We start from the raw sequence: 70,751 nt of genomic DNA on the forward strand, positions 1-70,751 counted from the left end.
TATACGAAATACGTGTTATGTGTATATTTTGTTGTTATATGTGTGAATGTATATTCACTTTCTTCTACCGCATAGATATGAAGTATTTGCTATGAAGTACGTGCTAGGTGTTTATACAATGTTTATTTACTTGAGATAGATGTTGAAATAATGTTTTATACATGTTTTAAAAGATTTAAATTGTATATGTGTTTGCATCTACAAATATGTTGGGTAGAACATGGGTAGATGAAATAGTTGATGTGAGACGAAATAATAAGTATTTTTGAACTCAATGTGTTCATTAGGTATTTTTGAACTCTACGTGTTCACTTGGTGTTTGAACTCAATGTGTTCATTAGGTATTTTTGAACTCTACGTGTTCACTTGGTGTTTGAACTCAATGTGTTCATTAGGTATTTTTGAACTAGATGTGTTCACTTGGTGTTGTTGAACTGAGTGTGTTCACTAAAGTGTTTTAGAACTAAGTATTCACCAGATGTTTTGAATTAATTGTTCACTAGGAGTGTTAGAACTAGGTGTTTGTTAAGTATGTTGAACTAAGTGTTTACCAATCGTAATTTGTGGACCTTGGCAGTGGTGGACTTTGTGTCAATTCCTTAGGTCAACCCTTAGGAATAAATGGATAAAGGATAGTTGATTCTTAGGGTAAATCCTTAAGAAATAAAGGAGATAATGGGAATGAGTATTTGGGTTGATTGTTTGATAATTCAATATAATAAATGTATTATTGTGGGTTGAAAACCCTACATGCTCACCAGGCTCCCAAGCCTGACCTACTCAGTTTTCTTTGCATTACAGGTAATGGCACAAGAGTATAAATGGGTGGACTTGACGAGAGATTTTGGACTATAGATCAGTAGTTATAAATAACTATTGTAAGGTCTATTTTATATTGTTTATGCTTTTGGTCTGTATCGGAACATGACATCCCAAATATTGTTAATTAATGAAAACGCATCTCTTGATCAAATGCTTTGATAAACTTTATTTTATCATATTTTGTTTTGGGAACAAATTCCGCAACTCTTTTAAATCAAAAGGATTTACTCTGAAATTATTTTAAAAGCATAAATGAAACCGGTCTTTTCTGGCCGTGACTTTGGGGATGCCACACTTGTTCATGTTGTGAACTTGGTCATCATCAGCTGTGTAGTCGCGACATCAGTTTGTCAGGCTCTAAAGGTGTCAATCACTGAGTTCACGCTGTGAACTCTATGTTCACGTCGTGAGTTCTGACACAGGTTGAAGTTTGTGCCCCGAACTTCAGAAATTCATATATTTCGCATATGAGCTCTGTTTTAGACGTTCTTTATATCCACGCGTAGGTGAGATTATGCTCTAAAACTTTCATTTAGACTCCGTCGGCTAGTTTTGACTTCATTTTTAATATTATATTTTTAGTAGGCCGGGACAGGAAAGGTCCGTTATAAATTCATAACTTCTTTATCTGACGTCCGTTTTCATCTGTCTTTTCACCGTTGCTTTACTACCGACGAGATCTTCGATTCTCATTTAGATTGTTTCGACTAGAGATCACTCGATCTAAATATCGAGTTTTGGGTTGCATACTGCTAAGCTGAAACTTAGAAAAATAATAACTTCCCCATACAAAGTTAGATTTGGACGTTCCATATATGCACGCTCTCGGTTTAACGTATTCTACAACTTTCGTTTAGATCGTTAAGGCTAGAAATTACTTTTCGTAAATTCACTATTTACGTCCTACAGCGTCGTGTCGAATCTGTCGCGAAACTTCGACAGGTCATAACTGCTTCGTTATAACTCGGATTTCAGCGTTATTTATATGTACAGAAACCTTGTGACATATACTACAACTTGGTTAAGATTATTTATTCTAAAAACTCTTCTATCAAAAAGTCATTTTTGACGCTTATCGTCTCTAAATTGACTAGCCCGGATCTACGGACGTTACAGGTGAAGTGAGGGGTGGCGGTGGTGCAACATTTTCCGGTGGTGTTGTAGATTATCGGTTGTGGTGGTCAGGTCTTATTCAGCAAAATAGAAAAATATTAAAATAATTAAAAATATCAAAAATGTTCAAAAAGAAATGAAAAAAGGGAAAGGGCATTATAGTCTTTTTATATATCAAAAGGGATGAAACGTGCAAAATTAAACTAATAAGGGATGAATCGTGCAACTTTTAACGACAAGATGGACGGTCTGAGTTAATTTTTGAAAATAGGGATTGAACATTTTGGCACCTGCATGAGGGACGATTCGTGTAATTTATATATATATATATATATATATATATATATATATATATATATATATATATATATATATATATATATATATATATATATACACACCAAAGAACCAATCTAAAGCGTCAGAATTTAAAGCGATCAACGACAAAATGAAGGGTTATAGACTTTTATAATGGAAGCATATACACCGAATTATGATAAAACAAAAGGCTATAACTGGATTTCAAGTTTCAACAACAAATAATCGTTAAGTATTAACCCTAAGTCCCTAATTTAACAAAGTTAATTGGTACTTTCTAATTTTTCAAACATAATGACAAAAAATTGGAATTTGAATTAATCTAAATACATCATAGGATTGAGTATTTTTTATACTCACTTGTTTCATTGTGACGGAGGAGTTGAGGAGGAGGTCGGCGGAATTCTCCCTCCGGCAGAGGAGACGACAATTGAGAAGACGACTAAGGGATGCGTGCGATGAAGTTTGACTGTCAACGATAGGAGGAGAAACCTAAGACGAGTCGACAATTGAGAAGTCGACAATCACAGAAGTATTAGAGTTCACGTCCATTTTTTTCCAATAAACTAATTAGGCTTAATACCACTTTGAATAAACTAGTTGGTGTGGACTTAAAATTCTTGAACAATTTGGGCTAGTTTGTATTTTGAACCTTTTAGAAATAACCTGAATTTTTTTAGGATAGCCCAACTTTTTTTCTGATATAAAACTGCAACATAAAACGAATTTTTCTGAAAAAATTAACACTACTAATTTTTTTTAAAAGGGTATCCCAAAATACCCCGAGATCTATAGTGGATCTGTCATTGGTTTCAAAGAAGGGGAAGATATACATATAGAGGGGTATGCTTGACAGACTCCCAACACGTCTAAACCTTTCTAAAAAGGGTTTAGAAATCCATTCTTTAACCTACCCTATTTGCTCGTTGGGGATAGAGTCTTCGAAACACATTTTCTTTCGTTGTGAGCTCGCTGTTAGGATTTGGAGTTTGGTTGCCAAATGGTGCAACATTAGCTTCCCTAATACTGTGGCCATTAAGGAACGAGTATCTTGGACTGAAAACTTGACGAGATCGACACATACCAAACAACGATTGGAAGTGAGTACGTTGACTACTTGGTGGTTCATTTGGAGGTTTCGAAACAATGTTGCGTTTGATTCTTGCAAAATACAGAAGTACACAATCTTTGATAGTATTATTTTATTTTCCTTTGTTTAATTTAAGTTTAGACTTTCTAATATTCTTTTTTGGAATGATCGGATTCAAAACTCTCAGTAATTCTTTCCTTATAGTTAACGTTTTGTTAGATTGTGAATATATAGTTTTGTTGCCCTTCAAAACAAAAATAACACAATAGATATTTGTTGATAAAGATAAACCAACCATATCCAACCTAGAGGTGGCAATCGTGTCGGATTCGTGTCGTGTCGAAACACTAAACAGGTTGAAAGTGCACGACCCTAACCCGACCCATTTAATTAACGTGTCGTGTCGTGTCAACCCGTTTATTTTCGTGTCGGGTTTTGGGTTAGGGCTATACCTTGAAATATGTCGTGTCATGTAAGGTTAAAAGATTGAGCATGTTGAAAGAGTAGGAGTTGGGTAGGCGGAAAGGAAAAACTAATAGTTTGGAGGCAGAATAGATGAAGTCATAGCAAGTTCAGATGACAAAACTAAAAGAGTGGGAATTGGGGAGGCGGATGATAAGGTCATGAGGATGTGAGAGTGATGAAAGAGACTGTGTAGTTTGGGAAAGATTGGAAAAACTGAAATGAAGTCTTGATCTAGACGGCTAAGTCATTTCAACATTACAAAACAATTCAATTCGAAGGTTTTCTTTTGCTTATGGTTTTGGTTTTGTATCTTTCTAGATTATTTAAATAATTCAAAAAATGTGCATATAAATAAACGGGTCATTTTTGAGTCATATTCGAGTTGAAATTCTCAACCCTAATCTTTCTCATTTAATTTTCGTGTCGTGTCAACCCGTTTATTTCAACGGGTTGAAATATTTTACTCAAATCTGTTTATTTCGTGTCGGATTCGTGTCGTGTCAATTTTTGTCGTCTCTAATCCAACCCCTATTAAACCTAACTTGAAAATTTATTCGAATTTTAATCAAATATCTGCCGCGTGTAATCTCTTATGTCGTAGTATCCAAAAAAAAAATCATATACGTTCATTGTTGAATATAAAGAAGATTTAATGACACTGATAAAGAGGGATAACTGCCTCACGCTATACAAGAATCTTTATCACAATTATCCGACCAACATAGTAAATTTTATGTTACCCCCTTTTAGTCGGTGTCATAAAAGATCAAAACCCTATTAAAAAATTGCATCTTCAAGATCAAGACAATTGCCACTTTCCCAAATAGAATCCAAATTATTAAACTACCCCAAAGAAATGGGCAATCTGCGTTTCCTCCCTGATTTGACCATTTTCAATCCTTTTAAGTTCCCCATGGTTCCAATTGCACCATCTGAACCCTGCAAACCACCTACCATTTTCACACACTATTCGTATTTGCTCCATCAATCCGGCGTCTGCAAATGTCAGATCAACCCGCAACTCCAATAGAACAAGAATCGGAAGAACAACAAACCCAAATCAGAACTCCCCTCTTAAAAGCAGACCCAATCCAAATATTATACGAAGAAAATGAGGAACAAGAAGAAGAAGAATCAAGTATTTATTTGGATGAAGACCTTCAAGAATTGGATTTTTATCTGTTATTATTGGGTTTCAATCAAACAACTATGTTGAGATTTGGGATTTCATGGGTAACGTTTTTGACGATTGGGGTTGTGCTTCCTGTTACTGTACTTTTGATGAGCACCAACTGTTTGAGATGTGATCTCTACCAAGTTAAAGCCTTTGAGCTTGTCGTTGTATCTTCACACGCTTGTCTAGCAGCCGCTGCTTTGCTTTGCCTTTCACATAATCTCAGAAAATATGGGATTCGAAAGTTTCTGTTTGTCGATCAGTACAATGGCCATGTTCAAAGATTTTCAAGGGACTATGTTCACAAGATCTCTGTAAGTGAAAATACTGTTTTTTCGTTGCAAACTAATGTACATCAACAAATGACAGTTTTTTTTGGAAGAAAATTAGGTAATTCGTTCTTTATACTAAAAACTTTAGTCACTTCAGATAATGATACAAATTGGAGGAGGACGAAAGGCCCCTGTTGGTCCCTCCCTGGCTCTGTCATCATGTCATAGCTCTTGCAGACAACACAACAATGGTTTTTATGTATTTTCTTGATACTTGAGAAAAACGATTTGTTAATAGTTTTCTTGATACTTGAGAAAATGATTTTGATAATAATTAGGTGAATATGAGAATCTTTGGGCATGGAGTTTGATACCTTGCTTATCTGTTCCTGAATCTTTTCTTCTTTATTACAAGATTATGAAAAAATATTGAGGGGAAGATTTGTATATCTTTATTACTTGCTGGTATTGTGCAATAGTTTTTTTAACAAAATCTCAAATTCAAAATGCATCATTTTTGGATGGATTGTGATGTCATAATGAAAAATGTTGTAATGGTAATTTCAGGAAGCTAAACGTGCGCTAGTTTTGTGGGTTCTTCCATGTCTTTTCCTAAAGATAGTCCGTGAAGTTATCCGGATGATGTACATGCATCATGAGTCTTGGTGGAAATCCTGTGGCATTTTGGTTGCTTTGACTTTTCCATGGATGTATGTGACTGTGATCTTTTTATCATCATGTTTGGTGTTCCATTTGGTTTGCAATCTGCAAATCATCCACTTTGATGACTATGGAAACCTTTTGGAAAGAGAAACCGATGTTTTGGTATTTATAGAAGAGCATGCGCGATTACGTCATCATTTGTCAAAGATAAGTCATAGGTTCCGGATTTACCTTCTTCTTGTCTTCATAGTTGTCACTTCAAGCCAGTTTGCAACTCTGTTCCAAATCACAGGGTTCAGTAACAAAGTCACATTCATAAATGGTGGTGATTTTGCTGTAAGTAGTGTTAAACAGATTGATTTGTTTGTTATATGTACTTATATTTAAATTACAACACTGTATTGTTTTTTTTTTGGTGGACAGGTTTCTTCGATTGCACAGGTGGTGGGTGTGATTCTGTGTTTGAATGCTGCAGCAAAGATTTCACACAGAGCACAAGGCGTTGCAGCATTAGCAAGCAGATGGCATGCCTTAGCATCATGTGGTCCAGATGATAGTTCTCACATGAGGATGAGTTTTTCAAATCAAATGGGAAGTTCAAATGGATTATTAAGATCTGTTTCTTCAGAAGCTGATATGGAAGCCATGAATTACACTCCCCTTCCTACAAACGAACAACTCACCTCTTATTTATCTTCCTACCACAGACGACAAGCCTTTCGTAAGTTTCTTCTTATTTTGTACTATATTTTAATTTAATAAATGAAAATATGACACTGAACTTCTGTGCAGTTATGTATCTACAGAATAATCCAGGTGGCATTACTTTATATGGTTGGACAGTTGACCGAAGTCTTATAAACACAATCTTCTTCATTGAGTTGTCACTTGTTCTCTTTGTGCTTGGAAGAACTACTGTATTCATCTCAAGTGATGGCTTATCTTGATTTTCTTGTGCAATTTACAAGAGTTTTGACTTTTCACAATGAAAACCGGGACTTTCTTTATGTGTATATGAGGTGCTTTTGTATAGTTTGGCTTTGGTGTTGTTTTGGGGTTTGAAGTTTGAACATTGAACAAGATATTCTTTATGGTTTACAAAAACCATTAATTAGCATATAACGAGTACTATAATCCCCATTCAATTGGGATTTCTAAACATTTGTAAATCAATATACGATGCTAAAATTTGCATCAATTTGGTATGGTACCCAGTTGCGCATACAGATTTCTGAATTGAAAGTTTTGTCAGTGCAAGGGGTTATATGTAACTGGACATTTGTCAAAGGGGTTATGTTCAACTAGTCATTAGTTGAGGGGGTTTCTTGCTGCTAACCATGAGTTTGACGTCATGTTGTCAACCAAATAATTTGAACCTTAAACCAGCTACCTTTTCGTCATCACCAAAAGGTTGTCATTTCAGACTGCTCTTTCTTTATTAATCGATTACATGTTAAGACGGATTTGGTCCATAAGTTATTTATAATTATTAGTGCTTTAGCTTATAACCAGCTTAATGTTGTATTTGTTTCTAATGAAAAGAAATTAGATGTATAATCAAAAAATAATAAAGAAAAACCTGTAGAAAAAAAATGCTAAAATTGTAATATATGAAAACATTTAACAAGTTAAATTATCAAATATATACAAAAAAAAAAATATTACTAAAACATGAACAAAACGAAAATATAATTAGTAATTACCCATACAAGTCATTTTCCCATAAATATTTTATACTTTATGACTTATTTTTGAACAAGCTTGATGAAAATTTTCTTTTTTAGTCATATAATATGGGTGGGTAACCAAAACATATTTGTTCGGATATATCACAGGCACCTATATCATATATCCTTTTATAGCATGTTTTATTTGATGCTTAGTTGGCATATTTTGTCCATATGATTGTCTATTCTTATTCTATTTTAATATTAATAAAAATTTAAAATCTGCATTTTGTTTTCTTCATCCATGTGTTTTCTTCATTTTTGTATTGTGTTTGCTGTTTGGACCATGATAAATGTTAATGGGAAGAAAATAATAATTTTTTGTCCCATCAATATAGAATAAAGATTAGCTCCAAATATTTAATATTGCGCAAAGGATGTGAACGTCTTTTTCATTCACATCACCCAAGATGGCTCAAAAAAAAAGTGTGGAGGATCAATGGATTATACACCAATCATAGTATTATATATGTAACAAACCAAACGCGAACTTACACATTCTCCTATTTTTACAACTAGGGCGAGCCTTTGGAGATACAATGAATGATACTCCATTTTTCCTTTTACCAGTTATTTGTGTTTTTTAACCTAGAAAACTGTCATTCATAAAGATGTCGCTTTCCATGCATATTATGCAAAAAGGGATTAGATTCTTGTTTGGATTTTTGTAAAGTACGAGTAGAATTTATTAATCTTTATCTACTTTATTTCAAATAAGTATTCTGTTTATGTTTGTTGTTTACATCTTGATTCAAGTTCTATAGTTGGCTTCTATACATTGTTTGATAACATTTGTTTCAACAGAATTCACGATGGATGGTCTAATAATTATGCTTCAGATATATATAAATCTAAGTGGATGTGTGTTCGCTATCACATTTATGCATAATAGATATATAATGTACTGTGTACATGTGGGTGCATTTGCTACTAGGATTACATAGTGACCCTACACGTAGTATGAAGAAAGCGACATCTATGAAAAATGTTAAAAGCCAATGTCGCCTCTGCGTACTGCGATGATTCTTGACGATGAATTGAACACAAAGTACTCAAGTACCTTTTTTACAAAAAAGAAAAGAATAAAAAAAAGTCTCATTTTTTACATATTTGAAAAGCTCAATAACATCGAAACAAAAGATTTGACAAAAGAAACAACCCTTGCATATAACAAGATGAGAAAATATTTTGAATGATAAATACAAGAATACTGAAATCTTATATATCCAGCACCAACTGCTACCAGCAACAAGTAGGAAACTTAATGGAGAAAGAAGAGGGCAAGTGACCAGTTCTCCTTATATAATCCGCTGTTTCACTCGTTTTTACAGCTTTTTCATTCAAAATAGCCTCAGCGTTTGCTCGTTTCTCCTCTGCTATCCTTCTTGTTGAAGCAAGTTTGTTCGTATACTTCTCTTGTGCCCGAGATTTCAATCTTTCCGCCTTAGCCTAACCCACAATTTAAAACAAACCTTTTCAAATTAAAACATATTAGACAGTCTCATTGCAAAAACTTGTTATGTCATGTCCTTTATCCTAAACCAATAATTGACTTTATCTAAATAAAAAAAAAATCATCTAAACTGTTTGGCTAAAAAAATAAAAACCATGTAACTATTACCTCCATTCTTTTCATCTCCATCTCGGCTTTTCTCTTTTCATGATTCTCCCAAGCTTCTATCTTCACCTCTTCACGCTTAAACCTACAATCAACAACCAAAAAACGCATGTGCTTAATTTAGGAGCTAGGGTGTTTGGATGTGCCTTATTAAAAAGCAAGGACATGATATCAAACAAGCATGCATTATCATAATCACCTTGCCATGTATTTTGCACGTTCAGCTTCATCCCAAGCCATAGCCCGGGTTTCAAGAGGATTCATCTTAGAATCTTGACACGGGTTTCTATTTTCAACAACATTTTCACCATTTGTTTCTTCGGTTTCTCTCCTAAACCTTGTGGTTGCACCCGTGTCAGGTTTTGGGACAGGTGCAACCGCAGGTATTATTGTGAATGGCCTTACAGGAGTCGAGGAGCCTGAGGGTGCAGGGCTGTGTTTAGCCGGGGTTGTGGCTCGAACCGGTGTGGCAGATCTTGAAGGCTCTTGGCTAGCCATTGGGGTCATTTCGGTCCCCATGTCTCTCACACAAATTGAGCTAACATACATTGAATCTCCAAGATCGACTTTTTTTGTTTCAATCGTTCCATGTTCTTCATCTTCACTACTTGGGTAATCTTTTTTGGGAACTGGTGCTATCAGTCTTCTATCATCTGCATTGGAATCACGTGGCTCGATGTTGGATTGACTCTTATCTACACCTCTTGACAAATTAACTAACCATTTTTGGGCATCGTCCCATTTTGATGGTGTTGGTTTGCCTAGAGCGGTTCGATGGTGGTGTGAACCACGATTTGACCCGTTTCCTTTCTGAATCTCCTGAGGTGATGCAAGATGCAAGCAATCCTTATCTTCTATGGACTTCATAATCACGTATATATGTTGATCAAAGATTAAGTTTTGTTAACTCAATACACCTCTAGCTTACTCTTTATTCTGGATCCGCATCAAGTCCTCTCTCATTCCCACATCCGATATTGGAAAATTCAATATTTAAGTAAACTAGTTACACAGATCTAAGCATGCGGAGGCTAAAAAGGATAAAAATCAAACTAAATCAGTGGAGTGGAACGAGGGCTTATGGGCTTCATGATTTTAACTTCAAAACACCAAATTGGCAAATTCAATGATGATAAACTATCATACTATTCAAGCATATCAGAAAGGAAGAAATTGGAACTATTGTATGCGGATAAGGTGTTTGAGAAAATTACTAACAGAAAAAATGAACTCCGAAATGAATAGAGTGTAACCCAACTCAACTCGGCTTAAATATAAGATTATAAATGCCAAAGAATGATGAGTGCATACTCATGTAGTGTAACACGTACTAGAGAGAAAGATTGTGTAACTAAGCTTCTATGAAAAACAGAGGGTCCAGATGGATGAAAAGGAAGCAGAGAATACAACCTTGAAGCACCCTCAAAAGTTTTTGAGATTTGCAAGATTATAATATAATATAAATAGTATATATTAATATTTCGATAGAAAAATTAAGATCTGATTCATTAAACTACATGAAAAAACTTCCAACAAATATATTATATATATATATATATATATATATATATATATATATATATATATATATATATATATATATATATATATATTGATGTTATACATTAAAGATGGTTAAATATTATAATATAACTGATTAACTAAAAACAAATTGGAATTCAATACAATAACAAAAATTTATGATTAACCAGAAAACAAACCCAACTCAAAGCAATATTAAAACTCAATCTTTGTGATAGACCAATTATGAGAAAATAAAAATGAACTGGAATCAATAAACATTAAATCTTGTTGGTGAATAAAGGAAGAAGGTGGATGAGTATATTTAGGTTCTTTGATATCCAAACATAATAAAATTTTGGGATGTACAAGAAACAAATGGAGATAAAGCAAAGCCATGTTGAAACTTGAAACAATAGTAAACACCAAATCTTTAGTAAAAAAAAAAAAAAAAAAAAAAAAAAAAAAAAGTCATCAGCATCAGTTGATGATAATTGATAAATCTTTTATCTATTTTAGGAGTTACATGTGGAGGTATAAAAAGTGTTGAACATCAGCATATAAGTTGTAACATATTCCTTGGAATTATGAATTACAGTAATACATCTATCTGCATTAAAACTGAAGTCGGTTCTGAAATTTATCACAAGTTTGTCAAAGGGTCACGTGACGATTGATGAAACCAAGGAAGTAAATGATGTATAGAAGGTGTAGATTTGGGTTTGGCAGTTTAACGGTAACTTTGAGTGGTCCAAAGGATGGAGTGACACGTGGACGGACCTGATTAATAGACCTATCAAAGTGTGGGACAGATATATATTTCACATGGGTTGTCATTTGTGATGGATTTGAGGAATGTGTGTCCAAAATGAAGGGTATGGGTCCTTCTAAATTCCAAAAGACTGTTTTCTTCACTATTTTTCACTATTTAAGATGGGGATGGGGTTATTGGGGGTGGGTGGGTGGATAGAGTCTGATGGGGAAAGTAGTCCATAAGGTGGGGTGCAAGTAGACCATAAATTACAAGCCTAATACTAACTGCACTTTGTACTTATATATATTCAAGACAATGACAAATCTTGCTTAAATTATTAAGTTTGTTTAAAAAAAATTATATGGCCATCAGTTTTGCAGCCGTGAAAAAGGAATATCTGTTGTGAAATGCTTAAAATGATATCGAATGATAGTGTTCACTGCGGAATTCATTGTGTGAAATTATTCACATTTTTATAAAAACCGTGATTTTTTTTTTACAAAAACCAAAATATATGGTGTAAGTTTTACACAAACTCACATATTGTTCACAAATTCATTGTTAAAAAGAAGTTTTACAAAAAAAACTAAAATAAAATAAATAACATAATATATGTTGTAAAAATATGGAAAAATGAACAAAAAGCATCGTATTTATTAAGTGCCCATTTGCAAGGCCGAAACCCATTTTTAAACGGGTCCTCCAAAATTAATGATTATAGATGAGTTTTTCTTTATTTTTGGAAAAAACTTAATTATTTTGCCTAAATTTGTTTTTTTATTTCTCTCTATATTCACGACATTTATTAATATGGTTTAAGTTTTTATATCAAACTCTGATTTAAGGCCTTTTCCTGAAAATAGTCAGCAATGTATGATAATTATTTAATTCTAATTAGATGTGAAAATTTGATCCAATTACAAGTAATGAATTGATTTGGATTATAATTTGTCTCTAACAAAGTCAAATGAATAAAACTCAAAATTGAGCTAAAAACAAAATGATCAAATGGGATGAAACCTGAATTGGTGGGAAGTTGTCTACATTGTATTTAAGTTATAGTTAAATATGAGAAATAACCATATATTTAGCCCAAATTTATTATTATGACAAGGTATATTAAATTAATAATATCAACCTTCTTTTAAAGTATTCATGGGCAAAAACAAGTTAACAACCAATGGCCTAAATCGTTGTTATAATTCTGTTGTTGTAACGTGGAGAAATTTGAAAATGACTTGCTAATATAAGCAAAATTTAGAATTTTGGTTGGATACATAATACGTTGATATCTACTATAATAAATGAAAATGACTTTGCCACATGTCCTTCTCTCATAAAATTAGCCACATGTCATTTTGTCATAATTTGAGATATATTTATTTTCCACTTGTCATTACTTTAATTTTCATTTTCAATATATCATTAATTTATTTTCCATAAATTAAACCTACCATAATAACTATCAAATTTTAAATTTTAAATTTCAAATTTCAAATTCAATTCCAAATAAATTTACAGTTTAAACTTTTATGTTTAATATTTTGTTATAATTAACTCATTTAGTATAGAGAAAATGACAAAAATAGCCAATTACACTAATTGCATTACAAAAATAGCCAAAAAAAATCGGGATTACATATTTAGCCACCCATTTCGCAGATGAGAAGGTCCCATCTGCGAAATGGGCATCTCATCTGCGAAAGTACAAGTGCCTGAAGCACAGTTGTGCTTCAGGCACTTGTACTTTCGCAGATGAGATGCCCATTTCGCAGATGGGACCTTCTCATCTGCGAAATGGGTGATTTTTAGGTATAAAAACGTTTTTTTTTTTTTTTTCATTTTCAACATTCTCTACACAAAAACTTTCTCTAACTTTGGGCTTCTCTCGGAATTTTGGCTAGTTTTTGAAGAAAATGGAAGATTATGTCAACAATCCCGCAAATATGGTTAGATTTTAACTCTTTTAATGTTTAAAGTTTTTTTTTTTTTTATCAATTTTTGTATTATTTAGTGTTAAAAAATGGTAATTTTGTTGTGTTTGATTGATAGTTTTAGTATATTTTTAGTATACTTGAAGTTTAAATGCAAGTAGAGACAAGTAGAGACTGCGTAGATAATATTTACAATTTGTTATTTTTGTAGTTTTTTTAGTTGTTGTATAACCTGAAATCTTGTAAGTTTTTTTAGTAGAAACTGCAAAATAGTTGTTTGTATATATATTTGTCGTATAACATTTGTATAAGTTGAAAATTTGTCGTATATATATTGTTAGAAATTGTTTTTATTTGTCGTATAAGTTGAAAATTTTGTATAAAGTAGTCGTATAACTTGCAAAATTGTTAGTTTGGTTGTCGTTTTATTTTTAAATTTTTTTGTTTATATGGTTATATAATGTTAGTTTTAATTAGAAAGATAAAAATTGTTTATATATTTATCGTTTAAGTTGAAAATTTGTTTAAGTTGAAAATATGTTTAAGTTGAAAATATTTATATATGATATTGTTTTCTATCGTAAATATATTTGTTGTATAACTTGGAAAATTGTTTATATATGTGTATGTTATTGTTTTTTATCGGGGAAATATATATATTAGTAATTAAGAAAGTATTTGCAGTTCATAATCATATATTTAAAAAAAAAATATTTTTTAGTTATCTAATTTGTTTTTGTGTTTTTTTTTTGCAGCATGATTTTAGTTTAATGAATACGAAAGCCTTTGCGAACCTAAAAGGCTCTGGCGGTAACATATGGGAAGTCTTTGAAGTTTTAGATGATGCCCGACGTGCTATTTTCAGAAATACCGTCTTTGGCTATTTTATTGATGTCCCTCGTTTACAAGGGGACGCTTTATTGTTTCATAAAATGTTCCTTCATCAGATCCGGCCGGACCCTGTTTTATCTCCAGATGGAATAAAACGTTTATATTTTCGAGTAGGCAATACCAAAATGGTTTATGGGCCGGAAGAGTTTTGTTTGATTACCGGCTTCAATTTTGGGGAGTATCCAAAAAACATTGGGAGAAAAGGGTCGGAAAAATTAATAAGCAGTAAAAAAAGATGTTTACTGCGTGAACGGCTATTTCCGGACCATACTAATAGTTCGGTGAAAATCGGCGACCTGAAAAGTTTAATTTTAAATCAAACATTCTTAGCACTTGACGACCTTGATGCAGTTAGAGTATGTTTGATATACATTTTGTGTGAAGGTTTTTTGGGCAAAGAAGTTAACGATCGGGTGCCACAAGATTGGTTTTTTTTGGCTGAGAATTTGGATCTCTGGAATAGGTATATTTTCTTTACGTTAAAAGTTCTATTTTATTAAAGTTATAATTTATATAATAATCAATTTTGTTTTTTTTTGTTTTGTTAGCTTCTCTTGGGGTAGCTATCTATGGGATTTTACTTTTGTTGACCTTGAGGATACGTGGAATAAGATACATCATTATTTATCACTTCCTCAGCGTGGTCAAACTTTAAAGTATTCCGTCTCAGGATTTACGGCTCCAATTAGGGTATAAAAATTTTCTTATATTTAAATTGTTTTATTGTTATATTTTTTATTTTAATTTTAACTTTTATTACTGTTATTGTACAAAATTGTAGATATGGATATATGAGATGATTCCGGCTGTTCGTGCATGTGGATTTGCATTGAGAAAAAATAAAGACTTGCCTCGGATGAAAAGATGGAGCGGAACAAAAAAATTGAAATGGGTTGACGTGAACAAGATTTGGTCAAAGATGCAGGTTTAAAAATATTTCGTTTATTATTAATAAAGTTGGTTATTATAGTTTTATATGCATTTTTAATATGTTTAATTTTTTAGGAGGGGCTACCACCAAGACAAAACATGTTACCGGGTGATGGTGAGATGACATCTTTTTATTATATGTCATTTCAAGAGTATGTATATGGTGAAGGGAAAGCAGTTCCATCCCCAGTACGGGACCATTTTAGGAGACAAGACGAATCTTCGTCTAGTATGTCGTCCAGTGGTCGCTCTCATGGTAGAGGTCGGGGCAGTGGGAAACACAAGCTAGACGAGTTGTTGAAACGGGTACATGCACTGGAGCAGCATGTGTTTATGAATCAACAAAAACCTACAGAGGTTTTTTTTGAAGAAGTGAATAATGAACAATTTTGGAACGACATTATTTTTGAGGATCCGACAGTGTCACAAAGAAATTATGATGAACAGGTTAGTTATACGCTACATTATTTATTAAATTTTATTAACATATATGAATACCTGTGTTCATATTTTATATTTGAAAATATAGGTTGTGCAAGATGAAGTGATGAATAAAAACAATACAACTCAAAATGTTTTTGGTGATACTCAAGACGACAAGGTTGTTATAGATGTTACCTTTACGATTTTAATAATTACTTTTTAATAAAGTGTATTTTGTTATTAAGTAAAAAGTTATATTTTTAATGTAGGTGTTGGAGGAGAGTACTCAGTATGCAGGGAACAAATTTGATGATGATGTGTGTGATGTAAACGATTATAGTGAAGTTAAAGAGGTTATTATATAGTTACATTAATATTAATATTTTGTTTATTTAGATATTATTGCTTATTAAATTATGTGTATTTCGTTATTAAGTATAAAGTATTATCTTTAATGTAGGAGTGGGAGGAGAGAAATGACAATGCAGGGAACAAATTTGATGATGATGTGCCGGATGAAGACGAACTTATAATAATGGGAAATGTAGATTATTTTCATGATGATGATGATGACAAAGAAGTTACACCCGATAAACGTAGGAGTCGAAAACCATCACAATTTTTATGCACTCCTTACACCGAGGTATTCGTTTTATTTATAAACTGTTGATTTTATGTTTATGTGAATTATCTGAAAGATATACATTTAAACATTTGAATATTGTTTTTAGTTGCACACGACACCGAAACAAAAAAGAAGAACAAAAAAGAAGGTTGGTATGAAATCAACAAGCCCCGTTCCTCCTCCAGTTTTTGGTGTTGCTCATGACTTCTCCAGGTTGCGCCTGCAACCTTACGTAGCAGGCGGTGAGGATGTCATCCAAAATTATGTATTGCATTCATACGATGTGCAGCATCGTTTGTTTAATTTCGTGTTAGATAGAGATTTTTGGAGCTCATTGTTTGGGCATACACACGACGGATGGTTGGAGTCAGCGGTAAATAAATTGTTAATTAATTCTTTTAAAAGTTAATTGTTTTTTAGTCAATAACAAAAGTATCATGTGTGCAGCATATAACCATTTGGTACCGACTTTTGATGGAGAGACGGTTTGAGAGCGACCGACATACAATAATGCCTCCAAATTTTTTTGTTTCTCATGCTTTGGAAGAAGGACAGGACTGGAGGGCGTTTATGGCTGGTATTGCTACATACCCTAACTTCATGGTTGCTTGGTGGGATGTTGATACGGTAAACTTAATAGTTTATATTGAAAATAATATCGTTTTTTTGTTATGTTTTTGTATTGTGATGTTTTTGTATTGTGATGTAAATAAACATAATTTTATTCTCTGATCCTTATACAGGTCTTATTGCCGATTCATTCATCCCCTAATCATTGGCTATTTGGGGAACTACGATTAGCGTCAATGGAAGTGCATATTTATGACAGTCTTGGTAGAGGTGCTTATGAAAAATTCCAATCCGAAGGAATCTTTTCCAAATTTGAACGTCGGGTGGCAAATTATTTGGACAAGATTAAGTATTGGGCGCGGAGGAACATCCCAAGGATTCCATTGAATATGCAATTCATTTATGAAGAAAACGTTCCCCAACAAAGTAGTCATTTGGGAGATTGCGGTGTTTTTCTTTGTATGTTTATGGAGCAATTGGTTTCAGGTCAACCAATACGTGTTCTTATTGACCCAAAGAACGCAGCTTTACAGTTCCGTCTCCGGATGGCAAAAATTATTTGGGGGTCTAGTCTTGCTCCTCTGTAGTTGGATTATATAAATGTATATACAAATTAATGTTGGATTTCATTATTAGTTTATCTTTAGAGTTTACTCAACGGATGACAAAAAATATAACGTTACGACAATTACCACAATTTAATGACCTACTAATTACTTATCAATAAATTCAAAACATAAGAACGACCACAACATTTGTTTTAACGTTACAAATACAACAATTTATTGACCTAACAACTTCAAAACCATAAAAACAATATTGAAAAGCTTACAACTTGTAAACAAGAACTGCCAAGAACAACACCCAACTACAAACCAACGCTATCTTTAACTTCTTATTTTCTGATTGAAAGAGCTTATTAGAGTTAGCTACTTTAGCTATTACCATAGAAGATTGGTCCTTCTCTTCATCAACCCAACTGATAAACCCGCATTTTGGTCCCTGTTAAATTTAATATCCACAGTAAGAAAATTAATTTGTGTCATGTAAACACGAGGGTTTAAATTTGAATGACGGTAAGAACATGATACCAAATACGGGCAAGCGTAGAACAATCTTCCTGGGTTTTTAGCTGTACCCGAAATCCTAACGATACGTTCTCCTCCACAATTGCAGTATGCCATTAGCCTTCTTATTCTTTTAAATCGGAGTTACTTTCTCAGTTAAATTTTTTCATAATGAGTGACACCCATTTATAGAATAAATCATATTACGGACAATTCTTTTTTACTATGAAATAAACTGGTTTGACTATGAATTCATAAAAGTTCAACTATGGAATGGAGACAAGTACATTCTGTAGTATTGTCATGTCGGTCAGTGAAATTTGACTATGAAATGAACTGGTTTGACTATGAATTCAAAAAGGTCAACTATGAAATGCAGACAAGTACATTCTGTAGTATTGTCATGTCGGTCAGTGAAATTTGACTATGAAATGAACTGGTTTGACTATGAATTCAAAATGTTCAACTACGAATTTAAAGGGTTAAACTATGAATTTTGATCAGTAGAGATACAATATCTTCTATTTATAATTTCATTTGTGTGATCATTGTAGAGCACAATTATCGGTATTGAAAATGAGTAGTCACAGCCAAAGAACCTTTTCTCAACTACCAATTTTCTTGCATAACCTTCAAAGAACAAATCCTAATACCTTCACAGCCATTAAGAAAACCGATAACAACCGCTTTCAATTCTGTTTTGTGGCTTTAGGTTGCGTGGTATAACATACTTCTTTTATTGAGTTATACAATATTTCATGGTAATCTATGTCGATTAGTTCTTACATAACACTAATATGTCTTCGTTTTTATGTAGATTCGTACCTTCCTTAGGTGCATGATACCGCTGATATATGTGGGTTATTTACCCCTTCTTGGGAGCTTTCTGACAACAATGTACTTCGCAGTGGCTTTAGATGGAAATCATGAGCCACTACTCTTAGCACTTGGTTTGGGAACCTTACAGTGTGAAGAATCATGGAGATGGTTCATGATGAGGTTAAGAGATTGTTTAGGTGAGGACACAGAGGTTGGTTTCATAAGCAACATGTGTGATAACATAGACTTTGGTGTTGACAGTGCCTACCCGGATTCCTATCATGGATATTGTCCTAAAGATATGGCTCGAAAGATACGTGAGTCTATCAGACATAACAATACGGAAGTCGAATCGTTGTTTTGGAAGTCATGCAATGCATATAGCGTTGATGATTTTTACTTGTGTTTCGAAAGGTTGCAAAGTACATGTAGGCAACCACCTTTCTGCACCTTGCTTATGAGTCCAATTTACTGGCTTGACGATATACCGATTTCAAAATGGACAAGAGCATTTTTCCCAAAAATACGTTACAATGTTAAATCGATTGACGTCCCTGAAATTTTGCAAATTATATCCTCACGTGAGTTTCCTATAACAACGATAATTGAGTTAACCACCACGTCGATAAAATCAAAGTATGCTGAACGGGCCGAACTGGCTGGTAAGGGAGATTGTTATGTTTTGTTTTTTTTATTGTGCTGCTATTTTTATTAAAATATCAAATTTTACAGGGAGGTTGTCTGGTGGGTTGACCCCTTACGTTGAGAGTAAGGTTCAAAAAAGTCTCAGCAAGTCTTACAATTGTAATGCAAAACGTTTGTATGGGGATACATTTGAAGTCCATGACACTTTTGCCACCAACAACGTACAACTTGAACGAAGGGTATGTAGTTGTGGTAAATGGCAAAAAAGCGGTATACCATGTGGCCACGCTATAGCATGTCTAAGAACCCGTACATCTGAGTCCATTCAGAGAATGGTTGAATACAAGTTCACTAATTATGTGTATCGAGTTGCATATGGATCTGAGTTGGTGAATGGTATACCATCATATGAGCATTGGGAAATACCAAATGAAACGGTGGTCCTGTTACCTCCCTCAATGCAGTAGTTATTCATGTAGCACATTTATGTTTTATGTAGTATTATGTATTAGTTTTTTATGTACTCCGTTTTTATTTTACTGCTGTGTTACGTATTAGTTATCCATGTACCCAGTTTATTTTTTATGTCGTATTATGTGTTAGTTATTTATGTACCCCGGTTTTATTTTATTGCTCTCTAAATATTGGCTATTGAGGGAACAACATACATTAAAAGAAATGGACGTTTATTAAATAGTAACGACTAGACACATACAACAAAAAGCAACTTAAATAACGAAAAACAATTAACTTAACCAACATGCATATTAAAAATAAGGGACATTCTTTAAAACATTCCATGCATCTAAGTGGGTAAACTCGCTACCATCGTATTGAAAGCGGTATAGTTCCAAAGCCACCTGCCGTAGAATGTCTTCATCCGTATTTGCATGTTCGTTATCCAACTCGTTATAAATACATTGAAATTGTTTCACCTTCATTTTCATATTCAGAAACTTCGCTTTGACATCTCTTCTTCTTCGATATTGAGTGCGGTTCATTAAATGGTGAAACAAATGACAGACACGAGACCAAAATGATCCAGCACGAACTTGTGGGGGACCCGATGGAAAATCCACCTCTACAGTTGTAATCCAAGCTTGAACCAAAGCGACCTCCTCTGCGTTCCTCCATATATGTGGTGAGTCCATAATTGCAAGGAGGGAAGTAATAGAATACAATTACAACGGATATTGAAATCTATTTATAACGACTCCTTACTTTCCTGGTGCAATGAGTTGTCAACTCAAACAGCAATGTATTGTGTTGTCATTCAACCGGGGATGAATTGTCAACTCGAACAGTGATCTGTTGTGTTATAAGTATAGTACACTGCATTCGTCAGTTAATTTTGACTATGAATTGCAGACATATTAGAAGTTTGAACTGCGATTTTGTGTAGAAACTACTATAAATTGACCCTAAGTTACACGCAAAACGTTATTAAATTAACCAATATAGTTGTTCAAATATTGTTTTTTAGATTCTACCCTCTTTGTTTCAATCCAAATGACTTCTATATCATGGAGCAATGAAGAGTTCTTGGTTCTTACACATGCTTATATTCATGTGTACGAGACAAGCAAGTTGAATGATCCAATGTTTTGGAGCCGTCTAACAAATATTTTCAATGCTGCAAACCGAATGGCTACAAGAAACGATCGTGACGAACTAGACATCTTAGCAAGATGGTATGAAATGAAAACCGAAGTTCTATTATTCAACGATCTTTATACCAAAATTGACGACGCCCGTCTAAATGCTACTGAGGATGTCATCTTGGAAGCTGCTAAGGAGGAATACAAGTCATTAAGTAACGGGTTGGAATTCCAGTTTGAAGCCCCTTGGAATATTTTGAAATATATCCCGTTTGTTTAAAATCTATTTTAGTTTATTATTTGAGTACTAGGTTATTTTCATGTACTAGGTTATTTTCATGTATTTCTTATGTATTTCGTATGTATTTCGTTTGTTTAAAATCTATTTTAGTTTATTATGTGAGTACTAAGTTATTTTCATGTATTTCGTATGTAATTCGTATGTATTTCATATGTTTAAAATATATTTTAGTTTAGTATGTGAGAAACTCGTATGATTAAGTTGAGTTAATATATATATTTTACTTTATTATGTGAGAAACTCGTATGATTAACTTGAGTTAATAAATGGCCATTGCATTAGTTATCAAAATATATTAGAATACATTAGTAACAAGATTCCATGAACCATTAAAACATCACAACAATTACATGAAAAAAACGACATAATACGAACAAAGCATTAACGTAAAACACAAGTCCATGGCTTATTCTTAACACAAATTAGAGCGGTCTACTTGAAATATTGTTTATCTCTAACAACCTTCCAAACTTCCTCATATTCGAAGTCTCTGCCTTCATGCTCAAAGATGTAAAACTCTGTAACAACTTCCAAGAACTCTTCTTCGTCACGACAACGAACATTGTTACGTTTCGCATAACTACATGCTCGATTGAACCATGTCACTTCCTCCTTTACATCCGTCCACTTAGTAACAACATCTGATTTTTCTCTTTTTTTCCCTTCTCCCATCTCATGGTTAAACAAAGATGTGATGCGACTCCATTCATCACCAATTAGGCAATGCGGGGGAGCAAGTAACGGTTCACCATCCTTAACACTTAGCCAGCACCGTGTTAGAACTAACACCTCGTTTGTCGTCCATGGCCTTTCAGAATTGGAACCAGGTAATTCATTCGAAGAACTTGCTGCATTCGACGACATTTCTAATAATGGGAATTCGTTTCGTTTAGGTGATTTGGGTGTTTGGTTTATAGATCTTAAACATCTATTTATATAAATAAATAGACTATGAAATAATACTTTGACTACGAAATGGTTATATTTGGACTACGAATTTCAGCTTTATGCAGTGTTTTGTCATGTCAAACTGTCATTTATCTCTTGTCACTTAAGGGACCCACTGGGATGTGCAGGTTACTACAGTGACTTGTCATTACTGTCTAGTCATTTCAAAGTTGGACTTCTCATTACTGTCTAGTATGTATAAATACCACTTATTGCTCCAGTTTAATACAACATCGATTTTATTATGAGTTCCTCACACAAATTCGAAATTTGCTCATGCAACGAAGTAGATTGTTACTACTGTGATTCGGTAGACCCTTTTTTTACACCCTCTTCAGTCGGGTCATATATGTCACATGAAAATTTTGAAGAATTAAAGAAGGCTGAAGCACAACAAGAAGAGGACAAAGAGTCATCCCGACTTCTCACTCAACTTGCTAATGATATAGGTTCGGAATGCAAACAAGCTGAAGAATGGATTGACCTCAATAAAAACAAAATCAAAGAGCATAAAGATTGGATAAAAAAGAGTAAGAAGGCAATCAAAACGACTGAAAAACGGCTTGCTGAGAAGGATGAGCAGTTGATACACATTATGGTAAAAAAGGATCGTTTCGAAGACAAAATGAGAATTAGGGATGACTATATAACAATGGAGAAAGAGAAGTACCCGTTGCAGTTCCCTGAGTTTAAAAATTAGTTATAAAGTTGTTGTAATATTATCATGAAACAGATTAGGTTGCCAAAGGATCGTTTGTTGTTTTTTTTTAAATAACATGTTGTAACTGTTAAAATAAATCTGCAAACTATATTTTATAATATAAAGGCTTCATTCATTGTTATAATCAACAAACTTAACTAAAATATGAAAGCATAGCAATGTCTTGTAAGAGTTAATAAAAATATTACAATACATAATAAGCTAACAACTCGTCATTACTCTTAATTTCAAGGTTGTTTTATATCAAAATCAGCGTTATGGGTTTGTGAGCAACCCGCTGAACCACCAATATTATATGCCATTTCTGCAGTAGAAATTATGTGACCTGCTCTGCTACCAGACGCCCTTCCAGTACAATTATTTCTCGTGTGTCCTAGTTGACCACATGTAGAACACTCTTTTATAATTGGACCCTCGCCTTGGGATGGAATGCGGTCTGTGTTTCTTGGCCTGCCTGGCTGACGTTTATCCATTATAGGTAGCTTAACAATCATCAAATCATCGGGGATCTCCCATTCGGATGGCTTCGGCAGAGGGTTTATTGATTCCTCATATGTTTTCCTCAGTGTTTCGGTAAAGTAAGCATTTAATGCAAACCTCGAGCAGTCTTGGTAATTGTTCACTGTTAAACATCTTATGACATGACCACAAGGTATCCCATCAAGTTGCCAATGCCTACATGTACATGTCATATGTTGAAAATCAACAATCACATTTTGTGCCCCCTTTTTGACCTCGCATTTCGTATTTGAGATCATGCGAACATCCCATTTGGTAAAATTTTTCTTGTTTTCTTTTACAACTTCATCCGCCCAAGGGGTAAGGGTTGTTGTTGCTTCCGCTAAAAAACAGCCAAAATGAAGAAGTTAAAATCAATAACATCGAAACTAATAAAACATTAATATTACAAATTTACGTAATACCTGCAAAGTTACGTCTTTGAAACCACCATTGTTGCATTGTAGCACGAAAAAAATCAATCAACATAAGTATTGGCACCTTACGTGCGTGTCTAGATAATGCATTTATAGACTCCGCACTGTTGGACGACATAAGATTGTATCGGTTCCCTTTAAAATGTGCCCTTGACCAGGTTTCTGGATTTATACTTTTTAAGTACTCCCATATTGGTTCTTTTGTCTTTTTCATAACATCCATGGCAGCATCAAAAGCATCAACTGTGTACGCCCTACACGCCTCCCAAAAAATTCCTTTAACCGTCTTACTCTTGCCGAATCTAGATACTATGTTGAAATACAAATGGACACCACATATTCCATGATGAGCGTGAGGAAAAATGTTGGCAACGGATGTTGCTATAGATGGAGACCTATCAGATATAATTGTAAGCTCCTGCATATTTCCTATGCAATCACGTAGTTTTTGAAAAAACCATGTCCAAGAATCAGTACACTCATTTTTGCATATACCATATGCAACCGGTAATATTTGATTTTGTCCGTCCTTAGTAACTGCAAGTAGCATGGTACCTTTGAACTCGCCCTTTAGGTGAGCTCCATCTACTACTAGGGTCGGCTTACAAAAATTGACAAAAGCTCGTACCTACAATACATTGTATATCTATTCAAATACACCAAAATAAATATTAAAAAAAATTAGGACATGATAATACTAACCGAGCAACCGAGTGCGACGTACAAAAACTCAAACCGATCATCAGCATCTGTTTTAATATGTGTGACAGTACCCGGATTATGTTTGGCCAAGTTGTGACAATACGCCGGAAGTTTGGTAAAAGAATCCTCTTTCGTACCCCTTAACGACAACAATGCATATTGCTTCGCACGCCATGCCTGATGGTATGAGATATTGATATTCAATTGAGCATTCATATCATTAACAATTTCTTTTCCCCGATAAACTCTACTATAGTCTTCCGCCAAAACATCAGCAACATATTCACCCAAAACATATTTGTTTGCTTGTCGATGATTAGGTTGCAACAATGTTGAAGAACATGTGTGTACATCAACAAATTTATTCACTTGGAAAAGTCCATCAGTATTTTTAATTGCTTTTGCTCTTAGTAACCAAGAACAATTTTTCGAAACACACACAGCTTCATACCTTGATTTGGTGGATCTACTTGTCCTCGTCTGGAAACCTTCTCGAAGACATTTTTTACCAATACACCGCTTTAAAAGTTCTTTGTTTTTAAATATACTCTCACATTGAATCTTTTGAAGATTAATGTCTACCATCTGTGTTGGGATATCTTCATTATTATCAACTGGCCATGCTGGTACAGGGGGCATACCGTAAAAAAGGTTATCGGGATACTTAGCTTTAACTTCATCACCCAACTCATCTCTATCGGAATTACTTTGTAGTTCGGTTATATCTAAACATACATCACCAACATCAACATAATGCCCGTAAACATGATTTTTTTCATTTTTTTGAGTTGAATTTTTTTTCTTTTTAGTTTTATCTACCACACGCCTATTCATAAGTTTAACTTCTTGTTCGGCAACATCATCACAACGACCACCAACATGATTAAGATATGTACCAACATCATCATCACCAACATACTTGTAATTCTCGGGATCCACATATTGAATAGGTGAATAACTAACATTAACATTTTCAGCAACACTGTGAAACTGAGGTACACTAGGAGTATTGAAAGTACCTATCGGATCGTTGCTCCCTTTAAAACTGCATAAATTACCAACAACTTCGTTTCCAATTTCACCGCCCCCATTAACCTCCTCAACTTCATCAACCACCACAAACACTTTCACAGCCCTTCCTCCACTACATTTGATTACGTTTATCAACATTCTAACATTCACGTCTTCAACTATAGCTATATAATAATTTAATTCAGGATGGTGGAAACGAAGACTAATTCTATATTTGTCTAACAAACCAATTTTGCTTCTTACCATAGATACAAAATCACTATAACTAATATACTCAGAAAATATCAAAGCAAATTCAGAAATACCTCCCTGTGGACATATGTATTCCAGATTAGTTCCATTAACTTGCCATCTCCCACCGGTTACAAGACAAACCAAATATTCAATCATTTTTTGAGCAAATTGTAGAGATAGAGAGTATTTCACAAACCAAATAACAACCAAAATGATATTTTTTCTACAAAAATTTTTATATACCAAAGCCCATTTCGTAGTCAAACCAATTCATTTCGTAGTCAACCTTAAAAAAAAAAAAAAAAAAAAAAAAAAAAAAAAAAAAAAAAAAAAAAATTCATCATTTCGCAGATAGGATCAGAGGATTTCGCAGATGGGACCTATTCCATCTGCGAAATTACCCCTATTTATACCGAAAAAATTTAAAAAAAAAAAATTCTCATCTGCGAAAGTACAAGTGCCTGAAGCACAACTGTGCTTCAGGCACTTGTACTTTCGCAGATGAGATGCCCATTTCGCAGATGGGACCTTCTCATCTGCGAAATGGGTGGCTAAATATGTAATCCCGATTTTTTTTGGCTATTTTTGTAATGCAATTAGTGTAATTGGCTATTTTTGTCATTTTCTCTTTAGTATACACTAAACACATAATTTTAATTAATTTATTCTTTGCATGTCTTTTTCTCATAATTTTCACTTATTTCAATTTCAAATTCAAATAAAATTTATATTTAATCGTTCGTACTTAACATTTTGTTTTAATCAACTCGTATATTATAATATACGGGTCTCACAACTAGTTAATTCAAATAACTATATATTATAACACCGGTCTAAACCGTTTATTAAAAAATAAATCATTATTTTTATTTGCATCGGTTTTGTAATTATATATAAATTAAGTAATAACGACAAAAGATAGTATAGATCAACATCTTTTAACTTGGATTAAAGTTTTAGCCGTCATCATCAAAACTCAACATGGATCATTTATCATCCACTTGATGTTTTAATTTGGAACAATTAATTAACTTTTGCTAGAAGATACAAAAATAACTACTTATAACTTAATATATTTTGCACATGCATGTGTAGGATCGAAGCATGTGACTTAGGGACTCTAGGACGGAAGAACTGTTATTCCAACAGTTGTTTTTTGTCAAATTTTCCTCTAATTTAATATATAGATTTTTAAAAGAGCCCTTGCCTTTGTGGAGACAAATAAGACTCAAACAGATATAACGCTTTATAAGCCATATCACTTCGACGATGTGAGATACGTTAAAGATTATTATACACTAGGTGAATGTCCGCGCGTTGCAGTTGAAGTGTTTACAAATATATGATTTTTTAAATATAACAATAACGTTGTTGTTAAATTTAATATAATAATTTGTATATACTAAATTGTTATAATATACTAATTATTTTGAATTATATGATAATATATACATTTACTATAATTTTATAATCTCAATCGTTTGAATGACTTCTACCCGCGACTTAGACATGAATAAAATTAAATATAATATATGATTTGATGTTATATATAGTTGTTTTTATTGTTAATTAATTTTTTAAAATTTATTTTGCTTAATGTTTTAATTTCTATCATTATAATTATTTAAAACATCAAACATTGTTTTTTTTTATTTTAAAGCTAACAATATAATCATTTATATAGAGTTGTTTTTAACTATTGTTATTGTAAGGGGCTGTTTGGCAGGATCTGAATTTTTAAGATCTGAATTTTTAAGATGTCTGAATTTCTAAGAGGGTCTGAATTTTTAAGATCTGAATTTTTAAAATGTTGTTTGTTTGGAACATCTGAATTTTTGTGTCAAATAATAAAAATGACCATTTTACCCTCTTAACAAAAACAACTTGAAATACATATAAAATTGACATGTTCTAAAATCTAATAATATATATAAGCAATTTTTTGTCAATTAAAACTAAAATTAATATCAAAGCACACACAAAAATCATATCCATATGTATAGTTATAATTTCTTCACCATAACATAAATAACTTCTCTCGAGCATTCCATCGAACACCTCATGTGCATAATTCATTATATAAAATCGAATAGTCTTGCATACACAATCAACAAACCAAATACATTCAAAAAATTATGTGAACACTAAACACCTTTATAAAAAACACTTTACAGATTGTATCCTTTAATCTTTGGATAATGGAAATAATAAACAACATTTGTATAACGAAATTCATCTATAACGGAATGATAGTTTGGGAACCTTGCTATCTCATGTTTTCTACCTGGAAATTTACATCAGAATTAAGAAACAATATGAACGAACGAAATCATCAGAAATTGTTATATGTTAAAAATGGTTCCACATTTTTGTAGAATAAACAGTAAAAATTTTACTGCGATTGAGGGGAAGGAGTAGGCAGTGGCGGTCGGTGTGCGAGGGGAAGAAAGGCGGCGTCTCTAGCCGGAGGGAGGCAGAACGGAGTGGGGGTGAGTGGGAGGAGAAGGGGCGGTGGTGTCGACGGTGATCTGCGACAGAGGTGGTGTGTGCGCCGGCCGGCAATGGTCCTCTGTGAAGTGCAACGGAGAGGATGGAGGCGGGTCTTTTTGAGGGCTGCAAGAAAAAGAAAGGAGGGTGAAGACTGAAGAGGATAGGTTAGGAAAAGTGAAATACGCGTGCCTCTTTTTTCTTTTCAGATGCATACTCATATCTGAAATATTAAGAGTCTTTTGAAAAATTAAGAGGCAAAAAATAAGATGCTGTCAAACACTCTTAATTGAAAAAATTAAGATATCTCTATTTTTAAGAGGCATTAAGAGGTAAACAAACAACCCCTAAGTTATTTTAAGTTACTTAATTGGAAACTTTTAACAATTATAAAAATATATTTAAGAAATATTTTAGATAAATTGAAATTACAATTTATTTTTTGCTTTTATAACTACAATTCATCACTTTTAACTATTTACAAAATATTCTCTAGTTTTTTTTAAATGGAACTGAAATTTATATTTTAGTTGACATTGTAATGCGCAGAAACACCTATATAGTTGAAGTCTTTACAAATATATATTTTTTAAAATATAACACTAACGTTGTTGTTAAATTTGATATAATAATTCATATATTAATTTGATATAATATATTGATTATTTTGAATTATATGATAATATATAAATCTATTATAACATCATAATCTCAATCATTTGAATGACTTCTACTAGCGAGTTACACATCAATAAATTTAAATATTATATATGGTTTAATATTATTTATCGTTGTTATTTTTAACTAATTTTTTAAATTTTATTTGCTTAATGTTTTAATTTCTATCATTATAATTATTTAAAACATCAAACATTATTTTTTGATTATAAAGGTAACATTATAATCATTTATATAGAGTTATTTTTAACTATTGTTATTATAAGTTATTTTAAGTTACTTATTTGAAAATTTTTAACGATTATATAAATATATTTAGGAAATATTTTAGTTAAACTGATATTACAATTTAGTTTTTGCATTTATCACTATAATTTATCACTTTTAACTATTTATAAAATATTATTTGGTTTTTTAGTGGAACTAAAATTTATATTTAAGTTGACACTGTAATGTTATATTTAAATTAACAATTTAAGTATTTTGTCAAAACTATTCAAAAATTGTAGTTTTAAACTTATAATGGTTTACATGCAACAACATTTTAAATCTAATAAATTAAGTATAATATGTTAAAATTTATAGACGTAACTTTATAAATAAAAGTAAAGATATTATTTTAAAATTGAAATTTAGTCTATTTATGATTACACTTTAGGTTTGATATTTATTTAACCTTATTAACCAACTTACAATTATTATTAGAAAGACACTACAATTTATCACTTTTAACGATTTATAAAATAATCTTTGGGTTGTTTAAGTTAAATAAAATTTATATTTAAGCTGAGCCTATAATGTTATATTTCAATTAATAATTTAATTATTTTATACAAATTATTCAAAAATTATACCTTTAAAATGATAATGGTTTACATCCAACAATATATTAAAACTAATAAATTAAGTATAATATGTTAAAAGTTAAAAAACATAATTTTATAAGTAGAATTAAAGATATTATTTTAATATTGAAATTTAGTTTATATATGAATACACTTTAGATTTGATATTTATTTAACCTAATTACCAAATTATAATTATTATTATAAGAAAATTGAAAAGTCATGGGAGTTTCAAATGAATGTGGTGAAAGGAAAAAGAATTGGGGTTTCAAATGCATGAGATTCAAGAAAAAATGCTAGCTTTATAAGTATGTATGATAAGTTAACCGATAGTTATTTCTATGGTCATTAAGATCTCATTTTTTATCATTTTAAAATCATATAAAATAAAAACAATCGATCACGTTAGGATATATCTTAAGTAATATATATTGGAATCTTAGGATCCCGGCTATGATATTAAGATGTTAACCTGATCCGATCTCATATTTTTATTCTTTATAATATAGGCAAGGTTTAAAAATTCATCTATTTAACTTGAAATCGAGCATCATATGTTGCAAGAACTTTCATAAAACATCATCATTTCATTCATTCATTTCGAATTAGGCGGAATATCGTGACACTCATGTCATTCTCTTTGTATTTATGTGTTTAGCTGTACTTGATCTTGAGGATCTTGTTTCTCTTTTTTTAAGATGATTTCTTTCTAATTTTTGTTGTTTACATCAATAAGAAATGTAATTCATGCTTAAAAAGTTAAAGTTAAAGTTAACTCCATCTTCGATGTCTTAATCAATATCATGTCATAATGACTATTGTAGAGACTAAGACCGTGTGAGCAAATTTGAAGACTACTTCATTTTGGTAGAATATTATAATTTTCATCCGAACTTTTTTTTTGGAATAACAATTTTGATCCGATCTTACGATCACAACTTAGACAAAATCTCGATCTTAACATCATTATTATTCAAGTAAAAGTTAATTAAAATACTTGTCTTAACTCTTAAAATATCATATTGTATATTAGTATAAGGGCAGTTTCTTTTTCCTTGAAAATTCTAACAAAATATGTTAAGTAGTTGGGAACTCAGGATCTATAATGAAGTTTTGGAAAAAATAGTTGAGATAAGTGAAGAAGGAAGTGTGAAAATGGTTTTCTAATAATTAGTATCTATAAGAAAAAGAAATTAAACAAAATTGTTATTTAAAATAAAATTTAAGCCGTTAAACACCTAGGTTTAAAATAAAAAATAAAAAATATATATAAAAAGAAAAAAAAAACATTTTCATTTTATTATTATTATTATTATTATTATTATTATTATTATTATTATTATTATTTTGAAAAAGGCAGAGAACAAATCGATTGTCAAAACTCGGACCTATCATTTGTTTCAGGCCCTAAATAATGAAATGAGTTAAAGAACTCTGCTTTACTTTAAATCTTTAATATAGTTTTCTCAAACAATTGGGCCGCTCCATATGTTTTGGACCAAAGAGGCGACAAACCACAATCCAGTGATACAAAAATCGATGTTTTAAACCGAGCAGGGTGTTCTTTTCTTCTGTAAAATAGCAAAACCAGTTTAAGAAAAAAAAATGGTTAGAAAAATCTAAATATAACTCTTTTAATAGTTTTCTAACTTCTCTACCGACTAACTTTCATCTAAGAAGAAATGTGACAGGTGAAGATTTTACTTAAGAAATTGATTGATAAGAAGAAATCTGTTTCAAGATCAATTGCTTTAATTCTTCTGACGTTATTGTATTATCTTGTCCATTGTTTTTCAAAATTGATTCAAGATCAATTGCTTTAATTCTTCCCAACTACCAATCGGTCTTCTCAAAGATTAAGATAATAAAATTAAATTACAAAAAGTCATTTAAGAAAGAAAAAAAAAATAGTTTTTTTTTTATCATATTTGTGAATAACTCATTATATTCTATCTCTCGGCAGTCAATGATATGTTTACCGGCTAAATTATCAAATATATAAACAATTGCAAGTCCTTTTTGTTATTTATTGTCAAAAAAGCTGTTAAAAAAAGCCATAGTTTAATAGTTTATGAGCCTATAGGTAACATTATTACAAATTAGTCGTAGATAATATGTAAAAAATATTATAATAATTGATAAATATACATTTTAATATTTTAAATTTAAATAATTCGACTATCCACACAGGAATATATATATACTTCTAATCATTTGATCTATAACCTTCTTTTATTATAACATCCTTTTATTAAATAATAAAATACATCAAAGATCATCTGATTATTACAACTTCAAACAAAACATCCTGTATTATTAGAGTTGATTATCTAATTCTGTTTATTTTATGTCAAATAATTCACGTTCAAGCACCCCAAAACACTTGTTAATAATAAATACATCATAAATCGACCATTATGTAATATGTTTCCATCGCTAAAACAAGACAGAGCATTGGCATCTAATTTCTTTAAAAAAGTCCAACAACATAATCCTTTCACCACATCATATATACTCTCAAACAACAAATTAAATGGTCACTAAAAGCACATCTACATAAAAAGAGTGTCATTTTACATATAACAAGATTAAAAAATAAAAAAAATAAAAACACCATCTCACATTCACATTTTGATTTTCACTACTATGGAATTGGAATCATTCATTCAAGATGCATATATTATATATATTACCAGAGCTCAAGCAGAACTACCAGAATAAGAGATCAAGTAAATGATTGTTGCTGTCATCGTGCCCAGCAACCCACCAGCAATAACCTACGAAAAGTATGTAAATAAAGATGAATCTTCACATAAAAATGACGAATATACCCTTTATGAAAACAGACCTGAGGAGGGGTGTGCCCAAGAAGTTCACGTAAAGGTATGCTCTCAGCTAAAGGATGTTCAGCTGGAAGTTCGTATACGATTTGATTCAAAACCTAAATTTTTTCCAATTTTACACATAAAGAGATGATATCTTTATACCATAATAATTCATAAAAATTTAATTTTTATAAGAAATCAAACAAACCTCTGCTTGACGCCCAGCTTGCAATCTTACACCAGTTGCATCATACATTACCTGACACAAATTTCCAATTTGAAAATAATTATCAAACCGACAACCATACAATAGAACAGTAGAAACGATGAAGAGGAAGAGAGAGATGATAATTCATACAATACAAGCTATGATGAGTGCAGTTGCGAAGGAAGAACCACCAAGGCCATCTTGTAAACCAACAGCAACCGCAAGAGCAGTGACTGTTGCAGAATGGGATGAAGGCATGCCACCAGATCCGATGAGTTGCTTAAGATCCCAACGATGTTCCCTAAACCTGCATATCTACCAAATCGATATAAGAGACTCTTAGCTTCTGTTTCTTTTTCACGAACACGAATAAATCGGGTAACTTATTCATCACGAATTAACAAAGTAGGTGATTCATGACGTAAAGCTGAGCTCACAGTCTCGGATAACAACAAACGAGTCTCTATCAACTCGCTAGATACGAAAACCAAGATTGGCGGATTAAACAAGCAACCGAATAGACAAAGATCATCATCCAGACGTAGTTTTCGCATACAATTAAAACTAGATTCGGGCCTGAATGATCGAAATTAACTAAACCGTACCAGGTGGTGAAGACCTTAATGGACTGCGCAAGAGCGAAAGCAGCGAGTGCAGAGAGTAAAGCATAGTTCATATAAACAGGCCGCGAAGATGAGGAAGAAGTGAACGACGGTGAGGTTGGGACTGAATTGTGGGATGTCGGCAACCATGAAGATGATGAAATTGCCAATTCACCTACTGGTCTCATCTCTGTATGAAGGTGGGTGGGTGGGTGGAAATCAGAAATTGATGATTTCGAATCGAAATTTGGGGAATTGGGTATTGGAAAACGTAAGGAAATATGAGGAAATAAGAAGCAAAGTTAATGTTTTTGGTTTAATTGTTGTGGGCAGAGGAAGAATCTTGAAGATGCTCTTTTTCCCTCTCTTTGAATTAAATAATCATTTGGAACCCTAATTCTCTAATGTCATAGAATATGCTATTGTTATTTCTTTTAGATACCTTCACATCAATAATTCACGACAAAAGCTTGTACGATGTGGTTGTATATGAGTATATCTATACTTATATCCTTTTGTGTTAATAGGAAAAACAATATTTGAACCTTGGCTTTCAATATCCGGTTTGGATTCAAAATAAACTCATTATTTAACTAAATTTTAGAAATCCAAATTGGCTTTAAGTTTTTCAAAGTGGTTTCGATTTGAGTACTTGTAGATCATACCTAACGAAATATTTTGGGTTTTGTATAATGCAAAATATTACAAAAACGCAACCAAAAGTAATAAAAATAAAATGATCGACTATATAGGCAACAAAACCACAACCATACAGATACAGAGTTGATAAAAACCCTAGGTTAAGGAGTCAATCTAGTTGTTATATGATAAAAAGTGAAATCTTGACAATTGACTTGACTTGGCTATTCTGGAACCAGCAATGTTCTCACTTTGCCAAATTCGAAGAAAAAAAAGATATATGATCCCGCTATTACTGTAAAGGAAAGATAAAAAATTATAGAATGTCTATGAGCCCTATGACCTTTCACTCCTGAAATGTGCCTTAATGCAAGGCTATATCTAGGGCTTTTGAAACCTAAGATCTTTATTTTTTATATTCGGGAACTTAATTTTAATCAAAGCGCCTTATCTTTCTGATCAAGTAGGTTTGAGCAAAGGCCATAACTATTATGATCATTGCCAAAAACACCGCAATTGACAAATCCACCTTAGCCTTGGGTAGTTGAGACTTTTAGGGAGAGCAAGGCCGTCATTTTCACTAAAGTCGTTGAACTGGATTCCATCTAAAAAATATGATTAGTTCATCTATATAAATGGATAGTTTTCAACTAGCTGAAGGCAAACGACATAATGAACCCACCCACAGTAGGGAAGCATTTATTCTGGGTGTAGGAAGGAAAGGTTAATGGACCAAAAACTTCAATAAGAAGGAAAGGTTAATGGACCAAAAACTTCAATCAATCCTATTGCATTGTAAAATCTCTTATCGAAGGCATTAGAAGTTCAACATATAGTGACAACGCAAAGCGATAGTGACAACACCAAGCGATGGAGTCTGTTTCAACAACTCCTCGTGAAGACGAAGGTCTACAATAAGACTTTGTAACTCTAAATTTATTAAAAGAAGAAGGATTGTAGGAGACTTATTAATATTTTCTTAATTTGTTTCATTACTGTTAATGTATTTATCATTATCAATAAAAAAAAATTGTTGATTCGATGAAATGTTGTTGAGAGATTATGCATATATCAATGATACATAGAAATTCATCCATGTATATTTTTTCAATGAAAAATTTAACTATTATTCAATATTTTTAGTTTTATTATTTTGAGAAAACTTGGGATGATTCTGCAATATTATTTTTTATTATTATTATTCTTGGTGTTACTCTTTTTATTCATTATTGTTATTTCATATTTGATTATGCTTCTTTTATCAATCTTATGTTTTATTTCTTCTTCTATTACTGAATAATTTGTCTAACCCGTAGATCAAATATGACTGAGTGATTCATGAACTATTTGATTGTTGATTATAAAATTCTTTTTTGTTTGAGTTTTATTTGATTCATATATTTCTCTCCGTATAAATAATGGAATTTTATTTCCTTTTAAAATGTCTCTTATTAATTGTTTTATAAAGAAAATGTTTTTGTTTCTTTCTTTTTTTTTACTTTTTTTTTTAAATCTTTGAGCTCTAAAATTTAATTTCTGATTTCGACTTTATAGTTTATACCTTTGAAAATAAGTTAAAAAGGCAGTTGTTTTGAGGAAGACCAATATGATATCTTGCTTCCATTCCAAAAATTGTTAAAAAAAAAAAACAAAACAAAAATCAGAATTCTCTTGTTGCTTTAGATCTCTATTAGAATCATAGAGTCCTAGTTTAGATCTTTACCAAAGTTTCAATTGAAAAGGATATAGGATTTTTATCTGAAAAAAATATTCTTAACAAATTATTAGGGAGTTTTATTTTGGAGAATTGAGGATCATTGGAGCTGCATTTTAGATAAATTCCTATATTCCAATCTTGGAAATTCCCATACCATTTCCAAGATTGTAGTGATAAAATATGGACAATATTCTTAGCTATTCTCAATAAAGGTAATTTAATATATTTTCTAAAAACTGATTGACCTAGTAACAAAACAACTCTTGTTTTGTGTCCATGTGGAATGTTCTCCAAGAATTCCATTATGTCGTCATGGTTATTTTATGTGTGTGTGTGTGCGAGTGAGTGCGAAGCGGACGGGGGATTGTTTATTTAAAATTTCAAAATTCAACTTTTCACCTAACCAAACTTTATTATTAAGAAAAAATGATTAGGTCACATATAGGAAAAGGAAAATCTTCTTTTATTTTTCCAAAAAAAAAAAGGAATGAGGATGTCCTTGATATGGTCCCTAAAAAAACCAATTCAGGCCTTTGAGTGCATAGTATATTCTATTCTTCCAATGTATTGTAAGATTATATTTATAACACACTTATATGCTTTTATACAATACATTATCGTTTTTTAAAATTTTAATATGTATTTAATTTTTTATAAGAATTTGATGAACAAAAAACAAAGTTTATATTTATAACTAATTAATATATAACAAAATATTATAAGTATTAAATATTACATTTAAATTATAATTAGTAGGTAAAAATAAACTAGAAATGTATAAATATATAAACAAAATGACTAAAACCGACAACGCAAAGTTCATCTCCATTTTGAGAGATGAATAATATAACACCACATTTGGTGTAATACTATTCATATAGATAAGCACGAAGCCCTGCTGGTCTACCATAGGAGGTCCCACAAGCCAAGAGGGGTGACCACTACCAAAGCATCTTCCAATTAGCTTGCAGGTAGGGGGAGTGTCACTGATATTTTGTTTGTTAGTCATTTCGTGACCATTATCCCCTGCAGGTTGTCCTTGTTGTTGGGAGGGGGACAACTTTTGGGTCGTATGTAATTCTCTGTCATTTTGGTCCAGGTTGTGAGTATAAGTAGGCCTTATTGCTCTCCTTTATTTTCTAGCTAAGAATTGTGTAAAGAACTTGTTTCTTCTTGGAGATACCCAGATCTCGAAAACTGGGATTATCAATACAAATTCGAATCATTTCAGTCTTTTCTGTGTTTCTTTCATTGTCTCTCATATAGATCCACCTTGGATCTATCAATTGGTATCAGAGCATGGTTGCTCCATAGAAGAATGTTCCAGCAGATAAGAGGTTAGAGACAGTAGAAGAAACCTAGGAAGAATCCTGGATGAACAACAACAACAGAAATTGGTAAACCAACAGCAAGCTAGAGCGATTGAAGACAACAAGATCATGCAGAATGAGATGATGAGAAAGCTGGATGCTCTGCTAGGGAAGGTGGAGAAGATGGATCGTGGGAAGGGAATGGAGACGCCTAACTCAGGAACACTTACTATGGGGTCTAACTCACAAAATAACAACAGTGGCCCAGGAGGCAGCGGAAGCGGCGGTTCCGGCGGTCCAGGCGGCGGTGGTCCAGAATTGGTTTTTGGTTCGTTTGATGGAGCGAACCAAGGGAGAGGGCGCTTTGAGTACAAACATTGGAAAGTGGACATGCCCACATTTGATGGTACCGATCCGGATGGGTGGATACTATAAGCTGAACGCTATTTCGCGATTTACCAGCTTGTGAATGAAGAAAAGGTGGAAGCGGCGGTTCTAAGCCTCAACGGGGATGTGCTCCCATGGTACCGATGGTCTAATAAACAGAAACCAATTGATACTTGGGAGGAGATGAAGGTCTTGTTCTTGCAGAAGTTCCGATCAATTCAGGGAGGAGATTTGTTCGAACAATGGGCTTCAATTGAACAGACAGGTACCACTGGCGACTACATACGACGTTTCATCGATTTGTCGGTGTCCCTGGATGAAGAGATACCGAAGAGGGTAGCCATGGTGATAGGTGCATTTTATGCACCTATTTTGCATGTTTATTTCCGTCTTTTTATAGCATTCTACTTCATAATTCTTGCATTTAGTTGATTATTAGGGCAATTACATATTTCATTAAGAATGTCTGGTACTTCACTATTTTTGATTTATTTTGCAGGCATTATAGAGCATGGAACGTGGAGCTTGGATGCATGGATGCTTGGATGCTTGGAGCGTAGAGCTTTGGAACATGAAGAGAAGATGAACCGGTCATTCCATGGCAGAAAACATAAAGATGGAGCCAACAGTGAAGACTTTTTGGAATTTTAGCAAAAAGCATGGGTCATGCCAAAAACACATGGTCAAGACAAATGGTCATGCCAAAAACACATGGGCAAAAGGCATGGCCATGCCAAAAACGCATGGCCTTATGGCAAGTCACGTGAACTTTAATAAAAGAGGAGGAGACGTCATTTTGAAGGAAAGAACGGTTTTGGGAGCAGTTTCTGGCGATCTAGGGCAATTTTGGGAGAATTCTTGGAGCTTTTGAGAAGACTTAATCATTGCAAACATTTGGATTTCATTTTTGTAAGGATTAAACATTCCAATTCCATCTTTATTCTTGTTTGATTTGTTCTTAGCCATGTGTGGCTAAGAAACCCTAGTTTCTAGTTCTTGTTCAAAACATGTTGATTGCTTGACTTGAAGCATATGATTTGATGTTTGATTTCTGATTCTATTCTAGTGATTATGTTTTTGTTTAAACTAGAATCCTTGAATTTGATTTGTGTTTGATTGGCCACTCTCATGAATTGAATTTCTGTGCAGTTAATTAACTTTTAGGGCACCTAATCGTTCTATTAAGTTAATAATTGGTAACAAGCAATAAGTTTTCTTATTGTAAAACATATATCACATGTTTTCACACTTCCGCGTGTATGAGAAGAAATGAACATCGTTGGGAAGCTTGTACAAAACTTAATGCAGTTTTTCAATACAATCTAAGAGAGTGTTTAGGTTGAATTAGTAAAGCTAGGTCTAGTCAAAGAGCATGTTTTGGTTAGATAATTTGGCAAGTGAGAGGTGTTAGAGCGTGTTAATATCTTTCAGTACTAACTTAGAATAGCAATCATGAATTACATCAAGTCATAATCAAGTTGAACAGCAACATTGAGAACTAGAACTGGAAGCACTTTTACAATTTGTTTACAAATCTGTTTTATTTTGTGCATGTTTTTAAAGTAGATTGTTATTTTCATTATTTGACTTTTGCAAACAAAACCCCCATTTGTGACCAAAGTACCTTGTGCAAAAAGGTATAGACTTTTGTCTCGTGTCTCTGTGGTTCGACCCTGCTTGTCTTGTACTACTTTTCAGCGCATTAAAGCAGTGTATTTGGAGTCTATTGTACCCCTTCATTTGTTGGGTTTGACACCCCTAACACATGGCGATCTTCAAAAGGGGCCTCAAACCAAACATCAGAAAGGAACTGCGGATGTGGACTCCCGAACAGTTGGGCCGCGCTATGGACCTAGCCCAACAGATTGAAGAAAAAAATCAACCCAACAGTAACAGCGGGTTTGGGACAACTGGACCCAGAAGTTCCACTACCTTGTCTTCAAGAGCTAACGTCGTTACTTCTTATTCCCCTAACACTTCCACTACCGTTAAAAACCCTAGTGCGTGGAAACGCAACTTAGGTGAAATACGACCATTAACGGAAGCTCAAATCAACGAGAAACGAGCCAAGGGTCTATGCTACAAGTGTGATGAAAAGTGGAACAAAAGCCACAAGTGCAAGTCTCAAATCAACGTTATCTTGGTGGAAGAGGAAGACCCCCACCTGGAACATGATCCTTCACCTGACGAAGGGCTAGACCAGGAAGCTCGACTGGAGTCAACGGAGGTGAACAATACGGTGGAAGTCTCTCTTAATTCGATAGTCGGATTAACTTCGCCCAAAACCATGAAGCTAACAGGAAGGGTTTGGGATAAACCCGGAATTACTCTCATCGACCCGGGGGCAACTCATAATTTTATAGCCTCAAGGGTAGTGGAAGAATTGGGAATTCCAATCACGGATACTGAACCATACGGAGTTAGGATGGGTACAGGAGATAGCGAAGCGGGAAGAGGGGTATGCAAGGAATACTTTTGCAGCTCCAGGAAGTTGATATTGTTGAAGAGTTCCTTCCTTTAAGACTTGGAAGCGCGGATGTCATCTTAGGGATGAAGTGGCTAGAAACGTTGGGTACCACCCAAACCAACTGGAAGGAGCAGACTATCGAATTCGAAGTGGGGGGTCAAATGGTGAGATTGAAGGGGGAAGCTGCTTTGGGAAAATCTCGTGTCACTCTAAGAACATTGGAAAGGGAACTCAAGAGAGAAGGAGCAGGGATGGTGGTGGAATTTTGTAACACCGAGACCGAGATGCATAGTGAGGTACCTCATTTATTAACTCAAATCCTCCATAAATTCAAACGTATTTTTCAAGAACCCAAGGAGCTACCGCCTAGGCGTCATCTTGAACACCAGATAGTCCTAAAAGACGGCACCCCACTGGTTAGTGTTCGTCCCTACCGGTATCCCCACTACCAAAAAGACGAGATTGAGCATTTGATTCAAGAAATGTTGACTACGGGGGTTAGTCAAAAAGAAGGACGGGTCTTGGCGGTTCTGCGTGGACTACCGGGCATTAAATCGGGCAACCGTTCCCGATAAATTCCCCATTCCGGTGATTGACGAGTTATTAGACGAACTACATGGGTCTGTTATTTTCAGCAAATTGGATCTCCGATCTGGATACCATCAGATTCGGGTTCGGACACAGGACATACCCAAGACCGTTTTCTGCACACATGATGGGCATTACGAATTCAAAGTAATGTCTTTCGGGCTTACAAATGCCCCGGCGACCTTCCAGTCCTTAATGAATGATATATTTCGCCCGTATCTGAGAAAATTCATTTTGGTTTTCTTTGATGACATCCTCATCTACAGCCCCAGTGAAGATCTTCATCAAAACCACCTCAATTTGGCCTTCGAAGTATTACAAAAAAATCAATTGTTCCTCAACCAAAAGAAATGCACATTTGGGCAACGAAAAGTCTCATACTTGGGCCATGAGATATCCGCCCAGGGAGTGGCTGCTGAAGCTTCCAAGGTTCAGGCGATGCTGGACTAGCCCACTCCAAGAAACATACGGGAATTGAGGGGATTTCTCGGACTCACGGGTACTACCGCAAATTTGTTAAGGGATACGCGGAAATCGCCACTCCCTTAACGGACCAACTTAGAAAGGACTGTTATTGCTGGAACGAGGCGGCTACCAAGGCATTCCAACAACTCAAGACAGCTATGACCACCGTGCTCATATTAGCTATGCATGACTTCAAGAAACTGTTCATTGTGGAAACGGATGCCTCGGGGTATGGGCTAGGTGCGGTGTTGATGCAGGAAAACAGACCAATCGCTTACTATAGTAGCACATTGGGAATCAAAGCTCGGAGTAAGTCAATCTATGAAAAGGAGTTGATGGCTATCGTAAAAGCAGTGCTCAAATGGAGGCCTTATTTGATGGGGAGGAGGTTCTTGGTGCGAACCGACTAGCTAAGTTTAAAATACATCTTGGAGCAGCGGGTTATCGGAAGCGATTATCAGAAATGGGTGACAAAGCTGATGGGATTCACATTTGACATCCAGTGCCGCCCGGGGGCTAGCAATAGAGTGATAAATGCTCTATCACGCAAGAGTCCAATTACTACTTGCAACACCATGACAGTGGGAGTGTGGCAATTCTGGGACAAGATCAAGGAAGAAATAACACAAGACAAAATGATTTCCCAGGTGAAGAAGGAGGTTTTGGAAGACCCAAACAGACACAAAGGGTTCTTTCTCTTTCAAGAGAACCTGTTATACAAAAACAGGCTAGTGATCCCAGCCAATTCCGCCCTCATCCCACTTGTAATCAAGGAATTTCACGATTCACCCATAGGTGGGCACTCGGGGGAGAAGAAAACGTACGAACGAGTTTCGAAGGATGTATTCTGGAAGGGTATGCGAGCTTCCATCCTGGAGTATGTCAAAAATTGTGAGGTTTGTCAAAGACACAAAAACCTCACAACCTCACCCGCTGGGGTACTCCAGCCAATTCCCTTACCGGCGCAAACATGGGACGAAGTAACAATGGATTTCATAGAAGGACTACCAAGATCTGATGGCTGGGATACAATTTGGGTGGTGGTGGATAGGTTGAGCAAATATGCTCACTTCATCCCTGTGACATCCCCAATTTCACGGCCAGAAAAGACCGATTTGTTTATGCTTTGTTTTATAAAATCAGAGTAAATCCTTTTGATTAAAAGAGTTGCGGAATTTGTTCCCAAAACAAAATATGATAAAATTTATCAAAACGTTTCTCAAAGAGAATGTATTTTTATTAAATAATAAAACCTCGGGATGTCATGTTCGATACAGACCAAAAGCATAAACAATATAAAATAGACCTTACAACAGTTATTTGTAACTACTGATCTATAATCCAAAATCTCTCATCAAGTCCACCAATTTATACTCTTGTGCCATTACCTGTAATGCAAAGAAAACTGAGTGGGTCAGGCTTGGGAGCCTGGTGAGCATATAGGGTTTTCATCCCACAATAATACATTTATTATATTCAATTATCAAACAATCAACCCAAATACTCATTCCCATTATCTCCTTGATTTCTTAAGGATTTACCCTAAGAATCAACTATCCTCTATCCATTTATTCCTAAGGATTGACCTAAGGAATTGACACAAAGTCCACCACTGCCAAGGTCCACAAATTACGACTGGTAGACACTTAGTTCAACATACTTAACAAACACCTAGTTCTAATACTCCTAGTGAACAATTAATTCAAAACATCTGGTGAATACTTAGTTCTAAAACACTTAGTGAGCACACTCAGTTCAACAATACCAAGTGAACACATAGAGTTCTAAAATACCTAATGAACACATTGAGTCCAAAAATACCAAGTGAGCACATAGAGTTCTAAAATACCTAATGAACACATTGAGTCCAAACACCAAGTGAACACATAGAGTTCTAAAATACCTAATGAACACATTGAGTCCAAACACCAAGTGAACACATAGAGTTCTAAAATACCTAATGAACACATTGAGTCCAAACACAAAGTGAACACATAGAGTTCTAAAATGCCTAATGAACACATTGAGTCCAAACACCAAGTGAACACATAGAGTTCTAAAATGCCTAATGAACACATTGAGTCCAAACACCAAGTGAACACATAGAGTTCTAAAATACCTAATGAACACATTGAGTCCAAACACCAAGTGAACACATAGAGTTCTAAAATACCTAATGAACACATTGAGTCCAAACACCAAGTGAACACATAGAGTTCAAAAATACCTAATGAACACATTGAGTTCAAAAATACTTATTATTTCGTCTCACATCAACTATTTCATCTACCCATGTTCTACCCAACATATTTGTAGATGCAAACACATATACAGTTTAAATCTTTTAAAACATGTATAACACATTATTTCAACATTTATCTCAAGTAAACAAACAATATATAAACACCTAGCACATACTTCATATCTATGCGGTAGAAGAAAGTGAATATACATTCACACATATAACAACAAAATATACACATAACACGTATTTGGTATAAAATACTTCGTATTTATGCGTTAGAAGTAAGTAACCACACACTCACTTGGTTAGACGATGCTCGGACAGCACTATAGCTCTAAAAGTAGTATTCTTCGGTGAAACCGGGACATCTTCACACACCAGGTTTCTCACGGACAGAGCTTCAGCTCGGAACCTCTTTTCTTCTCGAGATCTTCGGGCTTCGGGACTTGCTTCGGGTCTCGGGGTTGATACCGGGGCTTCGGGGGGTTAAAATAGGGCTTAGAGGGTGTATCGGGAGTGGGAGAGAAGGGATGGAGCAACCATAGTCGGCTGGCCCTTCAAATCTATTTATAGGGCAAATTTGGCCCTTGCCACGTCGTGGCACCCTTTTTCCACGTCGTGGGCTTGGTCGTCACTGCATACGTCATTGCAAGTTGCATCTGGGGGACTCCCGGAGGTGTCAGGAGATTTGTCACGTCGTGGCACTGCTTGCCACGTCGTGGTCTCTGACAGTTTTGGGGTTTCGCGCCCTGAACTTCAGAAATTCATAACTTTCGTATACGAACTCTATTTTCGACGTTCTTTATATCGACGCGAAGGTAAGATTATGCTCTACAACTCTCGTTTAGACTCCATTGGCTAATTTTGACTTTATTTTTAATATATTATAAATATATTACTTATATATTATCTTTAGTAGGCCGGGACAGGAAAACTCCGTTCAAAATTCATAACTCCTTCATCTGAACTCCGTTTTCGTCCGTCTTTCCGTCGTTGCACTACTATCGATGAGATCTTCAATTCTCATTTAGATCACTAAGGATAGATATCTATCTACCTTAAATTCACTATTTACGTCGCGCTGGGTCGTGTCGGTTCTGTCGCGAAACTTCGACAGGTCATAACTTCTTCGTTATAACTCGGATTTTGGCGTTCTTTATATGCACGGAAACCTTGTGACATATACTACAACTTGGTTAAGATTAATCCTTCTAAATAATCTTCCATCAAAAAGTCATTTTTGATGCTTATCGTCTCTAAATTGACTAGCCCTGATCTACGGGCGTTACAATCCCTCTTCGTCATCCGTTCATTGCTGCCACAATTGCTGACAGATTCATGCGAGAGATAATTCGACTACACGGGTTAACACTCTCTATTATCAGTGATCGGGACAGAATTTTTCTTGAGTCAATTCTGGCAAGAGCTATTCAAACTGAATGGGGTTGACCTGAAACGCAGCACAGCCTACCACCCCCAAACAGATGGGCAATCGAAAGTGGTAAACCGTTGTTTAGAAACTTATCTTAGATGCTTCTGTTCAGAAAAACCAAAGAGTTGGGCAAAATGGTTGGCTTGGGCAGAATTTTGGTACAATACATCTTTCCACACTTCTACCAAATGTACACCCTTCAAAGCCCTTTATGGGAGGGACCACCCCCAATCATCAGATACGAAGGCCAACAAACAGCGATTGACCATCTGGATCGCCTGCTGGAAGATCGAGACGCCATCCTGGATGATTTAAGAATTAACCTCCTGCGAGCTCAACAGAAGATGCAAATGCATGCTAATAAGAAGCGGACTGAACAGGAGTACAAGGAAGGCGATTTGGTCTTTCTCAAGCTCAAACCATATAGACAACAGAGTTTGGCGAAAAGGAGATTCGAAAAATTTGCGGCTAGGTACTATGGTCCTTATACCATCCTAAAGAAGGTCGGAAAGGTGGCCTACAAACTGGACTTGCCCGCTACATCAGCCATACATCCGGTCTTCCACATCTCTCAACTCCGGCCCATTTTTGGAGTTCCTACCCAACCCTCGGAGTTACCACCTCAATTGGATGCCAACTTAGAATTGGTGGTACAGCCCATAGAACTCAAAGGTGTTAGAAGCAAGAAAGAGAACCACAAAGAACTTGAAGTCTTAATACAATGGGAGGGGCTAACTGAAGCAGGAGCAACTTGGGAAGATTTCACCAAATTGGCACAGCAATTCCAAAGTTTTCACCTTGAGGACAAGGTGAAGGTTTGGGCGGCCGGTGTTGATAAGCCCCAAGCCCTGTTGGTCTACCGTAGGAGGTCCCACAAGCCAAGAGGGGTGACCATTACCAAAGCATCTTCCAATTAGCTTGCAGGTAGGGGGAGTGTCACTGATACTTTGTTTGTTAGTCATGTCGTGACCATTATCCCCTGCAGGTTGTCCTTGTTGTTGGGAGGGGGACAACTTTTGGGTCGTATGTAATTCTCTGTCATTTTGGTCCAGGCTGTGAGTATAAGTAGGCCTTATTGCTCTCCTTTATTTTCTAGCTAAGAATTGTGTAAAAAACTTGTTTCTTCTTGGAGATACCCAGATCTCGAAAACTGGGATTATCAATACAAATTCGAATCATTTTAGTCTTTTCTGTGTTTCTTTCATTGTCTCTCAGATAGATCCACCTTGGATCTATCACATATCCCCCAAAATGGGGGAGGGTTAGAGAAGAATGGGGGGAAAATAAAAAATAAGAGTGAGTTGGAGATGCTCTTAGAAGGTAAGAATTTCAGAGCAAAGGTGACGTTACTATCATAAATGCAACTTTGAGAATAGCAGACATAATTATATGTCAAATAGTTTTACAGCAACAAACATGTCTTTATTTTATGAAAGAGAAAGAGAAAGAAAAAGTCCAAGAAGAAAGTAACAAAAGATTTGTATGCTATACATTTGTCATAATCTATAACAGAGCAACTATCTAAAGGGCAAACTCTAGCTACAGGAACAAGACAACAAGGTAAGTGTGTAGACTGTAGATCTATAAACTTAAAAACAAAGACAAAGGGCCAATAATAATATATTCCATGAAGCAAAACATTTAAACGGCAGATTTTCCTGCAGCATCAATCAGTTGTGCTTTTGCCGCTTCCATTATAACATTAAAGTTTGTTTCAATATATCTCCCCCTGAAAAAGAAAAAAAAATCCTTAATTAATGTAGAAATGTCAAAGAAATTGTTAAAAAAAAATGTCGTGACATAATCTGAAGCTTACCAGAAATGAGTTTTAGACCAAGTTGAAGAAGGAAACGATGGACTTGCTATACCATGCATTATCCTAGCAATGGCACGAGGGGTAAATTTGGTGTGTGAGTTGCTCTGTATAAACACCTACAACACCAAAAATCAAGTTATTAAATAAAATAATATAATAAAATATCATTTGAAATGTGTTACCTTGATATCTGCTTTTAAAAACCGGCTGTATAGACACAAATTAGATGTGAGTCAGTAAAATAATAGAATTAGTATAGAAAATGAAAAACTGAATAAGCCATTATTAATTATTATGTATGACTGTATGTGTTTGCAATTTGTAAAGCTGACCTGGCTTGGCCCATTTTATTTGGGATATTATTGTCATTATCTGCATTGAAGTAATCCAAGAGCTTTTTTTGTAAACATGCCGTGTGTTGGGAATTACTGCAACCGTTTCTTCTATCACACGTTTTCACTGCAAAGACTGCAGCATTAAACATCGCGTCTATTTTATGCACCTGTGTCAATTGATATTTACAAATAGTAAGTAAGTAATACAAAAAAATAATAATCATGAAATGAAAACACCACAAATATATTTACCTTGCAACTCTCGACTTCTGATAACCATTCAGCCAGATCTGTTGCCAAGGAACATATATCTTTTGGGAAATTTAAGATTGTGTAACAATAAGCTGGATCCTTGAGTTCATATGTGATTTCTCCCTTGGCCTAAAACAAAACATTAATCTTACAAAAAAAAAAAAAAAAAAAAGGTTCATAAACACATGAAAAAACTAAACCAAACAAACCTTGAAAATGTGCAACTGATTAGAAATGGTAGAAGCTTGAACTCCAATGCTAGATGCCACAGTTGGTATGTCAAACACATATTGTCCATCTTTTATTTCAGACCTGAATCATATTCTATTTTATTAGCGAATTAAAATAAAATGCAAGATTTCATAATGGCCTTACTAAATACTCACTTTTTCAAAATTGCATTGATCACAGTGTCCTTAGCAGCAAGCAATGCTGGAGATGTCTATACATTCATCAACAAAATTGCCAACACATAGATTAACCACAGGCCCCATAAGTCAAGTATAATACTATAATGAAAGTCAAAGGGGAGGGAGTATGATGTGGCATTTAAGTAGGGGACCCACACCCACCATATGAAAATTTACAACACATGTGACACTTGCTTGGGGAAGTAAACCCAAGTACTGCTCTTCAGCTAACTCCAAGCGAGTTAAGATAGTCAGAATCACCTGAAACAATCAAAGTTACACAACACTGTTACTGTTACTGTTACTGTTACTGTAGAATTTGTATTAATTCCATATTAATGAGGTAAAAAGACCAGACCTCTTCTTTCATGTCAAATTTCCGAGATGCTGATTCCTTGACTATTGAGCAAATCCTTCCTTTTGAATGTGAATGTGAATGTGAATCCCCGATGAAAACTTGAGAGAGGAACTTATTTACTGTGTATTCATCTACTCCATCACTGCAGCAAAGACATATCACATATGGTAAAGGTTAAATCTCTTTTTTTACAGAAGAAAACTTATAGAATGTGGATTGGAAAGTGGCAAAATGTTATACCTGTACATGAGACTCCTTAGCTTAAAGTATGTCGTGTCATCGAAAAAGAGATGACAATGAGATAATCGCCCATCACGTCCAGCACGTCCAATTTCCTATAAAGATTAAAATAATTTTTTAAATCAAAATTCTAACTGATTGATATTTGATAAATAGATATATTATATGAAATGAACCTGAACGTATTCTTCCAAGCTTTCAGGCAAACTGTAGTGAATTACCTGTAACAGATAATTATGTGCTTTCAATTTATATATAGATTACACTTTAAAACAAAGAGAAAAAAAAGAATAATAATAAAGATTTGTTCTTACAGCACCAACGTCACTTTTATCAAGCCCCATTCCAAAGGCCACGGTTGCAACAATCTTTTAGACAAGGAGAAAAGAGATTGTGAGAAATAATGAAATATTGGATTTAATCTACTTTCATTAAAATGAAAGGTTTAGAAATTATTAAAAAAAAAAAAACATGAAAGATTTATGTACCACACGTATCTTGTTTAAACAGAACTGCTCTTGTGCACGCCTTCGGTCTTTAGCAGGGATCCCACTATGATAACTCTAATGTCAATTTATTGTTAGTATCATCATACTGAAATCATCAAAATATTATATATGAGATATGTCTAATCACTAATGCCAATCTGTTTACCTTTGCCCGGATATTGTTATCACATAAAACCTTGCTGATTGTATCTGTTTCCCACTGCAATTAAAATTCAGGATCTTTCAATTTTAAATTTTCATTTTAGGTGGTAAAATATGCTGCATACATGACACTGACACATACCTGATATTTGCAGTAAATTATAATGCTTTTAACCTCTGTGTAAGGTGAAGCCTTGAGCAATGTCATAAGATCCTTCATCCTGAATTAATTGACAGATTAGGATCATGAACATCTTTCTTTCTAAAATTGGGATCTAGTAAAAGCATTTTTCACTTGCCTATTTTCACTCAATGATACAGACAGCTGCAAGTTGTCCCTGGTTTGTTCTGTTTGAACAAGATTTGTAGGAGGAATCTCAAGGGAGTGCATCACATCATGCATGGTTTTGGTAGTTGCAGTTGCTGTCATTGCAAGAATGCAGTTTACTCCAAGACTATAACGAAGTATGGATGCTCTAAGCCTCATATATGAAGGCCGGAAATTATGTGACCTGTGTACTTACATTAATGTGATATGGGATAGAAGCTAAATAGTGATGAAATGAAATAAGCAACTACAGCAACTGACCATTCAGAAATACAGTGGGCTTCATCAATCACAACAAGTGAGATGAGTGAAGTTGCAGAAAATATGGATGTAAATTCTGCATTTAGTAATCTCTCTGGAGAAACAAAAAGGACCTGAAACACAAATAGATCAATGTACATGTTCAAAAAGATTTCAACTCAGTAAGAATCATTGATGAACTCACCTTCAAGGCTCCTTCTTGAACCCGCCTAAGTGTTTCTGCACTCTCTTCTAGTGTCTACAACAATCAGGCATGTGAAATTATGAATTGAAATGAAAGATCAGAATGTATATACACAGAGATAATACCTGACTGCTACATAATAAACCACCTGGAATCACTGGTGGGAGCTGTTTGAGTTGATCGAACATAAGTGACACCAATGGACTAATGACAAGTGTCATTCCCTGTAGAACCATAGCAGGCAACTGATAACACAGTGACTTTCCAGCTCCAGTGGGCAAAATCACCATACTTGATTTCCCAGAAAGTATAAATCTAATAGTTTCCAATTGCCCAACCCTAAAAGAATCATACCCATAAGTAAGCTTCAACAACTTGATTAGATTCTCATCAGATGGATCATGTCGAACATTCAGCACAGCCTGCTCAATCACTTCTGAATCAAGTCTCGTTTCAGTCTCTTCATCTTCGTCCAATGGAAAACCTTCTTCTTCACAGAAACTCTGCTCCTCTTCTCCTTCACCTCCACCTTTCCGTTTTCGTTTGATTCTCTTGTACGACTTGCGACTCGAATTATAAGCATTTGGATTCTTTTTTCTAATTCTGTTTGCATACTTCTTGCGTCCTCCATGACCATTGATGTTCAATCTCACAAAGTTCCCTTCATTTACAAGTTTAGGCTTGCTCACCTGCTCCTTGGGATAAACACCGCTCGGAATCAAGTTAGGATGCTTCTTCACAACTTTCCCTGAATCTCTAGCATTAACATCTCGACCTAGGGTTTCATTTACACACGTAGGGTCGGGCGTATTCGGATGTTCCAATCGAGAAGTATAACTCCCAATCAAATTCGGATGCTCCTTCACAATTGTTTCCGAGTCTATGACAGTAGCATCTCCGACTTGTCTTTCACTAACTCCGATTTTGGCTTCCAAACCATGATCAATTCCTTTTTCGGTTGATTCTAAGTTCAAGCAAAGCTTACGGTTCTTATAAATTGACGCGAAGCGTGAGCTACGAGCTAGAAGATTCTCACCCTGACGAATAGTAGCAAACGAATCACCACCGGATGACCGGTGAATTTTAAACGGTAGTTCAGCTGGAAGAATCTCAATGGGACCAATAGTATCCGACGAAGGACAACCGGAGGACCGGTGAATGTTAGATGGTAGCTCAGCTGAAAGAGTCTCAGTCGGAGCAATAGTATCCAACGAATCACCACCGGAGGACCGGCGGGTTTGAAGCGGTGGGTCAACATCAGGAGTACGCATAGCGGATGGAGTGGGGCTTTGAATCGGGTCAGTTCCATCGGTTTTAAGTGTAGATTTCGAAGGCGGGAGCTTAGTCTTCTTGGTGGATGGTTTAATTCTCAAAATTGGCCGGGAGAAACCGGATTTGGTTTTCGATTTGGGGTTTTTTTGTTGGTTACCAGAAAAGAGAAGAGTATGTGGTGCCTGCGGTGGCGGTCGGCGATGGAGAGGAGGCTGATATGGTTGACGAGGAGGCGTTGAGGAGATGTGAGATCCACCGGAGTCTGAATCAGAGTTATCCATCGGATAACGGCGCCGGAAGAAGAGAATAGAGAACTAAATAGATCAGGAGCTCATGTTTTCCCGCCTTGTCTGATTGAGGGAAAATTTTAATTTTTAATTCATGCGCATTAAAATACCGTACACAGGTGAAAACGTACAGTTTTAATATCCATGATGTATGAAATTAATTTTTATCAAAAACCAGATTTTACGCAGGATATATAAATCGATATATGAAATTTGTTTTTTAAATGATTACACCAGTTACATTATATTTATATTCTGTTAACGTGCTTTGAGAAATGACAACAGCAATATACACGACAAAATGGCAAATAAGTTAACGTGATTGAAAATTGACTCATAAGAACAAAAACAAAAGAAATAAAAAATTATTAATACTTTCATCTCAATAAAATTAAAATTACAAAAACAGCCCTGAAACAGAAGAGCAACTACGAAGCACATTCCACATGTACAAACCCAAATAACATATCGGCAACAATCAACAATCGTAGAAAATAAAAAAAAGAATGACAGGGCTTGTTGTTTGTTTTATATGTATACGGATAACACTAATACCCGGATACAAGAATAGAATACTATCGTCAACCTACCAAATTAAACTTTAAACCCACCCTTTACAAATATGCTTACAAGTTACAGTTGCAACAAATGAAGTGGAACCCAAAAAATAAAAATAAAAATAAAAATAAAACCCCAAGGACAGGACAAATGCATGGGAATGTACAGCTTTCACTGCAATAGTGATAGTGATAGCTATTATTTCACATTATTGTGCAGTTGCATTTGGATTCCAGCAACGGAGGTTTTTTACTCTCTCCATTGTCCCGAACCCCAACAATACGGGTTTTCTGCTGCTGATCGATTTTACCTTCAGTGGTGTTGGGGGATTTTGTGGGGTCGGTTTCTGTGTCCTTTTTGTGTCTGGATTTTTGGGATTTTGACGAGCGTTTGGTTGTGTTGCGTGTATGAGAGTCGGGTTCATTGAGATGGGATTTGCGTGTGGGTGTGGCTGGAATGAGTGGCCAAGAAGAGTTGTTGTCTGATGATGTGTCTTGGTTGTCTATGGCTATGGTTGCAGCATTGTGGGCCAGGTTGTGGACTATTGAGCTGCAAAACAGTATCGTGTCTGTTGCTTCTTCTAGTGTCAAGCTTCTTCCTTTGGGTCCTCCTTCCTCTTCAATCAATACTATGGATTCCCCTGCCATTACTAAAACTTAGCATCCATGCCAATTTCCATAATTACAAAAAATAACTTTACTTTAACTTTTTACTTTTGCTTTTTGCTTTTCAGATATGGGCCAAATTCATGTCCAACCAGTACAATAGGATTTATATTTTTTCACCTTCTAAAAAAAATCATTTTTTCCAATTATCCAGTTTTATAAAAGGTTGAAATACACAAAAACACAATATTATGTATAAGATTTTTTTTATAAAAAAATAAACACGTACCAATTACGTTGGTTGTGTGATTAGAAGTCCCAAAGTCCTCAGCAGAGAGCGCAACATCTTCCGGCAATTCTTCTATTGAATTTTGTGAAACATCACATTTTGAAGGAGAATCCAATTCTCCTTCTAAAATCACATCCAATGGAACTTCTGCAGCATCATCATTACAAGAATCAAGAGCTGTATCATCAGCTCCCAAATCTTCAGCTTTCTGAAATCCAACACTCTCTTCTTCATCTTTCAAGATATTAGTCAATAAAGAGTCATTTTCCTCTTCATTGTTTTCTTGAACATCTTTCCCAGATGAATCAAGTGTGCTTGTTCCAAGGCTTGAAGGATGGAAAACATGGCTAGAAGTTCCAGACAATGAGGATCCACTTCTCTGATGCTTTGAGTGTTCGATTTCAGATTTGGTGATGCTTGATTGACGTTGAAAACGGGTATCCGATTGTCTACTTTGACCTTGACCAAAGTCAACAGAAGATGTGGCAGATACACTTCTCATGCTATTTGTAGTGTCTCCTCTAACATAAGAAAAATCATCATACGAAATGCTACTTGCTGAAAAGTTTGTGTTCCGGACAACCACGCCACCTTTTATACTACTTGACCGTTTCAACAGTATCGAAATACCAGCACCTTCTAAAGATTCAACCTTTGAATTTGAAAAGTCAACACTGCCAACATTGACTTGGTTCCCTTCACTTTGACTGTCTTTGACTAAATCATTAGCCATAGCTTGTAGAGATTCCATCACATCCATTTGAGGTTCGATTGTAGTCAACTCGGGTTCAGGCCCTGAAACCACTACTGGGTCAAAGATGGTCAATTCCATGCAATTTTCACAAAGATTTGTGTCGTTTTCTACTTGTCCAATAGGAGGAGAGTACCCACAACCACATTTTGAACAAATTAACATCTCCTTTTGTGTACTGATATCTGAGACATCATCAATTGTTGTTAGAGTTGCAGCAGGATCAAGATCTATGGTATTTCTTGAATTGTCCAAAAATGAATCATTTCCATCATCTTTCTCGATCATAAACACTTCATCATCAACATCAACATCATGATCATCATCATCTTGCACCCTGACATATCCGCTAGTTGCATCATCCTGGCTAGCCTCGTGATCGGGATCATGATCATGATCATGTGCACCACTTATTGCCACCCCAGAACTTGCATTACTACTAGTTGTGACAGAGGAGTTCCTAGATATCACAGGATGATAAGGGGAAGTTGCAATTCCAGCATGAAAAGTTGAACTTGGGACACTCGAGAGAAGGGGTCTGAACATATTTTGTCCTTTTCTATGATCCTACAAACAAACACCAAAATATTCAATAAGTAACACTCAAAACAAAAACAAAACTTATACTTCTATTCGCAAATTGCAGGAAATACAAGCATGTTTTACTCTTTTTACCAACATATGCAATGTTATTAGTTTTTACCCATAAATAGCAACATACCTACATCTTTTTACCAATAATAGCAATATATATCTCATAATAGCAACGTATTTAAGTTTTCAATTAAATTAGATTTTTGGTCCCCGAGTAAAGCATATTTTATTCAATTTTTGTCCCAAAAAGTTTTCTCTTGTAATTTTGGTATTTATCTGAGGTTTTTGTAACATTTTGGTCCCTGTTCCAAGAAATGACTATATTTTAGGACCAAAGTTGCAAAAATCAGCTATACCCAGCGACAAAAAACGTTACAAGAACCTGACATGAGGACCAAAACTGCAAAGAGAACTTTTTGGGACTAAAATTGCAAAAAATCAGCTAGTACATTGCCGTTATAGAATGTACTTATGCATTTAATAATCAGATTATTTAGTTGTCTAAATCAATTTTACACTACCTGAAACAAAACTGATTATCAAAAGGTATAGTAAACCTAGTCTTAACACCCTTATTTGACCTATTATGTTTTAAAGAAATTTTTATGAAATTGATTAAAGAAATAGATAATAACATACCATTTGTCTTAGTGCAAGGTCGAAGGATCTCTTGGGAGCTGAACTAGAAGAAATTGTTCTAATCGGCTTTTTGGAAGGTGAAGCTTTATTATTCTGAAACCCACCGACACCAACTCTTCTAGAATTTGGGCGTCCAACAACTACAAGAACAGACGAAAGCGATTCCATGTCATCCTCAGCAGAAGACCCAACCGAACCTTTACTATGTGAGCTAAACCTATCTCTTTCATGACTATGGGAGGACCCAATGCTTCTAGAAGCAGTAGGCGACATCGATTGTCTGCTACTTCTAGAAGCCGGTGAGGACCCACGTACATACGAAGCCGGTCGATCAGCCAATGAGGTTCTTAGATTCGGTGGGACCTCAGTGGAAAAACCAGGAATGCTGGATTGCCATGCCTTTACTTTTGGTGAAGCTGAATTTCCTCTTATACCCTTTGTAGTCGTTGTGGTGCCATTAGTAGAACCTGTGCTTAATCTTCGTGGAGGAGGGGGTGTGGAAGCCCGTGGGACCGGTTTTCGAGATGGTGGAGGTGATCTATGGCTATGAGCTGGAGGGGTATTATGCCTTAAAGTAGCAGGTGGACTAGCACTGGCTGCTGAAGATGCTCGATGTCTACCTTCATATGTGCTGTTATGAGATCGAGGTGATAGGCTCACGCGATTTGGGCTTGCACTTCCTCTACTACTTCTACGCCCTTTCTCCATCTAAAATATAAATTAAGTCAATAAGCTTAAGAAACAGCATCTTATTTAGAAAGAATATGATTATAGCTCCAAAGATATATATATATATATATATATATATATATATATATATATATATAGAGAGAGAGAGAGAGAGAGAGAGAGATGACTTACTGTTGGTGATCTGGAGATTGATATTGGTTGAGTTCGAGTTCTACCCCTTTGGGTAAGATTAACTTGTGGTGCTTCATCGTCCAATGAGGGAAACAGAGGTGTGTCGGGAGGTGTTATTAACCTTCATTTCATGAAAGAAATCGGTCACAATATAACTAAGAAACTAAACAATTTGGAATTTAGGGTACAAAAACAAATGACTACCAACCATTCATAATCATTCTTCTCATCTTCTGCATGGAGGAGGTCACTGCTTTCTCCTCTAGCAGGAATGTTTATCCCAAGTTTGTAATCTGAAAAATGGCGCAACTTATTGGCTGCACAAAATGCATACAATCAGACTCAGTAACAACTAACAAACATCACTTATCAGTTATCATTACTTTCCTTTTTCAAGGAAATTTGTAATTTAGAAACCAAATAAGCATAAAATATTACCGAAAATGTCTTCAAAATCATCATCTCCCTGAAGCAAGAAGTTATCTCTTTCTCTGTTTTGCACCTCATTAAACAAAGCAAGATCATCGTCTCTCTGTTTCAAAGGTACTCCGCTTTCAAGACTGCGTCCTCTCTTGTGATTATCAGCTCTTGGTTCTCTACCAGGAGAACATCTCATTGCTGGTGAAGGAGGCATTTTGTTGCCACAAAACTTCGTCCTAGGCTACCACAAATATCTTCCCATATAACTCCAATTCCAACAAAATATCTTCAAACCGGACAATGGATGCTGACGAAAACCCTAGAAACTTCCCCGATAAATTCAAGGATGTGATAACTAAGCAAAAAGCTTAACGTAACTCCATCCAGGAGAACAAAATGTGCGCATTGTTTAACATTATGCGAGCTCCCATAAATACAATTTAGCTCGTATAGTGGTTATCCTCATCCCACCAACTCTATACATATCATTGACTTCATAAACCCTAATTTTCAAATTAAAGTATCCCAATAACGTTACGAAGAAAACGAACCCCCAATTGAGCTAGGTCCAAGCAATTCCAACTCAAAAATCCTCTTCCAGCACAGAATTGCAAGTAAAAATATCGTTAACTTACCCGTACCGAAGTCAAAAGTTATGTCGACGAACACTTGTCCAACCAAACCGATTAAACACCAAATTGTAGAGAACCTCAGGTTAGAAACGGAATAATTAGTCGGATCCGGTAGAAAATTGGTGGATCAGGGAAGCTGTCGGTGGAATTAAATCAAAAGAGCAATAAGTATTGAGAAAGAACCCTAATGAAAGAAAGCATGGTCTGTATTCACGTGAAATGAGGTGGAGTATGGAAGGATAAAGTGAAATGTTGAGAGGAATTAGAGAAGAAGGTAGCAGAAGAGGAGCAGGTGTTCATCATCCAACCACTGTAACAACAACAGGCTTTAGTTTCTTTATGGATTCTGATCATCAAGAGATAAAAAAGGTATTTTGCTTTAGTTCTTTCTGCCTCTTGGTTCACCATGTTAGTTGTTCTACTTCTATCGTATCTTTACTTTTAATTTTAGTCAAGTTGTAAAATCATAAATAGATATTTATGTTTTATTTTTATTTTTATTTATCAGTTTATACAACAAACGTAATTTTCACATAAGTTAAATATTATACCCAAATATATAATATTTTAACATTTAGAGAGAGAATGTCAGCGAACCTTATGATTAGGTTAGAAGAAGAAAACAGAATCAGAAAATGTGAAGTGGTTCTTTTAGTTGAAGTTATTATGTTCTTCCCCTATCATTAACTACGACAATAATGTATCTAGACTCTAGAGAAATGCAATCTGTTTGTTCGAGCTAAACAGCCTAATTAAGTCACCCATGTGCATCCAACAAGATACAAGGTTAGGGATAAATGACCATTTATAGACAACTCAAGTTTTAATGTGGAGGAATTATGATCTTTATTATGAATTTATTACATACCATTAAATGTTTATTTCCACTATGATTTGTAAGCATTTTATGTGAAACTTTTGACAAAATATATGTTATTTCTAAGAATAATTTATCATTTTCTATAGGCATAAATTACGGTAAAATCTTAAACATTGCTCTGTAAAATTGTACTATTCAGTTTGTGAGAATATAACAAATTAGTTAAACTAATCATAACGTAATATGTATTTAAAAAAATAAGTATTTTTTTTTTGCAGAATAATCACCAAGTCCAACCAACAAAAAAATAAATTTTGAATTGACATTCACGATTTCATTGTGTTAGCATTTCTTGCACTCGACCAAATAGATTGACTTCGTGTTGGGTTAGCATTTCTTGCATGATAGATTTAAAACTATCAAATATATTAAGTGTCGATTGCATTTTATTATTGATCCCATCAATGTTTTCATCTCTTGTCACAACATGAGTACTTCTATTGTTAACCATTTTTTAAGAAGTCTAAATTGATATATCTAATACGACAATCAAACGTTTAGAAACTACACACTTAGAGTACTACAGTTTAAGACCAAGTACTACATTAAGCGTCTAATTCACTTAAACAAATGTTTTGATATCAACTGAAAGATCTCTCGAAGAAGGTGGTTTTAAAATCAGGTTGTCATCTTGAAATCATAGTTTAATTTTTAAAACATGTGTTGACAAACAATTGGTCACATCTTAGATTTAGTTCAAAACATAGCAACCTCAAACAAAAATAAATATATGATGTTACATTTAATATCATCTTCTAAATATACAAAGTCTCATTTTATCTCTAACCTGAGCGACATGTCAAAATATATTGGAAGATATGAGAATTCCTTGTGTGAAGACCTAAGGTCAACTTTTTCAAGAGCAAATGATGATGGTGATCGTCCATGCTCAAAGTTAGACCACAAATAATTTAAAATCAACATATAATCTCAATACCTTTTATGGTAGCTTTGTTAATATATATATATATATATATATATATATATATATATATATATATATATATATAGAGAGAGAGAGAGAGAGAGTGTGTGTGTGTGTGTGTGTGTTAGGTTCAAATGATTCTACTATCTATTAGGGACGAGCATAAGCGGGTACCCACCTCATTTGACGAAAACCGGAATCGGCGGTTCCTAGAAAGTTAGAATCGGAACCGGAACCGCTCTAGGCGGTTCTTAAATTTTTGGAACCAGTCCCGGAACCGGCGGTTCCGTTTCCGTGAGCAGGTAACCCGGTTACATTAATTTTGTTAACTTTTGTTGATAAAACCGCAACTTAGTTCGATCCAAATCGAATCAATTCGAATCAGACTAATATATTCTAAACCGGTGTAAGTAACACACACATATTTATATGAAATACTAATATATATATATATATATATATATATATATATATATATATATATATATATATATAAAAACCGGTTTCGGCGGGTACCCAGCGGGTAGCGGTTCCGAAAAAATGAGAATTGGAACCGGAACCGCTTAAGGCGGTTCCATAACTTTAGGAACCGGAACCGGAACCGCTTAAAGCAATTCCAGTTCCAGAACCGGCAGTTCTGAGGCGGTTCCGGTTCCAAAAGCGGGTACCTGCTTTCCGATGCTCATCCCTACTATCTATTGTGTGCTTGTAGGATTGATTCTGGACCAATCATTTTAGTTATTTTAAGAAAGTAATTAATGCATATTAAATGTTGAAGTTTTAATTAATGCTCATTATATCTTTAACATGTAATATGCATTAATTAATTTCTTAAAATAACTAAAATGATTGGTCCAGAATCAATCCTACAAGCACACAATAAATAGTTAGAACACAATAACCTAACCCTATATATATATATATATATATATATATATATATATATATATATATATATATATATATATATAAGAAAACATGACAGTATCGCCAATTTCAAAACATTAGAAGGAATGCAATGCATATGCTTTTAATCCCATTTCCAGTGTACATCTCAATTCGTTTCGTTGTCTAAATGGTCAACATGATATTACAAGGTATGTAGCTCCATGTAACATGGAATTGGTTGTGTACAGTTACCCCAACATAAGATGATAATCGGTCATACAAAGTTATTAATGGAACTCAATATGTACAACACTTCCAATATAACATCTCACTATGTGACATGTGGACCATGACACATCCACCACACAAATGGTAGCTAACCTCGGTGTGCATAATGGTGATTATCTACAAATCTAACCACTCTCAACATTAAGATAAAGCTTTAGGTACTCGGGTATCATCTCAAGTCCAACCCATCTTAATATGAAATGCACGTATAGGATGCTTAAATACTTTTATAAAGTATGCAACTTAATCAAATAAAAACTTTTCAAAATAGTTTTCATGATGCAACAAGTAGCATATATAGCACATTGAAATCGACTTTTAAGAATAATTTTAAACGACATGTGCTCTGATAAAATCGCCTTGGTTGCATAGACACAAATACTTTACTTACAGGTAGACGGTCCTTACACCTCCTCACCTATGATATACATATACGTACCATTAACTCCTAATAATTTTAAACAGCATGGGTCTCCTAGTTTTCTAGTAGAAAATCGGCTAACTCTTGCCCCTTAATGCTTGTGTATGAACAATAATCGATATCATGCTCTCCTAACTCTATTGCCCATTTAGTTAAACATTCTGAGGTTTCTAGCTTAATGAGTACCTGCTTGATTGGGCAGCTTGTTAGCACTTCTATCTTATGTGCCTGAAAATGTTTCCATATACGCCGGTCGATGTAAATGAGTTCTAGCACCAGTTTTTCATAGATGGGTAAATAACTTTCAAGCCTTGAAGGGCTCGACTGACGAAATAGATTGGGAGCTACTTCCTCTCCCTCTCTATTGCTAGTACTGACAATATGGCCTCGTTAGACACAGATAGTTGTACTTGGAGTGTTTCCCCTGGGATTGGGCTAGCAAGTGTAGGGAACGTGTGCATGGATTCCTTTAGGCGTTGGAGTGCTACTTCGGCCTCTAGTGTCCAATGGAAGTTAATCTTTTCGATGCATCCTTTGAGTGTTTGGAACAATGGGATAGCCTTCTCTGCCGACTTGGAAATAAATCGGCTCAATGCGGTCATTTTGCCATTTCAACCTTGGACGTCCCTTAAGGCATGTGACGTTTCTTCTCATTAATCGTAACATCCATAAAAATCATGCCAAATTTAAACTTTTTAAAACATTTCAAAACCAATGATTATTACAAAACTTGTTTTCAAAATAGTATAATGTCAGAGTATCCCATAATCAAATCATAAAATCATGAAATATGTGGAGTTGTACGATCACGCCTTCGCCTTCCCGCGATCATCAGATGTATCTGAAACAATAATCGATAAATGTAAGCTTGAAGTCTTAGTGAGTTAACCCCCAAAATACCAACACCATACATATATAACCATATCATATAAACAACTACAACATGCATAACGAGTCATCAGTATGACTGGACCGCCTCATAGCCCATCAGTCTATCTGAACCGCTCTCCAAGCCTTTGGTATGTCTAGACTGCCTCTCAGGGCCTTCAGCCTATCCGGACCGCTCGCCGGGCCTTCGACCTGACTATATGCCCTCTTGGATCTGCAATATATCTGGTATGCCCTGGGTATCTTGGCATACAACACAAAGCAGGACCAGCCTCAACCCAATCCCCAATCCAACTAACATGTGCACATAAATATCATATGCTAGCTAGCATGTAAATATAAGCATACTGACCTAACAGATTACTAGCATGGCAACCATCCTATAACCAGGATACATATCTAACCGATCACTAACATATCAACCATCCTATAACCAGGATACTGATCTAATAGATCACTAACATAACACAAACCTATAAACCATGATACCGACATACCAGGTCACTGAGCATATCATTATCCTAACTATCAGGATGTAAATCGATAAACATATCATGCAATAAACCTGGATACAAATCCGATAAGGGTCGGCATTGGTGCCTTAGACCCCGTTGATATAGTGACGAGAACTCACCTCACAAGTAGCACGAGGTGATAAAGTCAAACTCCACCAAATGTAGCTCCAAGTCCAACACCTACATCCACCGATGATCCATTTCCATAAATTCTCAAATTACCAAAATACCCCCAGAAGTCAAATTGTTCAAGTCGTGGTCATAGTCAAAGTCAACAGTCCATGTTGGCCCAACTCGTCGAGTGCAACTAGCAACTCGTCGGGTTCCTTAAGAACTCAGAAAGTCATAAAGCCCTAACCGACTCGCCGAGTTTCCAACCAACTCATTGAGTCCATGTGTGTCCAGAAGTCGAGGAAAACCCTAACTGACTCGTCGAGTCCTCTTACTGACTCGCCGAGTTCATGCAGAGTCATATATGGGCAACTTTCATCCGACTCGCCGAGTCGGCTAAGCGACTCATCAAGTTTATGTAGTTCATTACTTATACATATGTTTTTAAGCCACCCCAAAGCTCCATATTGCATATCCAACATCCTAGGGCACGGTTTCCACGTAAAGTTTGCAAACTTTACGTACATGCATGGTCCTAAATGCCAAAACTAGACTAAGGGAAAGTTTAACTCAAAGGGAAAGGTCCAAGCTTTCCAAATCTCATAAGTTGATAGCTATAGGGACCAAGGGGAGTCCAGATCTGAAGTTACAACTTTAAATCTTGCCCAAATACTCGAAATGACTCCCAAATGTGCTAAAGATAGCCCTAAACCCAAACATGAAGAGATTTAGCTAAAGATAAGCCAATGTAACGACTTGTTACCTTCAAAATGATGCCAATATGAAGTAGAATCAGATCCACAAGCTCCATTTTGCTCCAAGCTTCTTATACTTCACACCTTCACACAAAGCACCAAAATCACTTTTTAAGCCTCACAATCACTCAAGAACAAGGTTAATAGCGATTAGGGTTTCTCTTAGCCGTCAAGGGGGTGGTAAAGGATTGGAGGAATGGACTTAAGGTCCTTTAAATAGGGTGCAAACCCTAAAAATTAGGGTTTCATCTCCCAGCTCCTGCTCGTCGAGTTCGGGTCCTCCGACTTGTTGAGTAGATCCAATAATTCACGCGGGCTAACCCGCCTTTACACAATGAGTTGGGGGCAACCAACTCATCGAGTAGGTCCATAAATATATGTATAATGCTTTAAAACTTTTATGTGGGAGTCGGGGTGTTACATTAACTCCTCTACTTTAGTAACTCCTCTACTTTAGTAGGGATTGGTTGGATCCCTTCGTTAGTGATATTATATCCTAAGAATTGGGTTTGATCCCCATGGATGGCGCCAAATGATGTGACCTCATTTCGTTGCTCTTAGTGAAAGAGTATTCTTGCTCCACTATGGTCTGCGAGATAACAACAAGAAACAAGGTTGTTAACCATTCTCCATGTGGTTCGGGAAAATGCTATGACAGTAAAGTCAGTGGATTATCTGAGAGTGAGTGTAAGAATCTGAGAGAGATAGCTTACTTTTCAGGGTGGCGAAGGATACATTTTATATTGAGGTCTCATACTAGTCCGTACATGGGACAAAGGCGTTAGATCCGAAAGGATCAGGCACGTTGATTGGCTAATCATGCTCCTCTTTCTGTTAGAGCTAACGATTGGTTCAGGTGGTAATGTTATGAGCTTACTCATTGTCATTTGGAGTCATTGGTTTTTTCGTGGAGTGTAGAGTGTCAGAGACTCAGCTCCTGCACGAACGTTCTGTTGGATAGACGCCCGCAGGCCCGATACTTTGTTGGGGCGGCCGGTTAGGATGATCTAACTGTGCGACCCTCCTAGTGGTGTCTCTAGCGCGGCTTTTGGCTAGCGTTAGGGGCAAGCTATCATATGTATGTGTGTGTGTGTGTATATATATATACATACATTCTAATCATTATCTTATCTTATATCTTATCTTATCTTGTCTTATCTTATCTATATCTATATATATCTTATAAAGCTAGCATTTTTTTCTTTCACCACATTTATTTGAACTCCCATGCATTTTTTTCTTTCACCACATTCATTTGAAACTCCCATGACAATTTCCAACTTATTCCTAATAATGGTTATAAGTTGGTTACTAAGATTAAATAAATATCAAACATAAAGTATAATCATATACAAACTAAATTTCAGTATTAAAAAAATATATTTACTTCTACTTATAAAGTTATATTTTTTAACTTTTAACATATTATACTTAATTTATTAGTTATAATATATTGTTGGGTGTAAAACATTATCATTTTAAAGCTACAAATTTTGAACAATTTGAATAAAATACTTAAATTATAAATTTAAATATAACGTTACAGGATCAACTTAAATATAAATTTTAGTTTAACTTAAATAACCCAAATAATATTTTGTAAATAGTTAAAACTGATAAATTGTAGTGTCTTTCTAATAATGATTATAAGATGCTTAATAACGTTAAATAAATATCAAGTCTAAAGTGTAATCATAAATAAACTAAACTCCAATATTAAAATAACATCTTTACTTCTACTTATAAACTTATGTCTTTAATTTTTAACAGATTATACTTGATTTATTAGATTAAGATGTTGTTTTATGTAAATCATTATCAATTTAAAGCTACAACTTTTGAATAGTTTGGACAAAATACTTAAATTGTTAATTTATAATATAACATTACAGTGTCAACTTAAATATAAATTTTAGTTCCACTTAAAAAACCAAAGAATATTTGGTAAATAGTTAACTGTGATAAATTGTAGTGATAAATGCAAAACTAAATTGTAATTTTAATTTAACTAAAATATTTACTAAATATATTTTTATAATCGTCAAAAGTTTCAAATAAATAGTTTAAAATAACTTACAATAACAATAGTTAAAAATAACTATATATAAATTATTATATTGTTACCTTTAAAATCAAAAAACAATGTTTGATGTTTTAAATAATTATAATGATAGAAATTAAAACATTAATTAAATAAATTTTAAAAAATTATTTAAAAATAACAACAATTATAAATAACATTAAACCATGTATAATATTTAATTATGTTCAAGTCTAACTCGCAGGTAAAATTCATTCAAACTATTGAGATTATGTAGTTATAATAGATGTATATATTATCATATAATTCAAAATAATCAATATATTATATCAATTTAGTCTACAAATTATTATATCAAATTTAACAACAACCTTATTGCTATATTTAAAAAAACATATATCCGTAAAGACGTAAACTATATAGGTGTTTACGTGCAAGGCGCGGGCATTCACCTAGTATACTTATAAAGGAATAATTTTTACTTTCACTACATTCCTTTGAAACTCCCATCATTTTTCCTTTCACCACATTCATTTGAAACTCCTGTGACTTTTCAATTTCTTTCTAACTGTAACGCCCTGATTCCCGTGTAACAATTTGTGGTTATAATTTCTCACGATTTCAAGGTCTACTCGACGAGTCGGCTACCTAACTCGCCGAGTAGCAGCGGGTTGGTACTCGTGTTTAAGTGACCTACTTGTCGAGTCCAAGAAGGGACTCGACGAGTAGGAGTTAGCAGATGAAACCCTAAATTCCAGGGTTTTTCACCTTATTTAAAGGATCCTTTTCCCCCTTTAGCTTTCCTTTTCAGCCCCTGTGAGTCCAGAAACCCTAAATCTCCATTTTCTCTCCATACTTGTATGTTTAAGCTTGAAATGTGGATCTTGGTGAGGAAAGGCTTGAAGATCAAGAAGTTGTGATCAAGGAACGGTTGGGGATCTGAAGTCTACCTCAATTTATCATCATTTGGAGGTATCAAGTCACCACCTTGAGCTTCTTCTAGCTAGATCCCTTTTATATCTGAGTTTTGGGGCCATCTTGGGCATTTGGTGTTGCATTTCGAGTGATGAACCAAGATCTAAAGTTGCAACTTCAGATCGAGGCTCACATTAGCTCTTATCATCATAAAGTCCCGACCTTTAGCATGTTGGTGAAGCTATTTGGCCTAGAACCTCTTCTTTAGCTTGATTTAGGTCATCAGCACGTTGCATGCACGTAAAGTTTGCAACTTTATATGATAAACATGCCTTGGGGATTGGATCTACAATATGGAGCCTTAGCATGGCTTAAGAAGCCTCTATATGGATGAAGGACTGCATGGACTCGACGAGTATCAAGACGACTCGGCGAGTCCAATGAAGATAGTTGTAGGCTCAACGAGTCGGATGAACAACTCGGCGAGTCTGATGAAGATTGCCTTGGCCTCGGCGAGTCAGTCTAGTGACTTGGCGAGTCGGCTAGGGTTTTCCCAACCTTTAGACACGTATGAACCCAATGAGTTGTATAGGGAGACTCGACGAGTCGGCCAAGGAGTTTACGATCGTAAACCTTAGGAACTCGACGAGTCACTCTAGTGACTCGGCGAGTTGGCGAGTTATGTAAGGAACTCAGCGAGTAGCTGAAGGTACTCGACGAGTTGAGGTCAACATGGACTGTTGACCTTGACCATTAACTTAGACCTTGAACCAAGGGTTGACCAGTTTGACCTTTGAGAGTAATTGGTAAGCGAGTATTTATGAATTTTATCATTGGTGGTTATAGGTGCTGGGGTTTGGGATAGTGTTTCGGGAGCGAGATTTAGTGGTTCAGTCCGGCATTGCAAAGTGAGTTATCCTCATTATACTTGAGGGTCTAACGCACCAAGGTCGGCCCTTTGGATTGTTATCTGGTTATGTTATGCTAGTATAATCTGTTAGATCGGTATCCTAGAGGGTAGGATAATATTACGTAGTATGTGGTATGATATGTTAGATCGGTATCCTGGAGGGTAAGATAATATTATGTAGTATGTGGTATGATCTGTTAGATCGGTATCATGGTAGATAGGATGGTATTATGTGTTATGTGGTATGATTCGTTATATCAGTTATTGTCTATAGACTGTTATGTGATTATGTGTTATATATATGTGCACATGTTTGTTGGGCGGTTGAGACTTGTCTTCTTTGTGCGGAGGCCAATAGACCTGGGCATTCCAACCTGTTGGTTGTGGGCCGTGAGTATTCCATCCCAAGGATGATTGGACTCATAGTATGTGGGCATTCTAACTTGTTGGTTGTGGGCCTGGGGTATTCCATCCCGAGGATGATTGGACCCATAGTATGTTGGCATTCCAACCTGTTGGTTGTGGGCCTGGGGTATTCCAACCCGATGGTTGAATGGACTTGTAGTATGTTGTTTATGATTATCTGTGTATTGTTATGGGTACAAGTATTTTGGAGGTAACTCACTAAGCTTTCGGGCTTACAGTTTCAGTTTATTGTTTCAGGTTCAACGGATGGCCGCGGGAAGGCGAAGGGGTGACCGTACACTTCCTCGATCAATGATTATGATTTCTGGGAACTCTTATGTTTAATCTATTTTGAAAACAAATTGTAATAATTGAATGGTTTTAAATGATTTAAAAAGTTTTAAATTAGCTCGAATTTTATGGGTGTTACAAGTTGGTATCAGAGCCTTGGTTTGAGTGAATTGGAGGAACACTCGTGTGAATCCAGTCTCAAATCATGGAAAGATTTTCAAAATGATTTTTAAATGGTTTTCAAAATAAGTAAAAGAGGATGTGAAGTGTACGATCAACCGGAGCCAGTAAGTAGACCCCAAAATATTATACAAGTTATTTGATATTATGTGATATGTTAGAACAACATGGTAGTGATATGATAGGGATCCTCAAGAACCGTATGAAAGAATTGTCGGATTTGTGATGCCTTATCTTATGTAGAGTACCTCATTTATTGTTTTATGAATCTTTTGTGTGTGAACTAACTATTGGGTGAATACTTTAAGTCACATGCTACAGGGGTTAAATGATCTTAGGGTAAGGGATTTGGTCCTGCTGCGCAACTCTTGTCCGAGTCCAACCGTTGTAGGATTAAATCTTTTAGCCCAATATTGTTTAAGTCATGCGACATATGATTGTATTCATTCAATAGTGAACTGGCACCAATGGAGGGTCGTGTGGCTGCTGGTGGATGGGTGGGCAGTGAGAGGTCGGGAGGCCAGTTATGAGATATTTAGCATTCCTCTATGAGTGAGGAATGAGCCCTCGCTATATACATGTATATGGATAGGGTGTTGTGGTGATACTTGAGACAAATATGGGTAAGTGTGGAAGGTAGTATGGGCCCGTACTACTGAAAGCACAGGACCCATATGCGTAGCAAGGAAGTCACAACCCCTAGGGTTTGGGTCGGGAGTAGGTTCCCCGTCGTTTATGCGGATTATCTGAAATCTTCCTGGTATATGTTCAGTATGGTGATGGCGAATCGATTTGAGGCGAGATCCGGATCAGGCTCGGGAGCGAATGGTGAGGATAGGCCGGTATTGTCCATCGATCGGATACGGGAGATGATTTTCGTGGAGGTTTCTTAAAATCTGCGAGAATAATTGTTCGGTGTTGTGGACTGGGTCACCGCAAGGGTGATCGCCAAGTTCGAGGAGCAAGTTACAGTGTTGCAATCTGTGAGAGATGTTGCTACCGGGATGAGGATGGACTTTTCAGCAGAGGACGAAGAGTTGGAGACAGCTAACCTAAGTACTGGAAGTCAGGAGGGTCAGGAGGTGTGGCAAGTATGGGGGCACCCACAGATTTGCTTGTCACAAATTCAGGTGTTACAAGTGCAGGGAGAGAGGGCATGTGCAATGGGATTGTAAGAAGGATCATATATGCTTTCACTATCACCAGCCAGGTCATTTTAGGTCCAGTTGTCCTGCGTTGAGGACGGACGGAATTCAGATTCCAGCGGTCATCGTTCCTCAGGAGGTCAAGGTCGAGCCGCAAGAAGTCTCTGGTATGTAACTGGAAAACCCCATTCTGTAATAATATTGTGTTCAAATCGTCCGTGATCGGTATTTATTTTGTCTTTGAATATTGTTGAATATGGATAAGCAGTAATTTCGGGTTAGTTGCTTGTTCTGTCTGATCTATATGTTGTAGAGTTTCATAAGTTGTTAGGCCATCGGAGGTGTCAAGAGAAATTTATTATCAAAGGATTGTAGGTGAGTAGAGTTCAGGGATTCATTAGAAGAGGGGAGGTAGAGTGATTGATTAGAATTTTATCATTTATGTCAAGGGTTGTGCCCTTCCGTTTTTCAAGTTCGAAAGAGTGAGAAGGCTTGTGATCCCAGGATCAGGTTGTATTCCATCTCGGGTCAGTTAGTCGTAGGGGTTGGCAACAGTATTTCAGCACGGGTGGGTCGACGTGGCATAAGTATTTGTGAGGTCCGGTTTGCCTTGGATCTCTGGTATCGGACGGTAAGGATTGATTGTGCGATCTATTGCACTATTGGGATTGTAGACTATGTCTTGGGAGTAGTTTGTAGCCCGGTTTAGGGCAGAGGTTGTTTCAGCTGCTGCAGTTTAGATGTGGGCATTTGAGCTGGTAAGTGAGTCAGGGTGCGAACCCTGAAGAGAATGATTTCTAGAGCCCGAGAGCAGGAAGCTTGTTTGGAACACCTTTGGAAAATGGGTATTATGTGGGAAGTCTGCGGATAGGGTCCCACAGAAGGTTTATTCAACAATATCATGATTCAGTGGTTTTAGCAACTGTTAGTGATTGTCGGACTAAGCGCCAAGGGAAGTAGCTCGTTGCCAAGATATTAGTTGGAGCATCTATCTTGTGGTCTTCAGGAAATATGTGTGGGGTCATTCAAGCATTAGTGGTTGTCGGTTTCACTGGGATTCAGGAAGTGTTCATCTGGTTATTAGAAGTGTGTGATCAATTGGGAAAAAGTTGGTTGTCATCGGATCGATTGTGCGAAAGTAAGAATGGTTGGGAATTCTCCAATGTCCATGTATTGTGAAAACTTAGTCGAATCTAAGTGGGGGAGAATCATCCCGAGATACAGAAGCAGGGGCGATGTTGAAAATAGGGTATGTCTCGCATCTTTGTCGGTAAGGAAGACAACCCAAGTGGCTGTTTAAGTATTGTGTGAGTTGGGAGTTTGGTAAAACTCCCCAGCATGTGTATCACGTCTTCTCGGTGGCAGATACGAAGGGTTGGACCTTCAACACTTAAACCCCTCTTATTCAGAGAAAGTTCATATGACTCGCCGAGTCTAAGACCATCTTCATATAACTCGCCAAGTTCCACTTTGGGACTCGCCGAGTCCCTTCGACCCACTTCCCATACAGACCAAAATTGAGACATGCAACGCTTCTAACCCATAGATCTATGCTCCTAGAGCATGCTTATCACGTAAAGTTGCAAACTTTACGTGCATGCATGGCCCTATGAGCTCAAGAAGGCAAATCCAAGATCTTTAAGGGGTCATACACTCAATAGGGACCTCAATAATCCCAACCACAGAGACTTTATACTTCTAGGATGTCCATAAGATCCCAATCTGAAGTCCTTTCAGAACTTAAAGCACAAATACATGGAATTTGAGGTTTTAGGGCTTGAAACCACTAACTTGGGACAAAAAGGGGATCTAATGAACTAATGATCAAGGTAAGAACTTTTCTACCTGAATGGAAGCTTCTGACAGTGTAGATTCCGGATCTACCTCCCCTCCTTGCACACTTCAACCTCCTCTTCCTTCCTCAAAGATCCAAACCTTCTCTACAAAGCCAAAATCACTCTCAAGAACAATATGGGGCTAGGGTTTCTTTCTACAGCTCTCTGGAAGTGTTAGGGACTAAGGAGGCCAAGTTAGAGCGTTTAAATAGGGTGCAAACGCCCGGATTAGGGTTTTTGTCCAAATATGGTCTACTCGCCGAGTCCGGGGACCGACTCTCCGAGTACAAAGTTCAAACCCCGCGCCTTATCCCGCTCCTACTCGGCGGGTTGGTCCTTCAACTCGCCGAGTCCAAGGCAAAAATGCATAAAATTAAAATATTAATCACAAGGAGTATGTACCAGGAACCAGGTGCTACAAATCTCCCCCACCTATTTCAGACTTCGTCCTCGAAGTCTGTTGCTCGATCTTGAAACAACTCGGGGTAATGCTCCATCATCTCTTCCACCGGCTCCCAAGTCCACTCCGATCCCTTTCGGTGCTGCCATTGCACCTTCACGAGTTCCACCCTCTTGTTCCTTAGATCCTTCGACTTCCTGTTGAGGATCGCCACAGGCCGCTCAATGTAATTCAGGCTGTCATCGACCTAAATATCCTCCAACGGCACCACTGCCGAGTCGTCCACCAAACACTTCCGCAATTGAGAGACGTGGAAAGTGTTGTGGATCTGGTTGGGTTCGGCTGGCAGATCCAACCTATACGCCACCTTGCCCACCTGGGCTACAATCCTGAATGGCCCGATGAACCT

At 35.4% G+C, this 70,751-nt stretch overlaps 7 protein-coding genes and 1 long non-coding RNA gene across 9 annotated transcripts; 3 read left to right on the top strand and 5 right to left on the bottom strand.

Annotated features, from left to right (window-relative positions):
- The first annotated feature begins 4,579 nt into the window (after positions 1–4,579).
- On the top strand, positions 4,580–7,076 carry LOC145100930 (zinc finger CONSTANS-like protein (DUF3537)). Its single transcript, XM_079038073.1, has 4 exons — positions 4,580–5,296; positions 5,822–6,253; positions 6,341–6,638; positions 6,710–7,076. Exons 1-4 carry the CDS (start codon positions 4,811–4,813, stop codon positions 6,862–6,864), a joined length of 1,371 nt encoding a protein of 456 aa, XP_078894199.1. The 5' UTR covers positions 4,580–4,810; the 3' UTR covers positions 6,865–7,076.
- A 1,651-nt stretch (positions 7,077–8,727) lies between these two features.
- LOC145100932 (Remorin family protein) lies at positions 8,728–10,701 on the bottom strand. Its single transcript, XM_079038074.1, has 3 exons — positions 9,462–10,701; positions 9,266–9,347; positions 8,728–9,093 (listed from the first exon to the last, which is right to left on the bottom strand). The coding sequence occupies exons 1-3, from the start codon at positions 10,127–10,129 to the stop codon at positions 8,884–8,886; spliced, it is 960 nt and encodes a 319-aa protein (XP_078894200.1). The 5' UTR covers positions 10,130–10,701; the 3' UTR covers positions 8,728–8,883.
- A 4,212-nt stretch (positions 10,702–14,913) lies between these two features.
- LOC145099918 (uncharacterized) lies at positions 14,914–15,624 on the top strand. The gene is made up of 3 exons (XR_013704692.1): positions 14,914–15,052; positions 15,144–15,287; positions 15,368–15,624. It is a non-coding gene; the product is annotated as an uncharacterized LOC145099918 (long non-coding RNA).
- Position 15,625: 1 nt separating this feature from the next.
- LOC145097998 (uncharacterized) lies at positions 15,626–17,497 on the top strand. The gene is made up of 6 exons (XM_079035686.1): positions 15,626–15,739; positions 15,985–16,068; positions 16,176–16,358; positions 16,447–16,713; positions 16,788–16,967; positions 17,084–17,497. The coding sequence occupies exons 1-6, from the start codon at positions 15,626–15,628 to the stop codon at positions 17,495–17,497; spliced, it is 1,242 nt and encodes a 413-aa protein (XP_078891812.1).
- Positions 17,498–18,464: 967 nt separating this feature from the next.
- Positions 18,465–24,862, bottom strand: LOC145097999 (uncharacterized). The gene is made up of 4 exons (XM_079035687.1): positions 24,647–24,862; positions 23,933–24,572; positions 23,473–23,850; positions 18,465–18,607 (listed from the first exon to the last, which is right to left on the bottom strand). Exons 1-4 carry the CDS (start codon positions 24,860–24,862, stop codon positions 18,465–18,467), a joined length of 1,377 nt encoding a protein of 458 aa, XP_078891813.1.
- Positions 24,863–32,359: 7,497 nt separating this feature from the next.
- On the bottom strand, positions 32,360–33,997 carry LOC145100933 (uncharacterized). Its single transcript, XM_079038075.1, has 5 exons — positions 33,561–33,997; positions 33,106–33,262; positions 32,956–33,006; positions 32,771–32,863; positions 32,360–32,699 (listed from the first exon to the last, which is right to left on the bottom strand). Exons 1-5 carry the CDS (start codon positions 33,743–33,745, stop codon positions 32,622–32,624), a joined length of 564 nt encoding a protein of 187 aa, XP_078894201.1. The 5' UTR covers positions 33,746–33,997; the 3' UTR covers positions 32,360–32,621.
- Positions 33,998–46,207: 12,210 nt separating this feature from the next.
- On the bottom strand, positions 46,208–51,306 carry LOC145100934 (DEAD/DEAH box RNA helicase family protein). Its single transcript, XM_079038076.1, has 19 exons — positions 49,767–51,306; positions 49,642–49,695; positions 49,458–49,570; positions 49,168–49,380; positions 49,011–49,089; positions 48,873–48,926; positions 48,707–48,781; positions 48,533–48,586; positions 48,395–48,439; positions 48,219–48,313; positions 47,979–48,120; positions 47,783–47,881; positions 47,597–47,652; positions 47,420–47,522; positions 47,211–47,339; positions 46,956–47,125; positions 46,806–46,830; positions 46,624–46,739; positions 46,208–46,536 (listed from the first exon to the last, which is right to left on the bottom strand). Exons 1-19 carry the CDS (start codon positions 51,192–51,194, stop codon positions 46,449–46,451), a joined length of 3,138 nt encoding a protein of 1,045 aa, XP_078894202.1. The 5' UTR covers positions 51,195–51,306; the 3' UTR covers positions 46,208–46,448.
- Positions 51,307–51,558: 252 nt separating this feature from the next.
- LOC145100935 (RUN/FYVE domain protein) lies at positions 51,559–56,979 on the bottom strand. Of its 2 annotated transcripts, none has more exons than XM_079038078.1 (6): positions 55,936–56,979; positions 55,706–55,814; positions 55,498–55,618; positions 54,637–55,344; positions 52,653–53,970; positions 51,559–52,386 (listed from the first exon to the last, which is right to left on the bottom strand). In XM_079038078.1, exons 1-6 carry the CDS (start codon positions 56,129–56,131, stop codon positions 51,962–51,964), a joined length of 2,877 nt encoding a protein of 958 aa, XP_078894204.1. In that variant the 5' UTR covers positions 56,132–56,979; the 3' UTR covers positions 51,559–51,961. The 2 variants fall into 2 exon arrangements, with proteins under 2 accessions (XP_078894204.1, XP_078894203.1); XM_079038077.1 differs by having other exon boundaries at positions 51,559–52,398; positions 55,936–56,978.
- Positions 56,980–70,751: the final 13,772 nt, after the last annotated feature.

This window comes from Lactuca serriola, chromosome 4 (assembly GCF_051521515.1).
Source record: "Lactuca serriola cultivar US96UC23 chromosome 4, Lser_US96UC23_V15, whole genome shotgun sequence".
Lineage (NCBI taxonomy): Eukaryota > Viridiplantae > Streptophyta > Magnoliopsida > Asterales > Asteraceae > Lactuca > Lactuca serriola.

Excerpts from the sequence above, each read along its gene's own strand:
- LOC145100934 (XM_079038076.1), bottom strand. The coding sequence starts at position 51,194 with ATGGATAACTCTGATTCAGACTCCGGTGGATCTCACATCTCCTCAACG. Across the intron at positions 49,381-49,457 it reads GCCCACTGTATTTCTGAATG|GTCACATAATTTCCGGCCTT; the intron begins GTCAGTTGCTGT and ends GTAAGTACACAG. Across the intron at positions 49,090-49,167 it reads GTATCATTGAGTGAAAATAG|GATGAAGGATCTTATGACAT; the intron begins GCAAGTGAAAAA and ends CAATTAATTCAG.
- LOC145100933 (XM_079038075.1), bottom strand. The coding sequence starts at position 33,745 with ATGAGACCAGTAGGTGAATTGGCAATTTCATCATCTTCATGGTTGCCG. Across the intron at positions 33,007-33,105 it reads CACTCATCATAGCTTGTATT|GTAATGTATGATGCAACTGG; the intron begins GTATGAATTATC and ends AATTTGTGTCAG. Across the intron at positions 32,700-32,770 it reads TTGGGCACACCCCTCCTCAG|GTTATTGCTGGTGGGTTGCT; the intron begins GTCTGTTTTCAT and ends TACTTTTCGTAG.
- LOC145097998 (XM_079035686.1), top strand. The coding sequence starts at position 15,626 with ATGAATCAACAAAAACCTACAGAGGTTTTTTTTGAAGAAGTGAATAAT. Across the intron at positions 15,740-15,984 it reads AAAGAAATTATGATGAACAG|GTGTTGGAGGAGAGTACTCA; the intron begins GTTAGTTATACG and ends TTTTTAATGTAG. Across the intron at positions 16,714-16,787 it reads ACGGATGGTTGGAGTCAGCG|CATATAACCATTTGGTACCG; the intron begins GTAAATAAATTG and ends TCATGTGTGCAG.
- LOC145100935 (XM_079038077.1), bottom strand. The coding sequence starts at position 56,131 with ATGCCTCCTTCACCAGCAATGAGATGTTCTCCTGGTAGAGAACCAAGA. Across the intron at positions 55,815-55,935 it reads TGATTTTGAAGACATTTTCG|CCAATAAGTTGCGCCATTTT; the intron begins GTAATATTTTAT and ends CATTTTGTGCAG. Across the intron at positions 55,619-55,705 it reads GAGAAGAATGATTATGAATG|GTTAATAACACCTCCCGACA; the intron begins GTTGGTAGTCAT and ends CATGAAATGAAG.
- LOC145097999 (XM_079035687.1), bottom strand. The coding sequence starts at position 24,862 with ATGAATGCTCAATTGAATATCAATATCTCATACCATCAGGCATGGCGT. Across the intron at positions 24,573-24,646 it reads ACGTCGCACTCGGTTGCTCG|GTACGAGCTTTTGTCAATTT; the intron begins GTTAGTATTATC and ends AATGTATTGTAG. Across the intron at positions 23,851-23,932 it reads TCAAAGACGTAACTTTGCAG|CGGAAGCAACAACAACCCTT; the intron begins GTATTACGTAAA and ends GCTGTTTTTTAG.
- LOC145100932 (XM_079038074.1), bottom strand. The coding sequence starts at position 10,129 with ATGAAGTCCATAGAAGATAAGGATTGCTTGCATCTTGCATCACCTCAG. Across the intron at positions 9,348-9,461 it reads CGTGCAAAATACATGGCAAG|GTTTAAGCGTGAAGAGGTGA; the intron begins GTGATTATGATA and ends TGTTGATTGTAG. Across the intron at positions 9,094-9,265 it reads TGGAGATGAAAAGAATGGAG|GCTAAGGCGGAAAGATTGAA; the intron begins GTAATAGTTACA and ends ATTGTGGGTTAG.
- LOC145100930 (XM_079038073.1), top strand. The coding sequence starts at position 4,811 with ATGTCAGATCAACCCGCAACTCCAATAGAACAAGAATCGGAAGAACAA. Across the intron at positions 6,254-6,340 it reads TAAATGGTGGTGATTTTGCT|GTTTCTTCGATTGCACAGGT; the intron begins GTAAGTAGTGTT and ends TTTGGTGGACAG. Across the intron at positions 6,639-6,709 it reads CCACAGACGACAAGCCTTTC|TTATGTATCTACAGAATAAT; the intron begins GTAAGTTTCTTC and ends ACTTCTGTGCAG.